At 46.2% G+C, this 71,468-nt stretch overlaps 1 protein-coding gene across 2 annotated transcripts; it reads left to right on the top strand.

The window, feature by feature from the left end:
• Window positions 1-29,128: 29,128 nt before the first annotated feature.
• On the top strand, window positions 29,129-53,991 carry DCTD (dCMP deaminase). Of its 2 annotated transcripts, none has more exons than XM_026508557.4 (6): window positions 29,129-29,220; window positions 30,776-30,890; window positions 31,278-31,413; window positions 49,835-49,951; window positions 51,297-51,393; window positions 52,702-53,991. In XM_026508557.4, the coding sequence occupies exons 2-6, from the start codon at window positions 30,783-30,785 to the stop codon at window positions 52,778-52,780; spliced, it is 537 nt and encodes a 178-aa protein (XP_026364342.1). In that variant the 5' UTR covers window positions 29,129-29,220; window positions 30,776-30,782; the 3' UTR covers window positions 52,781-53,991. The 2 variants fall into 2 exon arrangements, with proteins under 2 accessions (XP_026364342.1, XP_044243519.1); XM_044387584.3 differs by lacking the exon at window positions 29,129-29,220 and adding an exon at window positions 29,272-29,376.
• Window positions 53,992-71,468: the final 17,477 nt, after the last annotated feature.

The raw sequence follows: 71,468 nt of genomic DNA, 5'->3' as shown, positions 1-71,468 counted from the left end.
TGCTTGCCAGGGTCCTTCTTTCATACCTTTTCTGGAGGAAAATTGTCAATTCAGAATTTCTCTTATGGGTCTCAGAGGCTAGTAAGTTATTGAATGCAGAAAATGTCTTGTTTTAAACTTATATGCATGTGAAAAATCACCTCTTAAAAAGTCTCTAGTGTGATATAATGCGCAGCTTATGCAATCACTGTAGGTAGATTTTACCATATTTATAGGGATGCACAGATATACATTCTTGAGCTTCTCCGCATGTCTTCAAGAATTTTCTTCTGAGGCCCATTCCTGGGGCTTTCTGTTTAGATGAAAGGAAGGATGTCTATGTGCCTTTCACTGACAGCCCGAATTATTTGAGTTTTGGTTTAAAATTTAGTCTAAAAAGCAAAATGTGCCTTCTTCTCACCCGAGCGTTAGAAAAGACCTGAAGGCACGGAGTAGGTATCAGTTTTGGGGGAACCGAGGAACTGTATTTGTAGATCATTGCCTGAAGCAGGGACACTGAAAATTTGGTTTTACCTTGAAAATTGTGACATCGTTAGCGTGACAGATATTTGGTGGAATTCCACTGTCTCTGATAGTGAAATCATAATTCGAGGTTACTGTTTGTTTATTTTTTAAATTACTTTTTAATATTATGTTCTTTTTTTAAAAGATCTTATTTTTAGGTAATCTCTGCATGCAATGTGGGGCTGCAACTCACGACCCCGAGATCGAGAGCCACATGCCCCACTGACTGAGCCAACCCAGCGCCCGAGGTTACTGTTTGTTTAGGTCAGACAGGAAGTGGAGGCAAGATGAGTCTTTCCTGTGTTTTTGATTTGCAGCCGTAAAGCTCTGCGGGGGAAATGTACAATCAGGCATTCATTTATGGAAAAACGTGCATCTAGCAGAAACCAATCCCTCTGTAATGTCACTTTTTTCCCCCCATAGAATATGAATATTAGGAAATATGGTTGCATGTGGCTTTATATTGGATTCTGTCTAAGCCTTTTCTGATCCATAAACAAATAAAAAGGATTTTAGGGCTGTAATGCAATTTTAGCAATGCTGGACACCTTCTAGTAATAAGAACACACATTTGAAAGCACCCAGCCTTCTTGTCTATGCTCAGATATTTTTAAATCAGTCCTTCCTGAAAATCTCAGATGGTTTCAAAATGCCTCTGGGCCGATGCCAAATGCTAGTGGGAACACAGGAGGTTCCTTCACTCTCATATGATAGGAAAACCCCCCAAGTATTAGGACTTCTTGTCAAGGGAAACTTGCCAAGTGTGCAGGTGTCGGAGAAATGAGCTCAGTCAGCTTTGCGCACATAGACTGAGTCCGCCCACGGACACACAGAATTAAATAAAACAGTAAAAGAAGAAATACTGAGAACTAGGATCAATATTTACTTAACAAAGTAGATATGCTCGGAAAAATTAACTTTGGCCTTGCTGTCACGGTAGGAGTGCCAGCTGCCAGCTCCGGGTTCTGTGGGGGAACAGCCAACAGGGTCGCAAATGTGCAGGGAGTGTTCTTCCCTGAGAGGTGTCTGCATGCGAGGGTGGAAGGTTGGAAGGGAACAGAGGGTGGCCGGCCAGGTCCTTCTTCTCGTGGGGCAGCTGCCACAAATCCTCCTAGCTTCCGAGGTGAATTTTCCTGCTGATTCATTTCAATTTTGAAAATGTTCAAAATAAAAATCGAGGAGTTGTCATTCATCAAGTTGTAAGAATAAATCAATTAAGAGATGCCAAAAAGAATTTGATAAAAGTCAGGATCCATTTTACGACTTAAAAAATTCAGTAGTAAGTGATGCTTGGGTGGCTGAGTCGGTTAAGCGTCTGCCTTCGACTCAGGTCATGATCCCAGGGTCCTGGGATTAAGTCCCGCATCGGGCTCCCTGCTCAGTGGGTAGGCTGCTTCTCCCTCTTCTCCCTGCTTGTGCTCTTTCTCACTCTCTCTGTCAAATAAATAAATAAAATCTTTAAAAAAATTTAGCAGTAAGTCATAAGATTGATAAATCAGAGAACTAATAATAAGAATTTCTGTTCATCAAAATATCTTATTAGAAGAGTTTAAAATGCTAGAGATATACGGAAAAGTTACAGAATATATACGCAATGCATATAACAAACTAAGGAATTGTGTGTCTGGAATTTACACAGAAATCCTATAAATCAATAAGAAAAAGGTAGATGAAGCACTAGAAAAGTGAATAATAGTTTTGATCAGGTGGAAGTGATCAATAGTTTTGAATAATAGTTTTATTCAGAAAAGGGGATATTTAAGGGGCCAATAAACATAAGGAAAGGTACTCAACCTCATTAGTTGTCAGCGAAATGCAATTTGGAACCACGGTGGGACACAATTAAAAACCAACAAAATGGTCAAATGCGTGGGATGGGGAGGGATGTCTGGTGGTGGTGTGAATTGGTACAACCACGTTGGAAGACAGGCATTCCACATAAAGTTGAATATATCTATATGTATTGTATGACTGTATGACTGAACAATTTCACTCTGATGTATGTTCAATAACAAAAATTAAACCGAGGACATTTAAAAGATCTAATTGGCTTTATTACCTGATTCATGAATCAGGCAGCGCCCTGTCTAGCCAGTAGAGGGGAGCTCCAAAGGGCTACAGAAAAGAAAAGGTTTTTAAAGGTAGCAGGGGAACAGAAAAAAAAGAAATTATTAGCAAAGAATCCATTGTTTTAGGCAAGGTTGCCTTCCTAAGGGGAACAGAAGGGTCTATTAGTAAATTTCCTAATGCTGACCAGGCAGGTCCCATGGTGACTGGTTAAAGGTCGCATTTTTGGTGGGGTTGACGGGGGCGGGGGTGAAACTACAGTTTGGTTGGGTAGTAAGTCTTGGTTTACCGACTTGGGGCTTTAATGGATGCCATTTTGGGCCCGTGGTTCTCTTTTTAACAGGTATAGACCCAACAGAAAAAGCAGACCCCTATGTATCAGAATACATTCACCACAATATCATAGCATCCGTCAGCCAAACTAGAAACAACCAAAAAGCCCACCAGCAATCGCACGGGTAGATACATGGTGGCCCTGCTGTGATGGAATGCTACCAGTGATGAGAATGAACACACTGTGGTTCTAATAGCAGCGTGGACTCATCTCAGACATACTGCTGAGTGAAGGAAGCCAAGCACACACGGGTGTCTCTGTCTCCTTATGCGTCTACTGTATGCGAATAGACACGTGAGTCCATATATAAGTTCAAATGTAGACAAAACAAGTTTACGGTGTTAGAGGTCAGTGTGGTTGGTAACTCTGGGGTAGAGGGAAGGAATAGGGACTGAGTGAAGGCGAGGTAAGGGGGTTCTGGGGACCTGCTCGTCCTTCATTGGATGGAAGTTGCAGAGTTGTCTTCACTTGGTTTTCCTTCACCCAGGTGAACGCATAGGACTTGTACCCTTTTCTATTTAACGCACGTCGCTGTGCTCACGTATGCTTCCTCTGCTCTACAGCAACAGAGAGCGTGGTTTTTCTAAAGCTGGGACCAAGGAACTGAGCAGAGTTTCAGCCAAAGATGCAAATCCCTGTCACTTCCAGTGACCAAAGCCTCTCCTGATTTCATGTCATAGCTGCTTAACATTTTGCAGGTTTTTTTTTTTTTTAAATTTCCTCAGGAGTGAAGACACTTTTAAAAGGTTGAATCTGCATACCTAAAGCTCTGAGATAATGACAAGTGTCGCAAGTCCTCACTTCTGCTCTCACATGCAGACACAGTGATCACTGCGAAATATCTCAGAGGAGGCTTCTTTATCTTCCTCACTCACTTTTTTGAACTCTGGGTTACTTTTCGAATTTGCAAATGGCTGCTAAGGACACACGAGCATTAAGCACATTAACATTCCTTAGAACAAATGTCACAGTGAATACAAAACCTGTCCCCTTACCTAGAACATATGGTTTTAACAACAACAGTGGTAATTTTTCATGTACCAGAGATGAACAGTTTGGCTTGTGCCTTTTTTTATGAATTCAATCTGTTCCTGGTCCCAAGCCTGTAGTATGTCTCTTTCTTTCTGAATGGCTCTCAAAAACGAGATGACAGTCTGTAGATATTTCCCTTTACCACCAAGGGTGCTCATCTTTTGGAAGACTTGGGAACAGATGAAAGTACTCGTTTCTTGGAATGGAAATTACCAATGGGTAGAATCCTGTTACAATGAGCTTCACTGGCATTTTCTATTGAGCAATTAGCCCTTGTCTGAGTGGAAAGGTTTCCCGCCATGTCCTGAAAGGAAGAAAGCAATGTGGGTTTTTATGTACCTCAGGAAAACAAATATTTTGTATTCCCAGCTTTGTAAAATGTCAGATAAATGTATTCTTTTGCCAGAGGATGATTTTCTACTTCAAAGTCTCAGGCCATGTGTGTGTGTGTGTGTGTGTGTGTGTACACAGTACGTATCCCTTATCCCGTGACTGTAGTAGAAATGTGACCATCAATAAAGCTGTATTTGTTTCATTAATTATACAAAATATTTTAAAATCAATTAATTCAATCTAAATTTTTTAAAGATTTTATTTATTTCTATGACAGAGAGAGAGAGAAAGAAAAGGAGCACAACCAGAGGGAGCAGCAGAGGGAGAGGAAGAACCAGGCTCCCAGTTGAGCAGGGAGCCCCATGCAGGGCTCGATCCCCGGACCCTGAGATCATGATCTGAGCCAAAGGCAGACGCGTAAGGACTGAGCCAACCAGGCGTCCCAATTCAATCTAATTTTTAATATAGCAGAAGCTACATGCCGTAAGGCTGCATGACAAAATGCTTTAAATGGCGTAATAACAAATTTAAAGCAAGATTTCATAAAGGTATCACAAGCAGGATAAAAACCACCAGGTGTCTCTTATTTTGGTAGCTGCTGTCATTAGTCAAAAGTCAGCACATATGCAAAGAAAGGTCCTAACAAAGACTTACGTTTTATAAAACTGACCAAGATATTGATGCTACCTCCTTTTTGGGGCTGCTCAGACCGTTCCGAATCAAGCATATCGAAGGAGCTTGGGAAGACTGCTGAGGAGGAGGGCGCTGAGCTCACCCCACCCCGCAGATGCCATCAGACAAGTGAATCCGCTGGAGAGCGATCTGAGGACGGGCCGAATAAAGCAGATCGAAGTAACGCTGGTTTTACTCAGTCTGCAAAAAGCTCTGTACAACTACAGAGACACGCAAGGAACACATGGCGTCTTTCTATAGCTGATATCATTTTGTTCTCACACCTTCAGGCTAGGTGTGTGGTAGGCGCGTGGGAGCGGGGAGGAAGGACTTGCCAATTCAAGCTTTCTCTTCCGGTTTAAATACTTTCTTCCAGGTAAGTGCTCCGTGTTCAGAGTTTTCACCCTTTGCCTTCTCCTCCCCTCCCCGAGACGGGGGTTGGCTTCAGGGACCTCGTGGTGGCCAGGAGAGGAGGCTTCAGGTCCTTGGGCTCAGCTTCCTGCGCTGCCCTCTGTGCCCTTCGGACACATGTGCCCGAAGAACTTGGGGTCTAGTCTTGTGGTGTGGGAGGGGCCCCATGCATGTCCCTGTTGCATCAGTCCTGCAGCAGCTCTGGCTGTCACTACGGACTGTGGTCACTCTCAATTGTTTCCGCCCTCTGTTCTTCCTTCCTCCCTCCTCTCCCCCACCCTCCATTTCTCTCTCCTTCCCTTCTGTCTTCTCCTTCACTATTGAGTATCTACCATGTGTGAGGCACTGTATTAGGCTCATGGAATCCATGAATAATGCTAAGATCCCTGCCTCCTTGCCATCTGCATTTTAACGAGGGGAGTCAGACAATAAGCCACAAGCAGAAGTAAATTATATAGAGTATGTTCGGAGGGGATGAGTGCTGTGGGAAAAAGAAAAGGAAAGGAAAAATTAAAGCAGGGCCAGTGAGATGAGGAGTGCTAAGATGGGGGGAAGGGCGGGTATGGGGTTAAGCAGAGGAGCTGGAAAAGGCAGGGGCAAACAGCTGTGGTGGGACCCAAAGCTTGTACAAGTTGGGGGGTCTTCCTCCTCAAGAAACACAAATGAAATTGTGAATAAAATCTAAGTCTTTCCTCCTCAAGAAACACATACAAAATTGTGAATAAAACCTTAGTCCTCCAGGGGAATATTTATGTAGAAAAAGAAAAGATTACAGGAAAAGATTTTTGTTCCTAACTCTGACTCAGCACTTTACCAGAAGTGTTTACATAGAAATGCTTCCTAATCATAAACCGCTGTCCCCTTCTCCACCCTGTACGACTTCCAGCAGCTCCCAGCGCACACAGGGGCTGGTGCGAGGCATGGGTCCAGTAACGTAAGCTCACTGGCTTCATACATAAACCTGCCTCTGTGGGTGTGCCTCGCGACAGAGAGATTGTCCAGGACTAGAAAGAGGGGAGAGAAGTAGCCAAGGATGTAAGAGCTACGGAAAGAGTGTTCCAGGGAGAGGAAACAGCTAGAGCGAATTCCATCATCATCCCCCATCTGTGCCCCGATGATGACGACTTGGCTCCTGAGCTCTGGAGGGGCAAGGCTGGCTAACATCAACCGGACCATCTGCCTGGTTGTTGAATGCCTCTTCCGTGTCAGAAGCTCTCTGATAAGCATCACCGTACAATGGAAAGATCTTCACACCGCATGTCCACTTCCATAGGTGCATTTCTGTGCCTCCTCCCGAGCCCTCCCTGTCCCCTTCCACACATATTCCTTCCATGCCTTTCACCAGTGAGCCCAAACCATTCACCACCGTCTGCTAGTCCATTTAAATACTTACCTGGAACCACTTCTCTCTCAATACAAAGGGATCACAAGGTACAGTGCCCAAGGGGAGGATTTCTTTCTCATCACGTCTCTCAGGGCCACCTCGGATGGGATCTGTGGTGCAGCTCATAGCTCACGTCAATGTAGTGCGTTGACTCATCTTTGAACCAGGCCATTTCTTCTTCTCGGTCAGCTAGCTGTAGGTGTGAGATGAGGGCAGGGCGAAGGTGCATGCATGAGTTTCGTAGGTCTGCTGGAACAAAATACGGCGGACTGACGGGCTTAAAACAACAGAAATTGTGCACTGTATGAGCTGGTCTGGCCAATGGTCAGAATGGAGCATGAAATGCAGACAGTGGTGTCAGGGGCTGTCTTTATACAAAGGAAGGACCCTTTTCCATTTGCACAAAGGCCAGCAGAGGTTGTCTAGGAGACATGTAAGGTACACTGTTGTCATGTATTTTAAACCCTACTTTACTGCGGGTGGAGCCTAGGTTAAGGTGATTTGAAGGTCACCCAAAGATTTTATAGATTTTATTTATTTGTTGGAGAGAAAGTGAGAGGGAGCACAGGCAGGAAGAGCAGCAGTCAGAGCAGACAGAGGGAAAAGCAGGCTCCCCGCTGAGTAAGGAGCCTGATGCAGAACTCAATCCCAGGACCCTGGGATCATGACCTGAGCTGAAGGCAGACACGTATCCGACTGAGCCACCCAGGCATCCCCATCCAAAGATTTTTATATCTTCAACATTCAAATTACTTTGAATGTCAGGGAGATTCAGGAAGCAGGAAGCAACATATTCAAGTTAAAAATCAGAAAGAAATTTAGAGGATAAGACACAACAGCAACAAAACAGTTTTGGTATTATGCCATTTTATTGACAAAAAATAAAAACAAATTTCAAAGCACATCTTGAAAACAGGAGAGGAAGGACCTGAAAAATTCCCGGTGTATTGTAGCTGGGAAGTGGAAATTAATTTATTGTAATTATTATTACCAACTATGTAAGTGTACACTTTATTGATATTTCCTTAACTTGTTGCTATTTCTTATCTAGTATTTATTACTTATTTTGAGGATATGAGACTACCGGGGCGCCTGGGTGGCTCAGTCAGTTAAGCATCCAATTCTTGATTTCGGCTCTGGTCATGATCTCAGGATTGTGAGATTGAGCCCCACCTTGGGCTCCACACTGGGCATGGAGCCTGCTTAAGATTCTCTATCTCCCTCTCCCTTGGCCCCTCTCTGCCTCTTAAAAAAAGTACTTAGAGGGGCCTGAGTATTTATTGTTTTTTTTTAACATAAAAATTCATAAGGTGTTCACAAGTTTGAGTGCAATCCTTGCTCTACAATCTTATTTTTCCCTATAAGATTTTGTCTTATTCAATTACATTTCGCCTACTATAAGGATTTCCAGGAAAAAATACCACAGATTCTACATTATTTATGTGGGTTTTTTTGTCAGTGGCAATTACAGTGTGCTTGGAGTCCCATAACTGATGCCCCCCCCCTTTTTTTTCCAGCCAACCTAGCTTGAAATTTCCACATATTCGTAGAGATTTTTTTCATTCCTGACATTTAAGAGACTTCTCTTACAACATCTTTTGCAATGACATCCTGTTTCCCCAATGCCACCAGCGTAGCTGATATTTAGATTCTTGCAATAATGTCCTAACCAGTTTTCCTAAGTTCAACGTCTACTTTTTCTAATATCTGACCTTGTATTGCTCTTGGGTGGTTTTTCCTAAAATTCCCCTTTCATCATGCCTTTACTGTGGCCAAAATTTTCAGTGGTGTTCCATCATCTCTAGAAGCAATCTCAAAACTCATTTGATTATGTACATATCAGTTAAAGTATTTTGAGCATCCAACTTTAATATATATGTATTCATTTTAAAAATTATACACGTGTGCTCCTGTCTATCCATATATTTAGGATTTTTAAAAAATGATTTTATTTATTTATTTGAGAGAGAGTGCAAGTCGGGGGAGAGACAGAGGGAGAGAGAGAGGAAGGAGGGAGCCTGATGTGGGACTCGATCCCAGGACGCTGGGATCATGACCTGACCTGAAGGGAGACGCTTAACCAACTGAACCACCCAGGTGCCCCTCCGTCCGTATATTTAATACTTAATACTAATGAAACTTAACTTTTAAATTTTTAAGAAAAAATAATAAATAAGAGTTCTAATATTTTTCTTCTGGCATCCCAAAAGATCATTTAACATGATTCATTTTGGGTGATGGTGTGTAGGGGGAATTGAAAAAATCAGAGATAGGGCAGTGGAGTGCTGTCCTACTGTCTGTGGTGCTGAACTAGCATCGCATGCTACCACATAATTGTATCTCCAGACCTTTGGATACTGGAGTTCCTTGTCTAACCTTTCCTCACATTTACAAAACAAAAGGGAGAGCACTGGTGTTATATGTAAATGATGAATCACTAAATTCAACACCTGAAACCAATTTTATCATATGTGTTAACTAACTAGAATTTAAAGAAACACTTGAAATAAAAAAAAAGGTGGGGGCGGGGGATGTTACAGACTATAATCTCAACAGGATTCTGACTCCTAAAATGGAGTTCTAGAGGACCTGGAATTCTCTGTCCTACATGCTGAAGGAGCAAAGTATCTCCTTCCCTGAAAGAAGCAGACCGACAATGAAAAGAAATGGAGGGCTTAAGTAAGTCTCCACGTTAGCTGAATGATTTCATTTTTCCATTAAAGAACATAGTCAAGGAAAATGTTAAAAGAAGATCCTAATCCTCACATTTTCATAATTTTATAGTTTCATAACCCAAAATAATTGGGAATAAGAGAAAGTATTGCTGTTGAAGGCTGTTCAGTACAATGAAGTTGTACAGTGAGGTTCAGGAACATGAAATTTAGCAGGTACATGAATACTTTTGCGACTGTTGGCTATTAGAAGCAAGACTAAATTTCTTCCTTGAGGAAGATTCTGATGATCTATAAAATGTCAACTGATCTTGTCACAAATTAGTGGTTCATATGAACTTCATAAAGATGATAGAAGCTGCAGCACTTGTATAAATGATGAAAGAGTATTTCCTCTCAAAATCTCCAGCTAGCTGCACTTCAGCTGGATGCAAATTAGAAACTGTAGGTGAGACCTAGAGTGTCAGAAAATAGTTAGGTTTCTCATGTAAGTAAAAATGAGTTGAGAATTCAGAACATCTGTTATTAATGGCTCTACCACAATGCCACTAGAGAATTTACGATCATTAGGGCAACTTTCAGTAGACCATTTGAAAATTTACTTTTTCCTTTCCATGGCAACAAATCTGTAGTCACTTGATGCTGAGAAAAATGGATGTTTAATTGTGGGTATCACCACCAATGTTCAATTTCAATATCAACCATAATACTTGAATGATCCAATGCACTGAAACTCTTTGATACAAGTTGTTAACACAGACTTCCATTTAATAAATGTTTGTTTGCAAATATTACTTGCTGGGCCATGTGGATATAGAGATTGAAAAGACAGAGCTTGATGCTTGGGAATTTCACAAGGACACAGACAAGAAGATAAATGAGTATCACTGTATCATATTGCCTGATAGCTGCATTAACAGAATAGTGTGCCAGCACATAGGGAGATACCTAAGCAGACTAGGACAGTCTTCTTAGATGAGATGTTGCTTGAGCTCACTGTCTCAGGGGCAGTAGGAGTCAGCTAGGTAAGCAAATGGAAGAAGGTCACTCCAGGGAAAGAGGCAAAGAGGTGTGAGGCAGCAGAGCAAGACTTGGAAATCAAATGCCTAGTTCACAATTGATCATGGTGCAATGGGTATGAATGGGCAAAAGGTAAGACCAGAAAACACCTTGTGTATTATTCATATTCAGGAATATGAATGTTCTCCTGAGAGTAAAGGGGAAGTATGTGGAATTTAAGGACAAAAACAAGTGAACAAAGAAAAAAGAGACAAAGAAAGAAACAGACTCTTAATTATAGAGAACTGATGGTTACTAGAGAGGAGATGGGTGGGAGGATGGGTGAAATAGGTGATGGGTTTCAAGGAGTACGCTTGTGATGAACGCTCGGTGTTGTATGGAAGTGTTGAATCACTATATTAGACACCTGAAACTAATATATAACACTGTATGTTAACTGGAATTAAAATAAAAAACTTAAAAAAATAAAGAAAGAAGAGGTATTCAAGGAATTTGAGCAGTGAAAGGACATGATGTTACGTGCATATTAAGAAAATCCTTCTGACAATGATGTAAGGAGTAGGGACCACAAATGGTCCCTAAAAGAGGGATAAAATTTTGGAATACTACAGAAATATTGAGTCATCAATCAAGTCATCGAAGTGAAGATGGAGACTATAGAGAAACACTTAAAAGGTATTTAGACTACAGTTTCAACAGGAGATATTAAACAATTAATTTTAGAGCAAGGGAGAGAAAGAAGTCTCAGATAACCCTCAATGTTTCATGTTGGGAGAAGGATATCATCTGCTGAGCAAGGGAATGCAGAAGAAGCAACATATTTGGGAGAAGGGTTGTATGAGTCTTGGACTCACACATGCTTTAGGTACCCACGAATCACGCCAGTAAAGATTCACAGCAGAAAAGATATCCTTGATTCGGAAGTTCTAAAGAACAACGTGGGCTCAAAGAAGATATATGGAAGCCATCTGTAGTGGGTGAAAAGGCACAAGTAGGATCCCCAGAGAGAGTGTAGAGTGAGGAGACAACGAGGGTAAAGTCTCCAGGGAAAGGTAGTTTTTAAGCAGGGACTGGAGGAACAGGAACCATCAAAGGAGAATAAACTCGAGTAGACAGAGAGGTCAGAAGAAAAGAAAGAGTTGGATATCATGGAAGCCAGTGGAAGAGGATTCTTCAAAAGGGGAGAGAACCAAGAATGAGGAGGAAGACCAAAGAAATCAGTACCAGACTTTCATTATCGTTTTTGGACAAATTTAAATTTGCTTATTTATATGTTTATAAACATAAATATTTGCTTTTTTAGATTTTATTTGTATTAGCTACTAAATATAAAAATGCATAAGATTAAATAAATTCCACAAAATACACATAGTCATATTTTGTAGATATTACAGCTAACAGTTATGGCCAGCGGTATCAAGATACACCTTCCCTTTTGTATTCTTCTGGAAATGCCAGGGGCATTTTTTCCTGTTGTGCTTGAAGCAAAGCCTAGAACCATATAAAGCAACTATTCCTGAGATTCCCTAGTGTGAAATTTTATGTTACAGAAATGGACTCTAATATATGACTGAATGGGTTTTTTTGAGAGCTACTTTATAATGCTATAATATAACTACTTGTACTCAAAGGTTCAGTCATTCAGGTTTTTATATTTGTCATAATGTCGGAAATTACCCTGAGGTGTCCAGAGAGCAGAAATACTTTGAATATGATGGAAACATATTCAGAGTTCTCAACACTGTCACATAAACATTGAAACTAAATAATTGAGTGAGAAAAATAAATTTTAAAAGGTTTATTCCATAAGTTAAGGTCACCACGGTTTACAATAACCTCAAAAAGAATGCTGAGTCTAAGTCTGGGATATGGGTCTTTCAGGGCAAAAAGACAAGTTAATTGAAACCCAGAAAATTACTTGTTAGGCGTTGTGTTCACATATGTGTGAGTGTGTTGGTTTTATGGGATGTCAGCCCAATGACATAACTAGAGTCCTAACCTTTGGCCTTGCTTAGCATAGGCTGAAATGCTAAAAGATGGAAGATTCTGTGTTATTATGACATAGGAAATGGGCTAAAGAAAAATTGTTATTGCAAATCTGATGGTGGGAGGGTAAGAAAGTAATCACCTGATAGCTCCTACTTTCTCAACCAAGTATAAGGTAAGGTGGTGAAAGATTTGAGCAAGCAACTGGGAAAGGTAGAAGGTTTAAGAGGAGAGAAAAAATGGCTCTCCTGAAAACACCGATAGTAATCTTATTAGCAAAAAACATTGAGGTGGTGGGTTTCAATGAGGGGCCATCTGGGGTGTGGGATCACAAATTCTAAAGTAAAGCCAATTTGCCCACTTGTGTGTATCTGGCAAAGTTCAACTGCTGGATGCAGACTTAGGGCTGGTGGGCACCTGGGTCTGTTCAGACAAGTGTGGTGGAGGGAGAGAGAGGCTCGGTGACTACAACGATGGGCCCTGGAACGTAATCAGGAGAAGAAATGTGAAGAAAGGAAAGGGCAGATGGAGATGGAGAAGTCAATGGATTTTATGTCATGATCAATGTGAAATATGGTGGAACTTCCTGGTTAAGTGTCATAGAAGGCCGGGGTTAGTGTGTGTAATGATTTGAAGGTGATACAAGTTTTGGTAATGTGTATACAATCATGCAAGAGGATGACAGTGGAGGAAAAGGTCATTCTTTGGTCATAGGAAGCCAAGGAAGTGATGGGCCAGGGCGTTAGACGGGTCATCCATGTAGATATTGAAACTGTCAAGAAAGATGATGAGGGTCAAGGGAGACGGACACATAAGGGAGAGAGACCAGCTTTGTTAATGACAGCATTCAGCGGAGGAGAGAGTGGTGACGACAGCTGCTATGAGTCTCAAGGGAGAGGGAGTGATGTTCTGGAGTGGCAATAGTCCCCTTGTACATAGGAATTCAAGGTCAGCTCAAGGTTTCAGTGACAGGCAGGAAGTGGGGTGAGCCTGTAAGAAGAGGCTTAACAAGGGGGGAGATGGGGAGAGAGAGAGTTTTGCTTCCAGAGAGCTGAGTGCATCATACACAAGTAATACATTTGTTTTATATTAATAATGTTTTCACTAATTAAAATGAAATAAATTCTCATTAAAAAAATTTAAAATCTATAAAAGTATAAAAAAGACAATAAAAATCATCAATAATCTGACTCTAAGTGATAATCACTTCTAAATATTTTGCGTATATCCTTCCAGTCTTCTCTTCTTCCTACACACGTGCACACATACGTGTGTGTGTGCATTCATTACCCTAACTGACATCACATAGTGTGTATGATTTTGTGTCCTAAATCAGTATAGTGGAGTGCTAAAATATGTGCGCTCTGGAGTCAGTTGACCTAAGTTCAAATGCAGGCTCTGCCATTTATTAGCTGTGTGATCTTAGCCAAGATTCTTAAATCTATGACTCAGGCTCCACACTCTTAAGTGGAGATAATAGTAAATTAAATATACCACCAGTTCATATGAGGATTAAATGAGATCCTGTATATATAACAACTTACCACAATGTCAGACACAGTGTGAACACTCAAGAAATTTTCTCTCTTCTTTAAGATATGATGAAAATTTCTCATTCTATTAAATATTTTTCAAACACAGGATTTTTTCCCATTAGTGTCCCATTATGTTTATGTATTCTATGTCCATTCTTTTTCGATCACAGTATAGTGTAGAAACTAAGGGAGCATAGCATTCTGGCAGGCTCCAAAGTCAAAACCTTGGGTTTAACTTCTTTCTCCACTACTTACTATCCCTATGACTTCGGGTGAGTTACTCAGCTTCTATAATCTCAATTTTCTAAACTGTGAAATGGATGTATTTCTCCTGAGTTGTTAGGATATTTAACTGATACCATCCATGTGAAGTAGTCAGTAAATCTTAGCGATGATGGTGGTGGTGGTGATGGTGTGGTGGCGTTTCCAAATATTTAAGATGTTTCCGATGTATGCCAATTGCATTACTCATTTTATAATTTCTAGAGAGTAAGGTTAACTGAAAGTGTAGAGCTTACAATTGGCCAATGGGGCAGCAGAGAGAGGGTTCTGGTTGGCCAACAGACAAAATATATTTCAGATTCCAAATGGTGCAAATAAAGTAAAACTTGTATGGTAACAACTAATATGTCATTTCTTTTTATTAAGTAAGACTGTCGAATCAAAGGAAAAGGGCAACCACTTCAAGAGAACATGTAATTTGATTACAAAGTAATGAGACAGACTCCACAACAATCCATCTTATTACTTTTGAGTCACACCTAGAGTGTTTACTCTCTTCTGGAAGCTTTGGTGAGCCCACTGATTATGTCACTTTATGATGAATAAAAGCACACACACATCTATTAATATTCTCTTTGCCTTCGAGCCTTGATGCTAAAAATATGACCCAGCATATGTCACACTGGTTTTCATGTGATCACTAAACTCATTATTTTCGCCCGCATAATCTTCTATCTGACGACTCGAGTGCTACCAAATTCAATACAATATCTGTTACTGTAGAGAAAAATCCTGGTAGAATCTTCGTTAGTATCTCAGTTGACGATGCAGGTCTGAATTCAAAAATGTAATTCAAATTCTTTTGAAGCTGCTTGAGAACCATTGGCTTCACCTTCTGTTCCATGCACGAAGCAATTAGCTTTGGCTCTATTAATATAATACTTTCCTATAACAGCATATGAAAATTTGAGAAGAAAAAATATTCCAACGTTTTCAAACAAACTTTCAAAAATATTAGAATCATAGACCCAGGAGCATCGAAAATAGTGGAAGGCAGAATGTGGCCAAGAACAATGTAACAGAGATATTTAAAATTGCTACCTGTCAGCCAGCTGTTAGTGCTAATTGGGGGGCGGGGGAGTACATTACGCTCTATCCGTTGATGAAAAGGATTGGTGCCTAATGATGAAGGCTGTGTCTACACAAGGTGAACAACTGGAATGGATTTTTCACATTATGTGGACCGCGGTTTATAATAATCTAGATTAGTAAACACATCATTGGTAATGATAGATTACAAAGTAACCCTACAACAGCTAAAGTGAGATCCGTTGCATTAACTGAAATAAAATTATGTTTCCAGGTGGTGCGAGTAGCAAACAGAGAGACAGGAGAGTGAGCATGAATGCACAGCAGTTGGGCACAGGCTGGAGCCCGAAGGGATCAGGGCCCCCAGAGCATTCCTCGTGGAGGGGGCTGCTGACAGAGCTCTTCTCTGCAGAGCTCCCCTTGGAGAGTTTAAATGCCCTCACAACAGTGGTCGCTGTACATTTTGTTGACCCTCAGGGTTATGATTTTTATCTGTGAGGTTTTGTCCTGTTTCTCCCTTTAAAAAAAAATCTCGATCATTCTGTATTTTTTGGTTTCACCTATTTCTTCTACTGTCACAATAGAAGAGGCAGGTTACACCCCTTGTATGTAGACTATGGATAATGGTTTGTATTTGTATAAATATTTGACGACTGTTTACACACAGAATCCATGTCAGGTGTTCCGTAAGCGTATGAGATGCTTACGCTCTTCGAAGCACATATGCTTTTCCACATCTTGTCTGAGCCTCAGAACAGCCCTGTGAAGAAAGCAGGGCAAATATTTATGCCATTTTTCAAGAGAAGGAATTGGAACGGAAATCGAGCCATGGGAACAGGTTCCCAGAGTTAGGAGTGGTACCACGTGCATCTCCACTTAATCCCGCACTATTTATACCCACCCCCCTGCTGCTCTGCAGTGGCTAACTTAGTAATTTATCAAGCCTCTATTTATCAGTGAGCCTGTTTATGGATTCTCTATTCTGTTCCATTAGCCCATTTATCTCCCCCTATGCTGATAAGTAGCACATGATCTTAATTATCATACTTAAATATGTGTTGACAACCGGTAAAGCAACTCCTCTCGACTTGTTCTTCAGCAATGTCTTGGCTATTTCCGAACTTTCACATTTCCACGCATACTTTTATTTGATCTTTTTTAATTTAAAATAATCTTAAACTCACAGAAAAGTTTCAAGCACAGAACAATCATTCTTTTCCAAACCACTTGAGAGTAAGTTGCCCCATCACCCCTGAACACTTCAGTGTATTTCTACAAAGACACCCCCCTGTAAAATCAACCCTCAAAACCAGGAAACTGACACCGACAGAGTTTTACCATTTAAACCTCAGACCCCATTCAAGTTGTCCCAAGGATTTAGTCTAGAGCCACATACTGCATTCAGGGTATGTCTCTTTAGTCCTTATCAATCTAGAACATTTCTCAGTCTTCCCTTGAATCAGTTGTGCTCTTGACACTTTCCGAAGATGAGAGGCCATTCACTTTGTAGAGTGTTCCCCTGTCTGGGTTTGTTCGTGTTCGATCATGATTAGACCCAGGTCGTATGTCTTTGGCAGAACCATCACAGTGGTGATGCTGTGTTCTCCTTGCATCTTCTAAAGCAGTACATGAATTTGATTTGTGCTATGATTGGTCCCATTAACTTTGAACACTTGAGTAAGGTGGTGTCTGCCAGGTTTCTCCACGGTAAAGTTAACTTTCTCTCTCTTGGATTAAATATTCTTGGGCAGGGTACTTTGAAGTTATGTGAGTATCTTCTATCTCTATAAGCTTTCAATGAATGAATGAATGAATGAATGAATGAATGAATTTATATCAGTACGAACTGATAGTTTCCTGTTGTGCTCAATGGGCTGGATTGCGTTACTATCATTACTTATTTTGATGCTCAAATTATCGCTGACTTGATTGGCTATAGGAATTAATACAGATGTAAACGTGAATGTTGTCTGTCTGTGTGTGCATGTATTCTCAAGCTTTGTCATCTGGGAGGTTCCGGGAGCAGGGACCCCAACAGTAATAAGCACCAAACTCTAGGCTCCAGTTACGATAAATTTTTTTTTTTAGATTTTATTATTTATTTATTTGTCAGAGAGAGAGAGGGAGAGTGAGCTCAAGCAGGGGGAGCGGCAGGCAGAGGAAGAAGCAGGCTCCCTGCAGAGCAAGGAGCCTGATGTGGGACTTGATCCCAGGACCCTGGGATCATGATGTAGACCGAAGACAGCCACTTAACCGACTGAGCCACTCAGGCGTCCTTCCAGTTGTGATAATTTCTATATCTGTTTACGTATTTAAAATAACGAATCACGGTGATATCTTTAATAGCTGTTCAGGGCCCATCTAGTTTCCCCTTTGCATATTTGTCATTCCTTTCTCTAACAGTGAGAAACCGGTCTCCTAGTATTTTTTTTTTGAAGATTTTATTTATTTATTTGAGAGAGACAGAGAGATCATGAGCAGAGAGAGGGAGAAGCAGGCCCCCCCACTGAGCAGAGAGCCCGATGTGGGGCTCGATCCCAGGACCCTGAGATCATGACCTGAGCTGAAGGCAGACGCTCCATGACTGAGCCAACCCAGACACCCCTATATTTTTAACATATTTACTTTTTTTGATCAATCATTCAGTAAATAACAAATCCGTTGTCACCGTCAGTCCCCTTTCCCCTCCTCATGGGCACATTCCTTACCCCACCTGGGTTTCAACACCTGTGCTGGGCCACGCACACACCTGTCCTCCCTTCGGCTGACGCTCAGTGTCGGGTGCTCTTCTTCTCCACAGGTGGTGGCTCTCCTTACCTCCCTTGAGACCTGGCACCCTGCACTGAGGCCACCCTTCCTCCCAGCCTGCACCCCCTGCACGGCCACGCTCCTCATCCTGCTTGGACTTTGGCCCCATACAGGGCCCGTCCCTCGACGTGGATGCCCTCCTCACCCCATGCTTGTCAGAAATGCTCTTGGTAGAATGTCCCATCATTTGTAAGTTCTTCCTCTACTTACTTGCTTATCTATCATGCTGTTTCAAAAGCAATCATTCTCTAAGCAAAGCATATTGGTGGAGCCATCCCTTTCCACTCGGCATTTCCCTCCCCTTGTGGTTACCTTATTCACCCATCGTCTTCTGGTTTGTTCAAAGTGTACCCATGATTGTTCAGGGCCCTGAGGTTTCTGCCACCCCTACTGTGGCAGGTGCCGGATAGAGGCGTTGGGAAGCATGGGGCAGGGGGAGAGTGCTGACTTGGGGTCTCCTTACATGGCTTAGTGGCATCTCAAACACAATGCTCCCCAAACCTTCTGTTGACCACCCCCCCCTCATGCCTCATCCATTTTCCCTGTCCCAGAAGGTGACATCTTCGTCCCCCTCAGTTGCCCAAGACAGAAATCAGAGAGTCATTCTTAATTCCTCACTCCCCCTAACTTCTCTACCCAATTCTTCAGTTTTCCCTACAAAGTCTACCTAAGATCTGTCCCTTTACCTCCACATCTTGTTGGACTCCAGTGACAGCCACCTGACCAGTATCCTTCCACTCCGTTCTCTGTAGAGCCGCTAAGTTCTCTTTCAAATACGTACAGCAGATCATCCGTTCTCAGGTTTCAATTCTTTTTTGGGGGGGTTCCTACCACATTCAGAATAATCGAATCTCATTACCGTGGTCTGAGTACTGTCCCTACTGTCCCTAGTTTCCAATGTCATTGCCTTCATTGTATTTCTCCCCATGTCACCCAGGGTTCAGCCACTCCGGATACGCTTTGGTTTCATCCCGGGTATAGAACAAGCTCTCTCCAGTCTCTGGGTTTATAGAAGGTGTTCCCCCAGTGGATGGGGACACTCTTCTCCTCCACTTCACAGCTCTTCTCATGGGTCATAATGATATGTGAACTGACTTTCTTGTCCATCGTGTCTCACCACACTCCCACCTGGATGGATCTCCATACGGGCAGAGAGCTGTCCGTTTTCCTCACCAGCGTATGCCAGATGCTGTGCACATGATAGATACTTAGTACATACTTTTAGAAGGTGTGGTGAAATGATACCGTGAAATATTGATTTGTGCCTTTTCCTGTAATTCCCTCCCCTTCCCCACACAAACAAATCTTTTATTTTATTTATTTTTAATTCTTTAAATTTAAATTCAATTAATTAACATATAATGTATTATTAGTTTCAGAGGTAGAGGTCAGTGATGCATCGGTTACATATAACACCCAGGGCTCATTCCATCACGTGTCCTCCTTAATGCCCATCACCCAGTTACCCCATCCCCCACAGCCTCTCCTCCAGCAACCCTCAGTTTGTTTCCTATGATTAAGAGACTCTTATGGTTTGTCTTCCTTTCTGATTTCGTCTTGCTTTATTTTTTCCTCTCTTTCCCTATGATCCCCTGTTTTGTTTCTTAAAGTCCACCTATGAGTGAGATCATATGCTAATTGCCTTTCTCTGATTGACTTACTTCGCTTAGCATAACACCCTCTAGTTCCATCCACGACATTGCAAATGGCAGCATTTCATTTTTTTGATGGCTGAGCAGTATTCCATTGTGTGTGTACACACCACATCTTCCTTATCCATTCATCTGTCAATGGACGGCTCTTTCCAGATGGCTATTGAGGACATTGCTGCTATAAACATTGGGTTGCAGGTGCCCGTTCAGATCACCATGTTTGTATCTATGGGGTAAATACCCAGTAGTGCCATTGCTGGGTTGTAGGGTAGCTCTGTTTTCAACTTCTCAAGGAACCTCCATACTGTTTTCCAGAGTGGCTCCACCAGCTTGCATTCCCACCAACAGTGTAAGAGGGTTCCCCTTTGCATCCTTGCCAACACCTGTCATTTCCTGCTTGTTAATTTTAGCCATTCTGACTGGTGGGAAGTGGTATCTCATTGTGGTTTTGATTTATATTTCATATGGCCCATGAGCTAAGAATGGTTTTTGCATTTTTAAATGGCTGAAATGAAACAAAAAGAAAACACGATGTTTTGAGACTTGTGAGAGTTACATGAAATTCACATCTCAGTGCCCATAAATACAGTTCGATTGCAATACAGTCACTCTCATTGGTTTGCATATTGCCCATGACCTGCTTCCACGTTGTAATAGTGGATTGTAGGATTTACTCTCCAGCCCTTTATAAAAACGTTTGTCAACCTCTGCCTTATCTGGAAAAAAAAAAAATGGATAATGATTCCTACATCAGAGGGTTATTTGTGTGTGTGAGGATTAAATGGATACTAGAAATAATATATGGGGCTGCACCTGGAATCCGCAGGTGCTTGAGAAATGATTGCCTTCCTCCAAGCCTGATACTCGAACTTTACCACATTCCATAAAACAGTGACTTTTGCATTCAAAACGGTTTTGAAGCACCGTATGGAGCATTTGCATAGCCAGATAGACGGACAAACGAAATGCACTTTGTATTCTGTGTAGAAATATCTTTCATTAAGGAGCCTCCCAGAAGTGCACAAGGATTAATTTAAACCTAAACGCTTCCCCATTAATTTGATAAGCCTCTAACACACGGTATACAAATCACACAGCGGAGTTTAATAATTTATAAGTGTCGTATGGGTTGCAACACCATAGTTGGAAAAGGCAGGTTTGCTTGTAAAACGTTCCCGCGGGTCCAGGAGATGCCGACTGCAGTAGAAAGGGTCTCCACCTTGCCTTCCCAAGACAACCGTGGATTTCTGAATCCTCTCCCCACGCACCTCCCGTGCGTCAGAAATTTTGTGTTCATCTGGCCACTAGAGAGCACTTTGAGACTAACAAAGCTGGGGCCGGGCACCCAGGCCTCCGTTTGAAGCCGGGTCTCCGGTGGCCGAGGGGTGTGCGCTCGCTCGCTCGCTGCGCCATCTAGCTACCGCGATGACTTACAAAGGGCCATCAAGGCTGATGGATGCATTCTGTGAAGCTTAGTGACCTGTGGTAGTGATAATGAAGTATTCTGCAGCCCAGATAACATTTTATTCTGTCACTATGGTTTTCTGCCTCCAGTGACATCACCTAATTTGTACTGCTTTACGGCGTATTGCTAAGGCGAGCGTTTTAGCCAGGGTCCCAGCTCCCTTATTGCTCGGTCTCTTTTCTGTCACATTGAATTTCTCTCAAAGAGAAAATATGGCTTGATATTGATTCCAGCGCACGAGATAATTTCAGGTTCTCACTCTGCAGTTCATCCGAAGCCCCGTTTAAAATCTCGAAGAGGTTTTCCAAGGCTAAGAGGCGCAGTTCAAAGGAACAGTTCTTAAATGCGTTTAAAAGACCCTTGGCTACGTTTTCTGATGTCTCATCAGCAGTTTGCACTGATACACTTTCCATTGTTATTACAACTGAACCATATCACGGGGAGTTGTACCAGCAAGACCATCAAGTTTTCTAAAAAGCTATAAAGCTTTGATGTTTTCTGGCCTATTTCTTACTGTGCTCTTAAAAATGTTTGGCTTCTGCTGAGCCAAATGTGTACTTCTAAAGGCGTGTGCGGTGAAAAACTCTTCTAGCATCTCAGTGACCGCCGCAATGTCTGTCTCGGGAGCAGGAGGAGGAGTTCTGTTTGCTGAAGCAAGGGGGCTTCTCTGTGGCGTGCCTTGGGAATGAATGCCGCGACCTTCAGCTGTGCTCCGGCCCATGAGCAGCGCTGGGCTCTGGCAGTGGAGCTAGAAGAAGAATCTCCTCTCCTGGCCACTGCTTCCGAGCATTTCGCAAAGCCATTCCATTCTGGTATTATTGTTTGCATCAAAGAGAAATCAAAGACCTCCGTTCTAGCCCCGTTTCCTAAACCCCTTGAGGTGTTTATAAGGATAGGTTTGCAGGGGACTTCTTTGATGTTTTCAAAATTCTAAATAATTTCTCCCTCTTTTGAATGACACTTGACTTTCAAGCAAAGAATATTTCTGCATGTGAAATGTTGGTTCTAATAATAACTTGCTTCATGCGCCACTGAAATCACTAATAGAATTTGCTGCTGTTTTTACAAAAAGAAGTTTCTTTGCTCTATCCGGGTGCCTGGCCTCCGGACGCCGGCCAGCACAGCGGCAGACCGCTGCAAACGGACGGCTTCATGAGGAAATTACCCTCTAAAATGTAAACTCGCTATCTCCCCTTTTGCCAACACCTAGCATTTGCGACGTGACAAGAGAAGAGCAAGGGAGTGAATAGGCTATTACCAAAGACGTTCAAGAGATAGATTCCTCTGGGTTTCACGGGGAGCCGTGCATATGACAACGTAAAGGCCCGGAAGGCAACGATAAGGAGTTCGCGTGGGGGTAGAAGCATTATTGCGTAGATACTGTCGCTTCTCAGCAGCCAGACTTCGTGTGAGCTATCAGGGTCTTTGCCAGATCCAGGCACCTGGCCCGGCAATCCTAGAGGGTTTCCTTCTGCACGTGCTGATTTATTTCGTGCGATGCTTTCTGTGTGGGTGAAAGATAGTAGAACTCTCTTGAAAAGGTAATGTTATCCCTGGGATTTCACCAAGGATTGCATTGAGTAGTACAAAGCAGAAAGATTGTATAGTTCTGCGTATGTATCTATTTTCGTTTGCCTGAAACTCCTTGGTCATCGGGGGCTCCGGGTCTGTGGGGGACATACTCCCATTGCCTAATTAGTGAATGCAGAGAGGTGACACTCACTCTTCCTTGTCTGGGCTTCCCCAGCTCTAGAAAGAAATTCGGATTTCTTCAGATGGGATCTTTCCCCCCTGTTGTATGGGTCTGTAGTTAGGGCCATCTCTTCTACCCCAGGGTGAGATGCTGGTGCTTCTCTGTGTCTGTGCAGACTCTTAATTTGTGTGTGTGTGTGCGCGCGCGCGTGTGTGTGTGTGCACGTGCGTGTGCGCGCGCGTGTGTGTGTGTGTGCATCTTGTGGATCTTGTATGTCGTCCAAAAAAACAAAAACAAAAACAAAAACAAAAACCACATCCCCAAACTGGGTTATAAACAGAATATTGCACTAAGTGGAAGTAATACTGAAGGGAGCGAGGGTATCCCTGTGTCTGCAAGCTACATCTCGAGTGGGCAGAAAGGGTTTTTTCTGAGGTAGAAGACACGCACGACAAATCATGTCCTACTCCGGGACAGCTCTCTTATTGTGGTCTTACACGCTGCTTCACCCGCGAATGCTGGTGAACCTGTTGCGTAGTTTTATCTCGTCTCTGGCTAAGACTCAGAGAAAGCTGGTTCAGCCTTTTATTTTTTTTGTAGAGCGTCTTCCACAGAGGATCTCAATAAACACTCGCGGTTTGATTCATAGGCTCCACGACTGGGGACAAACAGTGTGGCGCGGAGGAAATCGCAGCAGCTCAGCTGTGTGAACGGGAGCATGCCAAGCAGTCCTTCTGGGCCACTATTTCCTTATCTGTAAAAAGAAGGGGCTGGACTCAGTGATGGCTAAGGTCACTTCCAGCTCTGTCAATTCTATGTTTTTAAAAAATACTTGGATCCTGAAAGAAGAACATCTTCTCGGGTTTCCGGACAAAAGAGCCCAGGGTGTGTTTGTGCTTGACCTCCTACCACATCCTGACTTTCTACTTTAATGAACCTGGGTTTATTCTTCAGCGAAATGGCTCGGCTCCAGGAGCTCTCGGTGTGATTCTAACACCGCGTGGGTATTGATTTTTCTTGCAGGATAGTGGTTGCTGTAACCACCGAACTATTAAATCTCTCTCCTTCTCATAAGGATGACTTCACGCGTGCCGTTCTACTCCCTTTGTTTGATATTTAACTCAGTCCAGGGCTAATTTGAAGACAGCATTACCATCAAACTATCTCCAAATACTTCGTGGCTGACAGCTCTCTACCTTTCCTCTCTTCTGGGTCGTCGATCAAACACTCGAGCTGACAGAGGTTGATAAAAAATGGGACTTTGGGAGGACTCTGACCTTGTTCCTGCCATGTTCTCCATCACCTCCTGCACCAAAGCTTAGAATTTTTTACTGGGAACAGTGTCAGTACTTATTCAGACATCTTCCTTCCTTGTTTTGTTTGCTCATTTGTGCAGAAGATAATGTTTTGCCTCCTGGCCGGACCCCAGATGTTACCTTCCGTATACATGTACACAGGGAGCTGCAGTACTGAAATATTAATTTAATTCTTGCTTTCTCATTTTAGAAATTTACCCTCCACGAGCTCTCCAGTTAGCTGGGGGAAGACACAACGTGCCGAGCAGGTTATGTTATGACAGCCATCAACTTCCGGTGTTACGTTCGTTAGAACATACGTTACGAAGTGAGCAGTGACTTTGATGTCAATAAAGAATTCTATATCCAGAACCATAATACCTTGCTGATTACCTTTCAGTAGATTCCATGGTGACCCCCGAGGAGAGGGACAATTTAATGAAGCTGTTAATATTTCCATAAAACAAGCAATCTGATAAATTCTCTTTTGGTAGGCACCTTTGCAGAGCTAGCCTAAGTGGCTGTCCCACATGAAGCATTATCTTTTCTTGTACAACACTGAAAGCTTACATGCTGCTTGACAAATTTGAATTTTAAAAAGTCAGAATGATTGGCACTTGGTGACTTACACAGAAATATAAAGTGGTACAAGAAAATTGCCCATTTCTTTTAGATTTACATTTTATGTATTTTTTTTTCTTTTAAGAAGCGATAAGACATGTAATTTCCATCACCTTCCACCAGTTATGTATGAAAGAGGCTACAAGTTCAGCTCTGTAGGGGAAAAGCAAGTCGTGGGGAGAGCTGACATCACCACGGAAAAGCAGACAGCTTCCCCAGCTGCCTTTTACTTTGGTTCTAGAGATGGTTATTTGCAGACTAAGACCAAAATCCCAAGACAGAGGTACTGCAAGTCTTGAAAACCATTCTGCTGCCCCTCGCTTCCCGACCACCACCCCAAGACATCACTTACCCAATGTCTATCCAGGTCCATTAAATGCAAGGAGAAAAAGGAAGCAGGTATAATTAGAGTTTACATATGAAGACTTCTCTTTATGTGTTGGGTGCTCCAGAATTTTTGGCATAAAGCCATTATTGTCTATTCCTTAATTTGGTCAACTAACATTTACTGACATACAATAGCAAAGCACCCACTCTGCCCACCTGCTAAGTTAACATTTCCTCATTGAACTTCATTATAATTTTGAAGATGTGTGGCAATAAAGGTAATCGGGGCCGTCAACTCATAAAAATCTTGCTTAGAAATCTTGAATTTTTAAAAAAATTAAAAAAAATTTTTTAAAGATTTTATTTATTTATTCGACAGAGAGAGAGACAGCCAGTGAGAGAGGGAACACAAGCAGGGGGAGTGGGAGAGGAAGAAGCAGGCTCCCAGCAGAGGAGCCTGATGTGGGGCTCGATCCCAGAACGCCGGGATCACGCCCTGAGCCGAAGGCAGGTGCTTAACCGCTGTGCCACCCAGGCGCCCCTAAAATTTTTTTTAAAAGATTTTATTTATTTATTTTAGAACGAGAGAGAGCATGAGGAGGAGCAGAGGGGGAGAAAGAGGGAGTGGGAAAGAATCTCAAGCAGACTCCGTGCTCAGTGTGGAGCCTGATGGGGGGCTCGATCCCATGACCCCTGAGATCATGACCTGAGCTGAAACCAAGAGTCGGATGCCCAACCAACTGAGTCATCCAGGCGTCCCAGGAATCTTGCATTTTTTTGATATTAATATTCTGATAGATCAATCTGCAGTCTGTATCTCTTCCATTATGAACAACTGACCTCATCTTCTAACGTACATGTAAAAATATATAAATTCACAGCAACACACATGTAATTTCTTTTCTAGAATTTTCATTGACTTCTTTTCTGGTTTAGCCCGTATTCCAGTCATCATTGTACTTAAGGTTTAACCGTTCTCTCTAGTTTGGACTGCTTCATGGAAATATAAACAATTATTCCTCTGAAAAACAGAAACCATGGTACTTTGGCTCTAAGTGCAGCTGTGGAGCTGTGAAAAGCGATTTTTGACCTTGACGACTACTGGATTAAGAACCAAGATATTCTGACAGGAGACTTTTATCACAACATCTATATGTGTTCACTGAGCCAGCAATGAGGTTCATTTATTCAGCATTTGTTTGAGAGAGGGGGGTAAGCCCTGTGAGGTAAGGGCTGGCTTATCTTGTTTGATGTTGGTATTCGCAGCACTGAGCACATAGAGAATTAATACAAAATGATTGAATGTTACTGATTTTGCAGATGAGGAGACGAACACTCCAAGAATGTGAGTCCCTTCTGAAGGTCATTTGGGTAGTAAAAAATGGAACTAGAGTGCAGACTCTGGTTTGAGTCCAAGCCCTGTGCCTTTCTCCCATGACAACCCCTGATACACACACCAGCTGCTTTCTAGACTCCCTGCCTGTTTCCGGGCTGCAAGGCACATCCTTTTCTGGGCGAGAAGAGGTGGTGGGGGAAGTGGTAAGCGGTATCTTGGTAGGGCAGACATCGTGAATGCCATCAAAGCCCCATTTGAGGGAGCCCCCAAAGAATCTCACCTTGACAATGAGAATCTCTCATTGTTTTCATTGGGATCCCCCACCTTCGAGGTCCTGAAATACATCCCAGGTGATGCTACAGGTGGGGCATAGATAACCCACAGTCCTGTAAGCAGAGGAGCCAGGCCCAGCCGGGGACAATGGTCCTTACAATCGTCTGAGCGTGTTCACCTCTAGGTGAAGCCCCCTCTCCTTGCTCTTGATTTGGCTGAAAACGTAGTGAGCCTCCAGTCTGTGGTAGGTGGGGAAAGAGCCTCAATTAGAAACCAAAATACAAGGTATTAGCAAGAGAGATCTAACATTTACACTCGCACTTGGAGTTACAAGGTGTTAATGAGCAAGATAAACCAAGGAATGCATTTTTCTTCCTCCTTGGCTGCCTGGGTTGGCTGTGGGTGCAGAATAATTGAAACCTCAACTTCTGAGACTATGAATCAGGAGGGTTTCCTGTATTATGAATGATGTCATGTTGTAAGATGAGAGACTTGCTGTGAAACGCAGGAACATTCAGGGTAATGTGTTTGCAGCAAGCAGGATCCTGAATTTATTGCAGAGCGGAGTGTGTGAGCTGACCAAAATGGAGAATGATGAGGAGAAACTAAATTATGCATGACAGTCTTTACAGAGCAGAGGAAGGAAGAAAGCTTAATGATGTTGTGGTTGAAGGACCAGCAGCAATTGGTGATGTATTGGCTGGAGATTGGTAAGAAGAGAAATGGAGCTGTGAAGACTCAAAGACTATGGACGAGCGTGACAAAGACCAAGCCCTGGATGTGGGAGGGGGAGGGGAACCAAGGGCTCGTATGTAATAAGTTTTAGTGGCAACAAGCCAGCCAAGTAAAGTTAACTTGACATTAAAAATCATCATCTTAATCTATGTAGCTCTTTCAAGCTTGACTCTTATCAAAGCAAAAAAAAAAAAAATCTATGGTTAATGATGAAGTATTTTTCTCTTTGCTTTCCTGGCATCCACGAAACACAGTACATAATTTCATTATTGAATCTACAGGCTGGACCATGAGATAAAGAATGATGTGTCTGCGGTAGTGAGAAATTAGACAGAACCAACTGTTTATTCTCATCATTCTTCTCCCGTTAGGCTAAATTAATGTAGTTAACAAGCTTTTGTTTGGATTAGTGGCTCAGATCTGGGATGTGCCGATCAGAACACATGATTATTACAGTAGCTATTATTTAAGGAGTGCTGACGGTATCCTCAAGCCCTATGTGTAACACAGAACGGTTCTTTTGTTCCACCAGAATGAGGGGCTACACGTTTGAATAGAATAATGAAGTTCAAGAAAATCTGATTTACTTCCTTGGGGCCTATGGAAATCTCACGGATAGCCTTTCTTATTGACCTGTGCCCCGTTTCTCTGGTTTTTCTTTTTTGTTTGTTTGTTTGTTTTTTAAGCAACTGTAACACTGTGTGCAATTTTACACCCGGCCCAACGCAAGGTTGGGGTTAGCTTGAGAGACGTGTACAGGGTGCGGCTGGGAAGGGTTAGCAGGCTTCCGCGCGCACAGCTCTGGCCCTTCCACGCCCTTTGGGTGGAAACTGAGCGGGCCATGCAAAGCGCAAATGCAAATGTAACTTCGAGACATCTGTGCCTCGAGGCATAGCGTCCCGCCGTACCCGCCCTACCAGTCCTGCGGGGAAACTGTCAAGCTCTACCCTCCACATTCCCCACGACACAGTGACACCGCAGGCCCGTTCCAGAGGCCAAAACCAGGCCTCCTTACTTCCTGCCCTTTTCAGTTTCACGGCACTAGACTCCTTCGGGTCGTCTTTTATTTACTAATACTATTGATTTACAGCGAGAGGTTTAAGTGGACGGTAGATGCCGGGGTGGGGGTTCGGTAAAAACAAACTCACCACCACCAAGCAAAACCACCCAACCCTCAGATTCGGAGATGTGAAAAATGCGACGATTATCAAGTCAGAGCCCCGGGAGCCCCCGCGAGCAGTCCTCCGTGGGGCCCAGGCTGGGGACCACGAGCGCGGGCAGAGGCTCGGGGAGCTCGGGGCGCAGGTCGGCCGGGCCGCCACCGTTGCGGGGCGATCACTGCGGGTCCCAGCCCCGCGGCCTCGGGGCGGTTTCAAGGGCATCCAGGAGCCGGCGCCGGTCAGGGTCAAATCCCAAACCATCCGCCTCAACACAGGGAGGCCGCCAGGCCCGGAGGAGTCTTTTGTGCGCTGGTCCTAAAGGTCTCCCGCCACACCGCCGGCCGAGCGCGCTGTGGGCCCCGGACAAAGAAGCGGAGGCGACCTTGCCCAGGACTTCCCCGCCTGGCGCGCGCCCGCCGGGGCCCCCTCCCCAGAGCGCGTGGCCGCCCGTCCGCAGTCACCTTCCGGCCCCGCCGCGGCCCCGCCTCTTCTCCCGACTTCCTTTCCCTGCGCGCGCGGCGGCGGGGCGGCGGCGGCGGCCTGCGAGCGTGGACCCGCAGCGGAGGACCAGCCGGGGGCCAGCCCTGCCGTGCGGTACGCGGCCTGCGCGCCCCGCGGCGCCGCGCGAGCGCTGGGCGCGGGGGTGCGGGACGCCCGGCCGGTGGCGGGGCTCAGGGCCGGGAAGCCCGAGGTTCCCCCCCTCCCGGGGAAACCTCCCTCGGGGCCAACGATGGCGAGCCGGAGGGCCGGGTACTTGAGACTTGCTCCCTCCAGGAAACCGAGGGCGGGTGGGACTGGAGGCTGAGACTGGCAGGCACTTCCTGCGCCCACGTGGGGGCTCGGGGTGCCTGGTTTCGCCCGGCTCGGACTCCGGCAGGGGTGCGGGCGGAGGAGCGTGGGTTCTGTCCCGGCAGGGTACCAGATGTGTCCCCCTGGAGCAGCGTCCCTCTTGTTGCTGCAGCTGGGTTTCGGGTCTCCAGTGAGCGTTAAAGCGACGTTGCAGTAATACCTTCCTTTCCCTCTCTTCCCCTCCCACCTGCTGTTTCGTGGGCACTTAACTGGCACCCTGCAGCATGGATGCTAACCCTTGAGCCGGCGGTGAACCAGTGCAGTCCAGCATCGCTTGGTGTTAGGAGGGCTTATAGGCTTCTTAGAATTTGGGCAACACAGTCCGTGGATAATCATGGTTCCCAGTAGCGACTTTTTCCCTGCGTCCCCGTCTGAGGCACTGCCGCGCTGCCCGGTTTAAGCCAAGGGCTAGAGGCTGAAACCCAAGTGCTGGGAAAGTCACATCTCCCTTCCACCCAGATGCTCAAGAAGGCTCAGCGATACATACTCAGATCTTCTGTTGCCCTCCTCCGTCGTGCTGTTTAGTTTCCCTTGAAAGGACCCCAGCCCTTACTGGAAGTTTCAGGGGCTCCCCCTGTCCTAGAACAGCTCGAGCCTGCCTGTGAGAGAGTGAAGACCACGTTACTAAAACTTTGCCTCAGTAATAACAGCACTTGACACTTTTCATTGTTTCTCCTTTGATTCAGTACTCAGAGTTGATAACTTCTGTTTTCATCTGGGGAAGCTAAGGGGGAAAGGGACAGATTACCTCGTTAGTATCAGAGCTGGGACAGCTCCAGGGGAATTTGACTGGCATGGATAATAATCCGGTGTGATTTAGGGGAGTCTCTGTAAGATGGGATGTTACTACCTTTGTTAGGACTGAGGCTTGAGTGAGATGATGTGTATAACCCTTCACAGTGTCTGAAAGATAGTAGATGGTCAATGAATGTTCTCCTTTCTCCCTCCCTCCCTCTTGTGTTGGCTCTATTTCCTAAGGGAGGGAGGTGATGGACAAGACCAACTTGTGGGGCAGGCATTTGTAGGAAATTGAAAAAAATCCTATGAGCAAGCAGTACATAGATGTAGTATTTGGGAACGTGAAACTCTACGTGCCAAATCCAAACTGCTGGAATAGTAACATAAATTTAATTTTTTTCTTAAGGCCAGACACTCTCTGAGGTCCCACAATCTATGATTTCTGACAGATAAATGTAACTGAAATTGTCTGACTTTGCAGATCCAAAGTGGACATGTGGTTGCGTTGACCTGGAAAGCAGGTGTACCGAAGTGCTTTTCTCAACCACTCTTTTCCTTCTAGACCCAGCATGAGTGAAGTTCCCTGCAAAAAACGTGATGACTATTTGGAATGGCCCGAGTATTTCATGGCAGTGGCCTTCTTATCAGCACAGAGAAGCAAAGATCCAAATTCACAGGTAAGTGAGTTTCCTAGGAGAGCGTTGGACACTCACAGACACAGAGATACCTGGAAATGAACAAATCACAGCAGGAAGACCCTCAGTGGATGCTTGGCAACTTAAAGGCAGAGGAAGTCTGTCTTTTGTGCTTTATCCCTGGGGGCTTCCGTTTTTCACATGCCACTGTTCACAGCTTCTTGGACCCCCTCTGGAGTTAGGGAGTCTGCTTTCTCTGGCTTGGGAGCTGCCACAGAAAGCAGGCGAGGGGATAGAGGGCTCTTCACACACCGCCGGAAGCCGCGTGCTCTCTTTGGGGCTCTGCAAGCTTCTGGTGTCGTGTACTGCCTGTCCAGGGGCAGACCAGCCATGTGAAGTCACCAAGCCTTTGGGCCCATTTCCCTGTAGGTTGGAGCCTGCATTGTGAATGCAGAAAACAAGATTGTTGGCATCGGGTATAACGGAATGCCGAACGGGTGCAGCGATGACCTATTGCCTTGGAGGAGGACGGCGGAGAGCAAGCTGGATACCAAATACCCTTACGGTAGGGCCTGATCTGTCTTTCCTTCTGCCTTAGTGGCTGAGCCTTGGTGGTGCTTAAGTAAGATAGCTGGTCAGAAAGTATCATCTCTGGACAAAAGAAAAATCCTTTAGACCTGCCTCAGATTCCTGCCCCTGACCTTTAATGGTTCAAAGAGAGTCTGTGAATGGAAAGCATCTTAGTGGTCGCACAGCCTGGTCCTGAGGTCCAGGGGTCCGCTGCCTGTGGTGGGCCTGCCGGGCTCTACAATCCCAGCGCATGGATGGCAGACTTCTCTGCCGAGGGCCCCAGCCCCTGGTGGGGTAGCGGGGGATGTGCCCGGTGACTCCAAGGATTGTTTCTTGGTTACCTGCAAGCAAAGCCAGCTAACCAAGGACTGGCCAGGGCTTTGCTCTGATGAGAAGCAGGGTTCATTCCGCCCCTCTGCCTACAGAGGACATCTCAAGCTCATCTCTGAGAAGTAGGAAATGACTGTGGGCTGTGATGTGGGAAACAAAGGCGGAAGAATTATGAAATTTCCTTACTATTTACAGCCCATTGGCAAGTCCTTGAAACAGGCAGAGTGACATTCCTCTCGGGACTCAACTGCCTCAATGTTAATACTTTGCTAAGGGCAAAAGGCAATCTTAGCCTGAGCGCCCCCCTCCCCCCAGGATCCTGTAAGTCTACTTTAACGTATAAAAATTCCTTTGGAAACTTCCTTTATCTCTAAACCCCCCAGATACATGTTGGCAATCATCCCCCAAGCATATGGCCCACCCATATGCATCTGAAGGGTCTCACGACTAAGGGTTTTTTAGACGGTAATAAATGACATTTTCCCAACAATAGCTAGGCCGCTCAAGGTCCTGGAAACCTTGCTTCCAAAATTCCTTGGAGACTGATGCTATCCCTAACCCCTTCCCAACTTGAGGAAATATAATGGGCCACTTCTTGTGACCCCGGTGCAGCTCTTTCTGCCCACGGGTCCTGTCCCCTTTTTGCACCTTTTGGCACCAAAGACCTCTCAAGAATTCTTTCTTGGTCGTCGGCTTCGAACCCTAACACCTTTCCTAACATTAAGCTGGACATCAGAAAATGGATGGTTCGCTGTCTTCTTCCTGTTCCGGGGGCTCTGTATTCCCAGGGCAGACGGTAGTCGGACCACAAGCCAGATGTGTGGAACTGAAAACCGTTGGCCTGGCCAGCTCTGGTGTTCCTCTTTGAATTGGGAAAGGGTGCTTCTTAGAATTTGTTGACTATCTCAGCCCCAAGAAGCACCACTTTCAGAGATTGGGAGAGACAAGCCACAGCCTCGCTTTAACTTTAATTCCCTGGCGAAGATGCAGCTAACGCGATAGCGGAGGTGAATGGGGCTGCACAGGCTGGTCGCTGATTTTTCATAATGTGAGGACCTGTGTTTCTGTCTGGAAGTGAACCGTCCGCCTCTGTTGGGAGTAAACTAGATGAAGGCCATCCAAATGGGAAAGATTGGGCCTTCAGGAAACGAGAGTCAAGGAGTGATGTAAGACCTTTCTCCTTTGTTGATTCTTCCATGGTAGGCTGGCCTCTGGGGTTTTCTCAAGAAGAATTCCAAGTCTACACTTAGCCAAGAATTTCTATATTTTTACTAATGTTCCTGGACCTTAATCATGTTAAATAAGCCCCTTGAATTTCTTTTTAAATTGTTTCAGGGCATCCGTTCTGTTTTCCAGAGAAAAAGAAAGAATGTTCCCGGAGGTGGGGAAGGAACTGAGGAATGAGGGCAGGGTGGCCGTGGGGGGTTGCAAAGCACTCTGGGTTTTCCCGGAATGAAACAGAGTTCAGTGATTAGGGGAATTTAATGGTCAGTTAGTTCTTAAAACTCCCCCGCTGGCAGGAGCAGGAAGGACCAAGTCCCAGACAGGGGAAGGTGGAACGTCTTCTCAGCCTTGGCGCTGTAGCCGAGTGCGGCTCCTGAAATGAGGAACGTGCTAACGTACTTAGGAACTTTCTGTCATCCTGATTGTGATTCTGTAAGCTTTCCATGGTAAGGAGGAAGGGAAATGATCCGTTGTTCGTAGGTACCTGGCGAAGCTCATTTTTCACAGTACGGTTCAGTGTCCCACGTAGAAACCGCGAGAGTGAAAAGGCTGATGTGTTCCAGGTCCGCAGGGAGACGTAGGGCAGCCCGGTGTTATCTCACCCCGTCCACCGTGAGGCCTTCGTCCTCTTGCTGAATGGAGGAGTTTGTAGGTGTCAGTCTGTCGCGCGGAGGCTTCTCGTAAAAGATGCCAGGGGTCGGACCGGCGTAGAGGGGTCCTCCTTGGTTCCTTAGCGGCTGCCCTGGCGGGACCTGTGCCTTCCTCTTCGTCGCTGTCAGCCCCGGGCAGACCGTGGCAGTGACCGAGAGGCCAGAGGCTTTGCCGCTCATGGGCAACCCCTGACTTCTTGGGACTCCGAAACCTCTCCAGGAGCTGATCGTGTTTGTTGTTAGACACTGGCTTTGCCCAGCTTGGAGGCAATACCTTACAGAGCTCCTTTCCAAAGGAATTAAAAACAAAAAAAACCCATGTAGGCATTCGTCCAACTTCACTGAGATATATATATACATACACGGAGTAGTGCCGAGTTTCAGGACACCGGTCTGTGCATTACAGTACAAAAGTACTCTCCGTACGCTACCTCTGGGTTCTCAAAGCTCTTGCCCTTGCTTATCAATTATTCATCTTACGTGTGGCTGTGCTAGAATGTAGACCGTTTTCTTTCACAAGGGTAGGCTTGTACTTTGATGTACCGACAGTATTCAATGCTTTTTAAAAGGCATTTAGTGTTAGTACCATCATAATCCATGTAAAGATGGGCTTTAAGTCTAAATAAGGATGACTAGCTATCAACTGTACACTCAGACTTGTTTTTTCAAGGGATTTCGGGCCACAGAGAAATACATGTTTGCATAGCTTTGGATGTAATAGAAATGTTTGGTGATAATTGGCCAAAATGCAAGTTCTTTTTTTTTTTTTTTTTTTTACTTCCATTTTAAGATTAAGTTAATTAGAAAAATCAGCTATAGTGTTTGGAATTGGGTTGGCTTAATTTTAACCCTTTCTTTCCTCCCTGACATTAATGGCAGCTGAGCTGCTGAGGAAGGACGGATGATGTGTTAATCCCTCTAAAGGAGCTTTGGGGATCGTCCAGACCAGCGATTTCTTTGTTCTTCTGAATATATGAGGACCCTCTTTTAAATGTCAGCAGCACTTGCAAGTCCCCTATATGATGCTAGTTAAACTCTTCCTATCTTTCTTTGAGGCATAATTGACATGTAACATTATATTAGATTTCAGGTGTACAGTGTAATGACTTGTTATTTGTATACATGGCAAAGTGATCACCATAAGAAGTGCAGTCAACGTCTATCACCTTACATCATTACGAAAAATTTTTCCATGTGCGATGAGAACTTTGAAGATCTGCTTTCCTAGCAACTTTCAAATATGCAATACAGCGTTCTTCACTGCAGTCACTGTGCTGTTGTCACATTCCCAAGGACTTACTGATTTTATACCTGGAAGTTTGTACCTTTTGACCCTGTTCCCTCATTTCATCCACTCCTGCCCCCCACCTCTGGCAACTACCAATCTGTTCTCTGCATCAGTGAGCTTTTTTTTTTTTTTTTTTTTTTTTTTTTTTAGATTCCAGACATATGTGAGATCATTAGCATCTTTTTTCTTTCCTTTCTTTTTTCTTTTTCTTTTTTTGTTTTTGAGAGAGAGAGACCCTGTGGCGGGGAGAGGGAGAGAGAGAATCTTAAGCGGGCTCCATGCCCGGCACGGAGCCCCACTCGAGGCTCGATCTCATGACACTGAGATCATGACCTGAGCCAAAATCAAGAGTCTGAGGCCTCACCGACTGAGCCACCCCAGGTGCCCCCACTAGCATCCTTTGAGTAAGACAATCCCTAGGTGACAAAAGGTACGTGGTAACGCTTTGCATGACTCTGAGCTTTATTAAACAGCATTTGTGTGTGTTTGGAGAAGGCGTACGATTCTCCCGCAGTCTATGGACCATGACTGGACTCCTTGCAGAGCCGTAGTAGTGCCTCAGAGTCTTGTGCCCACAGGGTCTAAGCCTGCCTGTTTCTTTTATGGATGGGAAAAGAAAGGCCCAGAAACATTAAGTATCCTTTGTAATGCCACGCAGGCAGGGAGACATCTCCTAACTCTGAGGTCAGTGCCCTCCACTACCCAGCTGTCTCTCTCGTGGGGCCCGGGGATTCGGCTCTTCTGAAAGATAGCTTAGGTCACAGCACGGTGGACCACCTGTTCTCTCCTTTGCACCATGCCCTTGAGCTCACAGAGGCTTAGGCGAAGTAACAGCCCGGAGCTCAGGGGCTCGCATGGTGGTGCCCTCACCTAGCATGAGGCAGAATGCACGGGGCTTGCTTTAGCACCTCTCCGAAGCGGAGCTTGGGAGCCGTGTTAAGTTTGGGTTTACCAACACCATATACAACTTAATTCTCCTTATTAATTCTGTAAGTTTAGAGTCGTTAGTCTTGATTGACACTTTGTGGAAAGGAGGGAAGCCAGAATACTTGTAACATAATAGGAAGATGGAGCTTTTTCCAGGCTGTGTCTCTGGAGAGGCATTTTTAAAGGGTGTTTTGGTTCTTCCAACCTTAGGATCAAAACTTCATGAAACTATTTGATTATAATGTAGTATTAATATGGAAAATGAAAATTCCGCCTGCCACAGAAACTGCTTTTTATCTCATTCTTTTCCTGAAAAATCCAAAAGATAGTATGATGTCAGTAACATTAAGTGGCAGGAAGAAGTCAGTGTTAAAAGTGACACTTTTTCACATGAGTGACAATTAAAAAACCGGGAAGCAGCAGATTGATCTAATTTAACCGTATGAAAAAGCTCTGGAAGATTTTTATTTTTAGGAGGGGGTGGTTGCTAAACCTGGGATGAAGTATTCAGCTGACATATTCAGTTCCTTTCTCTTTGTGAAACTCATTAGAATGAAGCACATTTAATCAAAATACCAATTTTATAAAATGGAGGTAAAAATACTCGTGGTAATTCAGATATCACACTTTCCTTGGGTTTCCATAAGGAATTTTGATGACATAGTTTACAGACCAGAGAGCCAGAGTGAAGTCAACATCCTTCATCTTGAGAGCCGTTGTTCAAAACTTCACGTTGTTTTAATCATGTTCCCTCCGCTCATCAAGCTCACCTGTGTTTTCTTGTCGTGCTGTGTCCTGTTGGTGAGGGATGGGTGGGTGACCATGCCTTTTTGCCTGGCCTCCTCTTCCATCCCAATCAGTCCAGAAGCCAGGATTGCTTTGCCTCCTGCCTCACACTTGTTCACCATGGAAGGACCTGGGTTCTGATGTCCCGAGAGGGGTTGGTAGCCACGCTCTGGATGCACCAGGCAGAAATGGGGATGTGGGACTCCTTCCAGGGTCAGTTCCTATTTCTGCAGGAGAACTCAAAAAGCGATATAATGCTTTCCAGTGCTGGAATTCATGAAGACCTTGTGCAGCCTGGCAGCTTCCAACAGCTTTGCCAGTGTGTGGTGGTGCTGCTTTAAATTTTACATTTAAATCTAATCTTTATTTTTTAGATTTAGCATATTGTTAAGCATGCATAGATGTCATTTTAGTGATTACTTAGCCATTTACCTTACCCCCTTGAACACTGACATTTTCCTGACTGCCACGCGTGTGATATATTTCTTTGGCATCCAAAAGGTTAGTCTTGAGAAACTAATTTATCAAAAAGTTAGGCGGCTGGTCCTTCTTAAGCTGTGACTTCTTCAAAACTTGTAAGAGCATCTTCGTAATTAAGATCAAATTTGTTCCTTCAGCCAGCTGAAGTTGAACGCCCTCCGGTTTTGTTAGGCAGATCCGTGGATTTGATGACTTGCCATTTCTTTTGCTCCAGAATTCTAATTTCACTTGCAGATTCCCACCATCCCTCCCTGCTCGGCCTCCTAGCAGTGGTGGCCCTGACAGGGTGCCTAAGGAGGACCTTTTGTACGAAATAATGAATATAATCAATGGGAAACCTTTGAGCGAGTTTACCCTGGAAAGAAAGAAAGTCGATTATTTTTATGAATCAAGGGACACACTCAGGTTTCGTTGTGTTTAGACGAACGTGGAAATACAACAGCGTACGTGTGAGGCTCCCCCTGGAAATGAACCAGCTTAATTTCAGGGTATTTTGTGTTCAGATAGAACTGTTTAGAAATAGTCTTAAGAATAAATCACGATTTGGGGGGGGTTAATTTATTTGATTTTTATCTATGTATTTTATTATTTTATTTTCTTCTTCTTATTTTTTAAGTAACCTCTACGCCCAATGTGGGGCTCGAACTCAAGACCCCTAGATCAAGAGTCACATGCTCCAGCAACCTAGCCAGCCAGGCGCCCTTTTACTATGTATTTTAGTCTGTAGATTCAGGGTTAACTTTTTTTGTAGAGCTATAGAGTATTGTTTCACTAGGAATAGCTACAAAGCATCCATAGATAGTAACAAGTTCTGAGAAAAGCGTATGTAGGAAAACCCAAAATGCTCATCTGTGGGGATCCAGCCTACTCATAAAAATACACACATTTGTCTGTGTTTTAAAAAGGGCCAGTTTACTTCATGGAAATTTGTAATAAAACCTTAATTAAATAATCCAAGGGTAACAATCTCCAAATTAATGAACAGGAAGTGAGCCGAAGTGTATCTCTGTGCTATCTCTCAAAATGAAAGGTTTGTTGAGAAACTTAATAGTGTCAATAAAATTTCAGGGTCACATTCAACCCATTTTAGGTTTTAAGTATGTGAGCACGTTAATTTTCTGAGTGCAAGTGGATATTCCCTGTGGTAAATAGAACTTTAATTTTTTAATGTCGGTAAGTCTTTGGCCTAGAACTTGGGGCTGCCACGCAGTGGGGGTGCACAGAGTAGCTGACAATGATGGGCTCCCTTCGTCTTTGTTCTGTTGATCTAGTCTAGATCTGTTGTTGCTGATTTGGGCTGAGCTGGTCTGAATTCAGCCTGAATGACTAAGGTCTTTTTTGCATTTTTTTTTCAACATTCAATATTTTCAGCATTTCAACATTAACTTCGTTAATATTGATATAAAAGTAGAATAACATATATTGTTTGCTCCTAGAAATATGCAGTGAAACTGGGTTTCTAGAGATTTATGCAGATATTTATATTGCTTTTACTTTTTAGGACCTTTTTTAATATTTGGATGAAATTTTATATATGTATGTCTCTATATACATATATATATATATATATATATATATATATATATATATATGTCTCTAACAAACATATTAGCTAAGAAAGCCTCCACCGTGCTTAAACATCAGTGACCAGATTCCAGAGGCAGAACCCCAGACAGGCTTCCGGAGCCTAGGGTCCAGGTGTGGTGTGTTTATATCCAGTGATTGCGGGCTTGTTAGCACGTAACTTGACATTTCCTTCTCAATATCTTTATGAAATAAATGATCACCGAGGAGTCCTTCAGTGCTAGAATTCTAAGGAAAAATTAATCAGTATAGCTTTGGTTTTTTTCGATTAGGGTGCCATTTCTCTGCTTACGGGCTGTGAAGGGGGTTCCAAAGCCATCCTGGGCGAAAGCTGCCGAGCTGTGAACAGCTGTTGGTGGCAGTGACACGGAGAGGATATGCATCAGTGTGTGTGGATGAATGAATAAGGAGAGAAGCAGGCTTTATGAGCTCCGTCCTTCCAGCCGTCGAAACCTACTCCAGTTCTAAGATGACTCCAAGTCGGACAGAGACAGAACGCACAGGCAGAAGGGAGCGGTCGAAGAGTTCAGGTTATCCCACAAACGTGGAGATTCGAAGACATTGGGTGAAAAGAGGTCAGAGGGTAGAAAAAGACCCCACGTTGAAGTCCAAGAAAATACCTGAGTAGAGGAGGCAGGTTTAGAACTCCATGACACAAGAGAGGATCCTAAGTCCAGATGGAGAGGAAGGACTTCAAAATCCTTTTGTGAATCAGTCAGTGTGACAACGTTTATTGAGACACGGGATCGGGAAATCCGTGATGAATGGAGAATATTGGTGAGAGCAAGGGAGTTAGAACGTGAGGGCTCGCACGCTCTTCCTCTGCTCACGCTCTCTGGAGGGTCGGTCCTAGCCAATTAGCAGAGGTGTAAATTTTATCTCTGTGCTTCTTCCAAATGATAGATGCCATAGTAAATTTAAAATATTGAATATGATAACTGAGCATGAATTTTTTAATTCTGCAATTAAAAGACTTTGTTCAAAATGCCATCAATTTTGAGTTTAGGTGAAAAAGGGAAGCAGAATTCCTCACTGTCGTCTTCCTTGTGCAAGTGAGTTACAACTCTTTAGGAATTGGAACAAATACTCATGAGTCACCTCTTCTTTTATGAATAATGAGTTGCCTGTTGGTGACAGGGGAGTTCTCGAGTCACTTGCTTCCTTTTTAAAAATCATGACTGTATTTTCTATCACAATACATTTTTCAGGGGACGTTCACCTGTGGTCGTTCATCACTCAGCATGTCCCATGCCAGGCACTCTGCAGTAGTAAATAAAACGTACAGGGTCTGTGTTTTCAGGGACTTTGCAGACTCACAGTGATGGAGGGAGACGGGAATGAAATAAACAGATGTTGTTGAATATTCCTTTCTGAGGAAGTGACTTTTAGGCTGAGAGCTGAAGGATTTGATGGGTTCCCAGAGGTCAAGATGGGCTAAGTCAGTGTTTGGGGATGGGAAGGACATTCCTTGCTGAGAGAGTGCTTGGTGAAAGCCTGGGGCAGGAAGGCGCTTGGAGCATTATGTGGGAGGGAAAGAATTTGGCCTGGGCTTTGCAGTGAAGGTCAAGGTGGGTGAAGGTCAAGGTCGGAGTCACCAGATGAGGTTTGGGGCCATGGGATAAGGAGTTTGGATTTACGAGATTAAGTTGGTGTGTGGGGGACGTGGGGATGGTTCGGGGCAAGAGCGGAAACAAGGATGCCAGCCCTGAAGTGACTGTGGCACGTGTGTCTCTCCGGGGACAAGTGGGGTGTCGGAGACAGAGAGGAACAGATGAATCTGGTGTATTTTGGAGGCAGTGTCAAGAGGGCTGGGTGATGGGGGCTCCTAGAGGGAGACTGATTGCCCCAGGCAGTTCCAGCCTGAGCACCTCGGTTTGGGGGAAGATGTGGACCCTGAAGTTTGAGGTGTCTGTGAAATCTCCCTGTAGAATGTCACATAGTCAGTTGGGTATGTGCGTGGGGACGGAGGTCTAGGCTGGAGACATCAGTGTGGGCATGTCTGGCATTCGGGTGACATTATGCCGTGGAAGCGGGTGAGGGGATGTAGGGAGAGGGTGCAAGGCTGGACCCTGGGCCGATCTCTGAGATCGGCCAGGCTTAGAGGTTGGGTGGAGCAGGTCGGGAAGGAGTGTGCCCTTGGGGACCTCGGAGTGCACCCTCGGGGACCTCGGAGTGCACTCTGCGAAGGAGCAGGAGCCGGCGGCCCCAGGGAAGGCTGCCAAGAGGTTTGAGTGGAGTAACAAATGTCCTCGGTGTTTCCCGACCTGGAGGTCATTACTGACGCTACCACGAGCAGCTGCGATGGAGTGGTGGCCTTGGAAGGCCAGCGGAGAGCCAGCTGAAGGAGGAACAGCAGTGAGGGGATGGGGACAGCGTGGAGAGGTGGCTTCGGGCTGTATGTGAAGACAGCAAGAGTAGGATTTCTATGTCTGCTCGAGACTGATGAATCCAGAAAGGGGAAAAAGAGGAGGGTCTGAGGGGATGGCCTCGCAGCACGTTCATTAGTGGTAGAAGAGGGCCGCTGGGTGGAGGGTGGGGGCAGCCGGCTGGGCTGCCGATGCGGAGGTCTGCGCAGTGGGGGGGGGGGGGGGAGGGGGGCAGGGGAGCCACTGCAGCCTCTGAGTGGAGGATGAGGTCAGGTTGCAGGCGCAGGGAGGGAGGAGGAGCGCGAGCGGGCTCAGGCCCGGGGGAGACAGGGAGGAGAGGGCCGTGCCGGGTGGAGAAGGCCTGCCGGAGTCCTGTCCTAGAAAAGTAGGGCAGGGCCACTGGCTCCTGTCTCATCTCCGAAGCCTGAGTTGGGCCGGGTAAACCCCATTTTCTGCACGAGGAAACGGGATCAGTGAGTTGCCTGAGGCGGGCCTTGCAGAGCTGGAATTAATTAGAGCACACACATCCTGACTCCTCGTCCAGTGCTCACTGCTCAGTCCCAGTTTACCCTTTGAAAGCTATTAACACGAGAGGGAGCTTGGAATCTTTACTGTGTGTATTTGCATTACAAAGCTGTCAAGCCGCGATTCGTGTTCTGTTTCTTTTTTTTTTTTTTTTTTTTTTTTTTTTTTTTTGTTTGTTTTAAGATTTTATTTATTTATTTGACAGAGACAGCCAGCGAGAGAGGGAACACAAGCAGGGGGAGTGGGAGAGGGAGAAGCAGACTCCCAGTGGAGGAGCCCGACGTGGGGCTCGATCCCATCACGCTGGGATCACGCCCTGAGCCGAAGGCAGACGCCCAACCGCTGTGCCACCCAGGCGCCCCTCGTGTTCTGTTTCTATTCATGTTTCTTGAGTACATTTTAGGCATCAAACATGTATTTCACGTGAACAGTAGGAAGGGAGTTGGGCATGGCTTCCCCATCGAGGAAATGCAGCATTTCCACACCCTCCTCCCTCTGACCTGATTGTGTGCCCTTAGCACATAGGGAAGCCATGTAATTAGAGTTCTGGGGGCTTTATTGTCAATAATGGAAACACCACAGTCAGAAATCTCTTTAGCCCTAAGCACTACCACTGGGGCTAAGTGGCTCCCCTGGGTGCCATGAGTTGCTGCCAGCAGGCTTCGCAAGAGGCAGTGAGGAATGGGGCAGGGGATGGGGACCAGGGTAAGAGGGAGAGAAAAAGAAATGGCTGCTCTCCCATCTCCGAGCCCGGGGCTGCCGGGTCTCAGGTGGGCAGCCCGGGCAGGAGAGCTTGGGGATCACGAGCATTCACCAGGTTGCCACTCTGTGCCGTGCTCTTCACGGACCTTAGTCACCAAAATGGATTTTTTTCTTTCCATTTCACAGGCTGGGAGAGTGAGGCTCCACAAGGGGGAGTAAGGCCTAGAATTAGCGGGTGGAGGAGGCAGGGCCTATGAGGAGTGGCCGAGGGGACACGCAGGGAGGCAGCGAGGGCCAGGCAGAGCCATCAGCTGGCACAGGACCCGGGTGCCTTTCGCCTAGCCCCAGGGCACGTTGGAGGAGTGGAGGTGGGAGGTTCCCCCCCATCCCCCCAGGTGGGGCGCCCTGGGATTTGGTGCTTCGCCCGGAGCCTGGAGGATTTGGCTGCCTTCTGAGTCAGTGACCCATCTCCGTCTTCCCGGCCCGGCCAGAATGCCTTTCTGCTGTCATTTTCTTCTGCTAGAGACCTCCTCTCTGGGCGCGGGGCGGGAACGGAACAGATTCCAGGCATTTTCCAGGTGTGGGGCTGGCTTCCTCTGTCTTAACTCTGTTACCTGTTTTTATTTTCACTTAGCGCTGTCATAATCACATCTCTCTGCTGGAATTGTGTGTCCCTCAAAGCCAGAAGGTTGTGAGGCCCGGTTACTTCCATGTTCCAGATGGAAAGACCACTAAGTGCATGGGGTGGGCCAGGGAGCAGTGGTGTATGGTTCTGAGCACGGGGCGTGGTAGGTGAGGCAGAAGTGCACCATGGCACCTGTCACCCTTCACCTGTCAGCCCGTTTCCTGCCTCTTCCCACTACTGGCCTTCTTCGGTGCCCCTTCCCTGGTACTTGTAGGCTTTTGCTCAGAGCTCAGGCATCTCCCACCTGGTGGGGCCTGAGCTGCTCAAGGCCTGGGCTCACTTGCTCCCGCAGCCCTGGGGCCCAGCCTTGTGAGCCCGCCGCCTGCGACCAGAACTCATCACTACCCGTCTTCGGGAAATGCCTACAGTTTAGAACTGTGTCCTCTCCCTGCTGCCGCCCAGTACAGAGGGACGCTCCTCTGGCTGGGGGTGGCAGAGCTCTGTTCTAGAAGCCCCAAGAGTGAGATATGCTTTGGAGCACGCCAGGAAGGGTCAGAGAGGAAGACTACGGGCAGGGGGGCCTTGGGGTGTTGGGGAGCAGAGGCTGCGCGTGGTCGACATGGTCCACGGGCCCGTGTGGCTGGGGTTGTCTTCAGGACGCGATGCAACTGCTGTTTCCAAGTTGTTTGTCCTTCCTCCCTCCCCCACCCTTAGCTCAAATCCTTGGAAAACTCTGATCCTGAGTCTGGTTGCTGCTTTACAGGTATGGAAACTTCACCAAGGGGAGATTTGAACTTTGACCTTCCCCGGGGGCTAAATTCTAGCGATGTTTGTTTTGGATTTCGGAGTAGCCGGAACAGTGAACAGTGGTCGCATTTGGGGTGGTACTCCAGGGGTGTGGTAGGTGGGCGGGGGCGGGGGGTTAAATGTCAAGGCTACGGTGTTATTAAATTATTGACTTGAAGGATAGGTACTTTGGAGGCCGGCAGTGATGTATGAGGCCCTGTCAGGATATCTTTCAATAATTAAGAAATAAGTAGTTGAAATTCCATTTTAGCTCCAGAAGCCCCCGTTCCCTAAATGGATCTGTTAGAGGAGCAAGTACATGCCCCGCCCTCAGTGGACTTTTCAAGTCTGTGGGGCTTCGAGCACAGGAAAGCGGGTGCCTGAGCCCCGACAGAGAGACGCACTGGGGGTGCAGTGACTCTGACAGCTAGAGGACCCCTGAAATAAAAGCACTTAGATCCCTATTTCAAGAGGTAATGATAAAAAGAAGTGGAATATCTTGTAAAAATTAACACAGAGTTATTTTTAAAAATGCACAGGGTCAACTTTGAACTCGGGTACCCCATGTCATGTCAGTTATTAACTGCAGGGTGAAACCTCCCACCTTTTCATTCTGGAAGGCCATGAGCAGATGCTTCTTGGTCCTTGAGTGCTGTCCTGTCCCTCTGGCTTGTCAGTGAGTGAACTGTCTGTGCTTTTCACATGGGTGCCCACACAGCCCGAGATCCTTCGAGGTCAGGGGCCGAGGCGCATGTCCCCGGAGACTTGCTGAGGAGTCTTGACTTCCCCAGAGACAGTCCAGCCTGGAGAGTGTTGGCAGAGAGCGGTGCAGGAACTGGCCGGGGCAACAGGTGCTCTAAGTGTGACCCTCTCAGCCGCCCCTCACGGAGCTGCCACGCCAGCTGCCCCCCATTTCAGGGCCCCCTTGGCAGAACACCCCTCAGGCCTGAGAAAGTCATTTTCTTCAGGTAAAATTCTGTACCACAAAAAATGGGGGAGTTTTAACCAACCCAGAGAGTTTCTTTAACCAGAAGAGAAGCTTAGTTTTCCTGACTCCAAATTTTGTCAGGCCCGGTATTTCCCATCCCGGCCCAGCAGCACACAGGAGGTGAGGGCAGAGCCACGCCATTACCACTCGATTATTTGTGCCGCAGTTGGCCTTTGTTTAGCATTATTTGGGTTTCGTTTTTTTTTAAGAAAAGCCTGTTTAAGTAACCTTAATAATAGTACTATCTAAAATAGATGCTGTCTTAGTCTTGTATCAAATGAGACGAAAGTCAAATCCATAAATGTCGAATCTCTTAAATCTAGCCAGGATGGAATATATCCTGTTAATTTGTCAAACTTCGGGAGAACCGCCTACCTGAGACAGTAAGGATTAATCAAGCCCTAGTAAGAGGGAATTTGAAATAACAGTTTTCTAATTATACGATCTCTTCTCAATGGTCCAAGGTTAATGCAGTTCTGAATTCTGACAGTTAGTAATAGAAAAGAAAAAAAAAAAAAGACCAAAGCATATGAAGTGTCTTATAATTACCTGAAGCAGAGGTTCTCCTTCTGGCAATCAAGAACTTTATAAGCACTGATCTGATATTTTCAGCATTTGATTCTTTTCCTTTTAAACAGTGGTGAGGATAATTGAAAGGTTTGGTGTCACTCTTGGCACTTATCAAACAGAACTTGTAGTATTTGGAGATTTCTTTTGCTTATTGCTTAGTCGTAGATGCAGAATTCTGGGGAGGTGCTTGGCAGATCTGTCCTTTTGGGGGACAATTTAGCTATCTTATGAATACTTCCTGGGGACTGTATGTTTGGGATACCCGGTCCTGTTCCTACTACAAGTGTAAAAGCTGCCCACCTGTCAAGGTCAGGAACAGAACCACTCCTCGTTGGTTGGTTTTTGCTCTCACATATTGGTAGCTCTTGTAATTCTTGCCGGGCGACACCATAAAAATGCTAGCACTAGAAAAAGATACACTTATTCCTTCACGTCTTGCTGTCAGATATCTATGGAGTATTTATCATAGTGAGAAAAGTCACAGAGAAGCCTGAGACCATCCAAAGCAAAGGCCCGAGGAGAAGATAGGACACTGGGTTTTACTAAATCATTCTGCTCTCTGAGAATCTACAAATGCATGAATACTTGGTGGCTACAGGAGAAAAATGGAAGAGGAGGATGGAACCTGGGAAGATGCCCCGAAAGGCGAGAAAAAGAAAAGGACCCACAGAAAAGTAGGGGACTCCACAGGGTCTGGTGCCTGAGGGGGTTTCGGGGGAGAGCTGTCATTAATTGAGGGCCTGGCAGCAGGCGAATCCAGAGACTGCAACCAGAGAGGCACTGGGGTTGGGTGAAGGTAAGGCCATGCAGGGGGGTATGTGGGAGCTGGCTCGTACCAGCTCACCTGAGCAGACCCTGCATTTCTCTTCCCAATTCTCGGTCATGCCGGGACCCTGAAATTGGCCATGTGGGAGTAGCCACACCACTGAGATCAGCAGATTCTACAAATCAGGGCCTCTTTTTCCCCCCGGTGGTTGTAAATATTAATAACATTATTACAGAAATCAACAGGTTGCCATAGTTACATACTTTCTTAAAAAAGATTTATTTATTTATTTATTTATTTTGAGAGAGAGAGAGGGAGAGAGAGCACGCACGCAGGGAGGGGCAGAGGGAGAAGGAGAGGGTGTCTTAAGCAGACCCCATGCTGAGCGTGAGCCCAACACGGGGCTGGATCCCACGACCCTGAGATCATGACCTGAGCCAAAACCAAGAGTCGGAGGCTTAACCAACTGAGCCACCCAGGCGCCCCCATAGTTACACACTTTTTACATGGCATTTACATGGCAACCCGGCAAACATAGTTCACACCTGAAACACACACACACCTCAGACAGTGTTTAAGAACGGGACTTAACCTTTGCCATGTGGGACGCATTCCGATCTCTTCTGTTTTCATCCATTTCATTAAAAAGGGACAAAAGCTGTTTGTAACTCACTGAACTGATTTCTTGACCTGCAGTTTGAAAAGTATTGGTTTAGCGAAATCTAGAGGTTGTATCTGCGTGATGAAGTCAAGAGATGATTATTTAAAAAATAAGTTAGTCTTGCAGTTGTAGGCAGGACAATTTCATCTCGAAAGGAAGAAGAAAAGAGATCTGAAATGCTCACAAGACGGCCTCTGAGAGTGGAGACCAGGGACACGCAGAATGAAGAGAACTTGAGTCAGGAGGAGCTCGTGCCTCCAGGGGGGCTGGGCCAAGGCTGCCTCTTGCCCTTGGCCGTAGGAGAGAAGGCTCATGATTTGCTGTTAAGAGCCTGTCTTAGGGGCGCCTGGGTGGCTCAGACCTTAAGCGTCTGCCTTTGGCTTAGGGCGTGATCCCGGCGTTCTGGGATCGAGCCCCACATCAGACTCCTCTGCTGGGAGCCTGCTTCTTCCTCTCCCACTCCCCCTGCTTGTGTTCCCTCTCTCGCTGGCTGTCTCTCTCTCTGTCAAATAAATAAATAAAATATTTATTGTCTTGGAGAAGATCCACTGTTCTAGAGGAAGGAGGGAGGAAACTGGACACACAATAGGAAAAAGCTAGAAATTAGATTATTTGGTATTTCAAAACTCACTTTTATGTAGTTAGCTGGAAATGGGCTTTCTCAGAGTCTCTTCTTCCCGCCCACCCGAAGGACAGGCCTTGTTGAGGGTCACAAGGCTTCAAGCGGCAACTGGGCCTTGAATACACTATTTGTTAATTAATTGAATTTAAATAAAAAAATTAAGATCAAAAGGAAAAACTTAAAACTTAAAAAAAAGTAGAGTCTCCTGTGTGCCCGACACTCAGTTGTTCATACAGCCCAGTAGACCTCATGTTTCTAAAAAGAAGCTTTGTATTTTTCTTCTTGTGATTTTGTAGCTAAGAGAAAGGAATTCTGTTGATGACCCCAGGTATTACTTCTATCAACCACCCTTTATACAGAGATGTGGGATGCAGCCCAAGAGAATCTGTTTCACGTGGTAGTTTTCATTAATGAATCCAGACCATACAATATTCAATTTTATCCCAGACTGCCTCAGATGAATCAGAGGAAGACAGTTGCAGTCAATGTGACCGTTTTTTTGGAGATTCAAAAGAGAAGACGGTATTAACCGTGTCTCTGAACAGACTCAGGTCTGTAGTTCTGAAGATTAATGCCAACACTATCCAAAAATATTTATTAGATGAGAAAGCATCTTCTTGATATTTGAATTTAAGAGGACTTTCTGTATCCTCCGTGTCACCATCAGTAATTGGAATCTGCGTCTCCTCCTTTATTCATTCAGTAAATATTTTAACACCCATTCTGTTCATGGCACGCATTAGACTGGGGGGGGGGGGAGTTACAAAGAACCTGGAAGACCGGTCTCTGCCCTCAAGGGGGAAATAAAAGAAACAATTACATCTAATTGTTTTTAATACCAAGCTTGGGAACATCTTGGTCACTAGGGAAGTAGACAGGGCTGAAGGGGCCTCTGTGAGGCCAACATCCTCAAGGCCACTGAGCCAGGGAGCCTTTCTTCTCTCTTTCCTGTCGTCCCCGGGAGAGTGGCACAGGTCCCTCTGTGGCCTGCCAGCAGGGATTATTCTCTGATGGGCTGTGATCTTAATAAAGGGTCATTGACTAAGTGAGTACGTCAGGGCTAAAATGCCCAAGAGCTATGAGTTTAGGCTACTCTTCCTTAAGGTTTCCATGCTTCCAGAAGAAGGTGTTCAGTGCAGAAGGTTGGTGAGTTGGAGAGGGTAGGGGCGGGGGTCCCCTCGAGGGCCCCCATGTGCATAATTCCGGCAGTTTTGTATGATTTGGACCATGGCCAGATTGTCATTAATTTGTTCCACAAACATTTCCTTTAGCACTCGTGTGCTCAGTGTGTGTTAGGTCTCCTAGGAGCTACCAGAGGATTCCGCAACGCTGTGTTTCTGTGATGCATCTGCACGTTAGAAGCAGGGGGGAATCTCTTAATCCCAGGCCACACCCCAGATGAGTGCAGACAGGTTTGCAAATCACTGCCCCATGGACATGACACTAGAGTTTCAGCAGCGCGCCCAGAAACTCAAGTAACAGCATAAGAGAGCAATAGGGGGACCTCCCGGCGCAGGTAGGGGAGTCTAAACTCCATCCGAGCTGTGAGGAGTGTTTCCTTGAGAGGAGGCGCGCCCTGGTAGGTTCGGTGGTGCGACACCTGCCCAACGCCTGGGGAGACGGCTGGGCTTACAGGTTGCAGGAGAGGAGAAGAGGGTGCCCCCTTTAACTCGGAATCCAGGCAGGTCTGCGAATGACCTCGCAGCACTCTTCGGGGATCCGTGGTGGAATGGGCCGTGACAGCAAGAACTTGACTTTTCATTAAGCGGACGAAGGTTTTTCTTAACGTAAGATAACCACTGGTTACCTGCCAACAGCCTTCGCATGTGGGCCGAGAGCCGAGAGGCGAAGGAAATCCCTCGGGATGGAAGTGCCCAGCGTCACTTCTTGATTCCCTTGCTCTTCAACGGCACCCTGCCCTCTTCGCGGTCACAGCAAATATCCCTGCGTGTGCATATCAGCACACAAATGAGCCATTTTATGCGCTCGGTCCCATACCCCAGGGTCTCGTGGAGCCATGAGCTCTTACTGTGCTTAGGGTGGGTGAGGATACTTGACCTTGGCCTCTCCTGGCTGCTCGAGGTGCTTACAGACCGCAGACTGCCACAGCGAACGGTTTTGCGGCTACTCGCCAACCTGTCAGACCACATGGCCCTCGTTTGGTGTTCTCGGGACTTCCCGTTTCTCATCAGTGTTTAAGAAATCGAGTCTGTTGGGGCGCCTGGGTGGCTCAGTCGTTAAGCGTCTGCCTTCAGCTCAGGGCGTGATCCCAGCGTTCTGGGATCGAGCCCCACATCAGGCTCCTCCGCTATGAGCCTGCTTCTTCCTCTCCCACTCCCCCTGCTGTGTTCCCTCTCTCGCTGGCTGTCTCTATCTCTCTGTCAAATAAATAAATAAAATCTTAAAAAAAAAAAAAAGAAATTGAGTCTATTATGTATGTTTTTTCAGAGGGGCGAGTGCAATGCTTTAGCAGCGTTGGTAAATTCCTTGTGAGTGGCGATGTAAGTCTTTCTTTCCTTCTCTTTCGAACCCACAGTGTGCCATGCCGAGCTGAACGCCATCATGAACAAAAACTCAGCCGACGTGAAAGGCTGCACCATGTATGTCGCCTTGTTCCCGTGTAATGAATGTGCGAAGCTCATCATCCAGGCCGGTAGGAGCCGGGCCCGTTCCGTGGGTCACGTTTGCGTTGCTGCCTGCCCGTCAGCAGCTCAGCGCACAAGTGCTTGATCTGAAACTGCTGTTGTTTCCATCTACAGTAATCGCACTATCAGCTTTGCAAGATATGTCCTGTTTTGTTTTTTGAACGGTGCCAGGTATTCGAAGACTAATTGCATCCTCTGTGATTCTTAGCATGTTTTTAATTTAGTTCGCAACTTCTTAAACTGCAAGCTGCCAACAAACAGCCCAGGCATTGCATATAATTACTGCCAATTTACTGTTCTCTGACATGTCGTGCACAGATTCGGGGGAGGGAGAGAAACGAACTTCTGTCAGAAGCAAGGTCAGCTGGGAGTCTCTCTATGAAATTTTAATTTGTATTAATATATGGTAGATGTTTTAGGACCTAAACATATCTTTGCATATAAATGTCATCAGACTCAAATGGTACCGCTGTAAGTTTTCCTTACATTACAGTTACCATAAATCTGCACCATTGTATTCTGAATATTTCACCTTTTTCATACTGTCACATCTGAGATTCAGCTACACTTTGTCTCCATAAAACTCTCAGCTTGAGATTTAAAGACTTATCATGTCAGCCAGATGTGTGGTTTAAAGGGGCTGTTTATCATGAGCCCATGGGTCTCTGAGGAGAAGAGGTCCGGGGGTATCGGAATCAGAGGCCAGCCCCTGGTAAAGAATGTCGTGGGCTCCCACCCTGGCGGTGCGTGACCCCCCGGCAGGGTCAGCCATTGCGTAGCCCCTTCGGAGGCTGGTGGAGGAGCAGGGCTGTCTCAAGTGCCCCCCAGACTCTTGGCCCTCCCGTCAGCACCGCCCTGGGGGACAGGGAAAGAAAATGGATCTGCTCTCAGTGGGGTGGGCTGGAATCAGTTCTTGGGGCCGGAATCAGTTCTTGGAGCCATTTTCGGAAGCATGGTGGCACTTACGTCGGATTTTTGCCAGCGCTTTCCACTTCTCCCGCCCCCATCAGCCTCTTGTGTTAAGACCAGTTTCCTTGTGAATAAAGAAATTTGATTGCCTGCAGTAAAGAAAATTTGTTAATCGGATCAAGGCTTGACTACTTGACATGTTTTCACTTTGCATTTGTTAAAAAAAAATCCATAAAGACTGGAGGGCATATTAAATATAATCCATCGTCTGCTGTATTGGAACGCGGCAGAAATGTAATTTCAGTCCGTGGACATTGTGGGCGAGCACGCTGGGGAAAAGTGATTCATCACGGACGCCGCGGGGCTCCGTCGGGCCCTGCGCGTCTGCCGCAGTAGCTGTGCGTGTATACACTAATGGGGCTCCTTCTCTCGTTGCCTTTGAAGGGATAAAAGAAGTTATTTTCATATCTGATAAATACCACGATAGTGATGAGATGACGGCCGCGAGGCGCCTGTTTGATATGGCTGGGGTGGCCTTCAGGTAAGCGGGAAGAGCTTGGGGAGAAGGTCGTGGGAGGCTGAATGAAGACACCTGTTTGACCTTGGCTGACGTTTAATTTCTGCTTGTGATCCTGACTCCACACTTGGAAGCGTCTTTTTAAATGCGATGCACTGAGGATCTCAAGGTGATGGTGGGGGTGTGTTTTTAACAGCAGTGACAGAAGTAGCTGAAGTCAGTCTTGACCGATGATACTGCACTTAAGTGTTGGTAGCTTTCCGGGGCTTGGACTACATTACTCTGGTGGCGAGAAACGGTAAAATTCCCAAGTTTTGTAATACGGACATTAAACCTTTGTAAATTTTGCAAATATAACCACTCTGGCATCGAAAATTTAGGATGAAAGTAACCTGCTGGGTTGAAACACCAGGAATTCTTTTGACAGCAACATTTTAAATTGAGATTTGAAGTCGTTTCGACTTTTATGGTTATCTTTGCGAGGCAAAGATTGGGGGTATGTTCCACGTGCAGGTAAGTTCAAGCGTCTCGATTCATGGTGGAAACTTCTTTGGGGACTGAAAGCTTTCAAAGCAGTTCCTTTACAGCATTTGTGGTCAGCAGTGAGGTTCTGTAATTAGGAACTTACCTCCCCCTTGTGCTCCCCAGTGGGGACAGAGGTTATACGTAATGAAATGAATCTCTTGAACTGTTGAGCCTTATGAGACTTTAAATCCAGGTTATTTACATAATAATAATAATTAGATATTAACCGTTTAACGATTAGTCCCCAAATATTTTCCTTCGAACTGCTGCAGAAGGTACACTAATGAGTAAAAATATACGGTGGGTTTATTTTACATCTGCATTTTTAGAACGTGACTTTAAAAATGACTCCTCACTAAAGCTAGTTGTTTTGTTTTATTTTGTTTTTTGCTTTGTGTACAAGAGGCAAAAGAAGATTTACTCTTTTTTGCTTTCGAGCGATTCCAAGTTGGCTGCAGAAATTTCCTAGGAAGGAAGATAAATCTGTTGGGAAAACTAGTAATCGGGTGTCATGTTGTGCGGCTAACTTGTTAGAAATCCTTTGACTCCCTGATAATTCATGAACTCAGCTAGCTGGAGAACAGACAGACCGAGCCACCCCGTGCATCTTGTTTCCATCTTAGTCTTTTCTGCTTCGTGTTCCTCTCGGTGTGGTGCACTGTAATTGGCTCCTATAGAGAGACGATATCAAGCGAATCCCGGGAAATTTTTTCCTCCCCACAGAAAATGTAGGTTAAGCCAAAGTAAACAAATGGCTTTAACTACTCGCTGGATAATATCTTGATATATTTTGTTTCTTATGTTTAGGAAATTCACACCAAAGTGCAGCAAGATTGTCATTGACTTTGATTCAATTAACAGCAAACCGAGCCAGAAGCTTCAGTGAGTCACATCTCATTAAATCTCCAGAAGATTGGGATTATCCTCTTCTAAGAAGCTGCTAGCGCCTTTCATCTTGAAGTTACACATAACTTTTTAATAGCCAGGACAGCAAGAGGAGACATCTGAAGACTGGAAAGCCTCAAATCTTCCCGACTGTCTCTCTTGTCACACGGAATCTGCATCTGTTTAAACTATTGATTTAGGGTTTAAAATCGAGGAGCCTATAGATGGCCTGTCGTGCAGGGCTGGCGTGGGGGGCCTCCCCCTTTGTCTCCTGGTTTGCGGGGATGCTGGACAGCTGCTCCTCACTGCCACGGGTGCTGGAAGGCCAAATAACTAATTGTTGTTGTGTGCCTGGCAGAAGGAACAGACACACTGACTCAAACATCTGGCCCAAATGAAGCATAACGTGTAGCGCCCTTGGGGAAAGAAAAAAATAGGGCCCCCATGACAGGAGCTAATGCAGATGTACTGGCTTTAGGGCATCGAGGGAGATGGCCACCCACCCACCCCAAAATCCTAGACAGGATGGCACAGCTGTCCTGAGGAATCATGAGCACAGCTCAGCCCGGGGCACCTCCTCGGCTTCTGCTGTCCTGCTGCCCACGGGTTTGGGGCATTCTGTCTCCGGGGTGGGGACCCCTGCAGGTTCGTGTCCCATGCGGAGCTCTTATGTTACTCTCTCTGAGGAACGAGTTGTTCCCAGAGGAGACAGCCTGTCCCCTCGGCGCCCCCAAGAGCACGGCTGCCGGGGCGGCAGGGTCGTGTGGGCAGAGGTGGCCCGCGCACCTGCGTCCTCTGCCACGTGGAAGAGTCACTGCTCCTCCGCGCGCCAACACGTTCATGTCCGAGGCTGCGCTACGACCGGGGGTCCATTGATTCCCACCCTGTAAGTGAAATGTGAGGGAATTCAGCTGCCTCGGGCTGGTTTATTCCAGATCTACTGGTAACGGGAGCTCACCTTCCCAATCGCTGCGGCTCAGGGATGCGGTTGGGTGCGCCTCGTCTTTAATCTCCTTTAATTTTTATTAAACATGCTCAGTAGCTTTGTTGAGAAAATGGGTTCTTTATCCTAAAGATTATTACCGTTCTGAAGTGCTCTTATGTTTTCATGGGTTTTATTTTGTCTCTGAGGTTTTGTACTCCGTATTCTAGGGCGTTTTGTAATTTGGCTCCTCACCAATATTATTAAAATCTTATTAAAATCTACCACACGAAGTATGTTCGTTTTTGTATTTTCATCGTATGCTTAACTCTCCGTTTCTGTCATTTCTGTATTGTCTGTGAAACACATCACATATGTTTTCATGCTCAGAGAGCGGTTTGAGGGACAGGTGCCGGGTGCTTTCCCCGGGGTTGAGGGGTGACGCGTCTTTATGGACCGGGTGGAAGGTGTTAAGGATGCCTCAGGTGCGGGCCACCTGATGGGTCATCTCGGCCCTCCGGTGATCCCCAGGCTTCCCCCTCCCGTGACACTTCTGTCACCTTGTTCTCTTTCTAAATCTTTTTTCTTTCTCTCTTTTCTCCCCACAACCACTTGCCCCCAGCTCTAAAATGCATAAAACAAAAAGTATGTAGAAGAAAGAAATCCGTAAAGATACTTAAAGATAGAAAATATATTAGATTTTTATGTGGCTGCACATTATGAGTCATGAGTCCTGTTAGCAAGGAGTGTGTAATTTTTATGTCACGTTCGTAAATACGTCTAGGGGCTAATAAGCCAGTAGTGCGTCTAATTTATTTCATGTTGGTACTCTCTTACATTTTGTCCCATTGGTTACATGGAATTTTAGCGGGGAGAAAAAGGTTATTTTTTTCCCTGTTGGGAGGAGTTTAACAAGGAAGATCCTTACTAAGAAGGAAGTACATCCACGGCCAGGCTGTGGTTGGGTTGTTTATGGGGTGGTGCCCCTCTCAGTGTGCGTATATAAGGCTTCCACACACACAACGGTTGCTGAACTTGATTTCCTGGTGATGGGAGTGTAAGTAATTATGTCTCGGTGTCTGGTATCACTACAGGAGTGGTGGGATCTTCCTGTCCAGAGAATTCTGCAGATGTCCGTGTTCCAGTTAATAGAGGTTTGCTTTGACCTATTGCCTTTGGGAAAAGCATTCCAGAAAGAGGGAGTTTTGAGCAGTCTTCTGCCTTGCAGGCACTACCAGATAATTGTGGCAAAGGAAGACTATCTTAGAGAGCAGTGTTGCTACCTGTCACGGCTAATAAATGACAATAAGGAAACCATCTTTCACTGAACTGTTGGCAGGAGAACTACATTTAAAAGGCAAAATTTGTGAGTGAAATGATGGGAGCTCCATTTCCCTGACACATCTTATGCTTTCCTTCTTCTTCTTCTTTTTTTTTAAGATTTGTCCTTAAAGACTTCTGAAGCCCAACAAGACCCACGGATTAGCCATCTTTTCCTAAATTACAAATGAAGGAAATAAAGGAACAAGCGTATAAAGAAAAATTGAGAAGAGCTTGAATAAAAATGTAGGCTTGGACGACCAGTGATCTAAATTTCCCGTGGGCCAGGTGTAATTTCTCTCTTCCAATGTCCATATCTACCTGAGGATTAAAAATATTTAGGTCAGGGGTGCCTGGGTGGCACAGCGGTTAAGCGTCTGCCTTCGGCTCAGGGCGTGATCCCGGCGTTCTGGGATCGAGCCCCACATCAGGCTCCTCCGCTATGAGCCTGCTTCTTCCTCTCCCACTCCCCCTGCTTGTGTTCCCTCTCTCGCTGGCTGTCTCTATCTCTGTCAAATAAATAAATAAAATCTTAAAAAAAAAAAATTTAGGCCAAAGAATGGCTTGTTGCAGAAGGGCCCAAGGGTGCAGAGGACGTAGTTCTCCTATTTGTGACATTGGTAACAAGTTTTAATATTCATAGTTCAGTTGTTTCTGTTTTTTAAAGTACGACCACCTAAAAAATGGCGGTCTCAGCAAGTCATGGGCCAGGGAGCCTTGCCGGTGACTCAGTGGGAGGACTGGAGCTCCAGGCACCAGGCCCCCTGCTGAGTAGAATTACAGCTCACCATTGGCGGAGGCAGGCACAACATCCCTGGGCCCAGGACTTTTTGGGTGCAGGATCACATTCACAGGAAAAAGCTTGTCACGTTTAGACCAATTGCTGGGTGCCCACGAATTCTGAAAAGACCTAGAGGCAGCCCAGTTTTTCCTTCCCGACTCTTGTAGGGGTCTCAGGCCATTTCCCCACGACAGTATGTGCATCTCCGAACAGTTATTGAATGTCTCCTGCGCATCACGTGCATTCTCCGGTGGTTCCTAGGTTTTGGCTGGAGACGACCTCGATGGCTAGGTAATAGAATGGTTGTTTCATGAAGCTCAACTTGGCCAACTTTTTTTTTTTTTTGTCTGATAACCGGATTCATCATTACTTTCTGACTTAACCAAAATGGTACCTCTGGAAGAAAATAGTATTTGGGCTCATTTGTATTTTGAGTAATAAAGTAGTTCTACACCCTGACCCACGAAAGACTATTCTGATTAGAAATTAAGAGTTGATATAGGGGGTAAATCCTTAAGCAGTGATTGAAAAAAAAATCTATCTCCTAAACAAGTTTTCTCATCAACGTGTCCTTAATTACCACTGACCCTGTTACCAGATGGTAACTTCCATATTGAGAGATTTCTGATAATGAGCGTTAGAATTGACATTTTCTACACCTTGTAACCATATACATAATCTGAAGAATACAGAAATGTTTTGATTTTTTCATATAATGATGAGAAGCACAAATGCTGACTTGACATATATTCATATAAAAGTTTTTCCTCTCTCTCGTTTAACTCGACGTCTTGGTGAATCCAAAGGCACTGCTGTAATCACTTTATGGAACAATGTATTGCATTAGTATTTCCAAAGTTTGTTCCAACCCATGTTTTCTTTATAACATCTTCATTATGTTGTTTGATGAGATGGGTCTGCAAGAAGACAGAGGTGCCCAAGGTCAGTCCACCTTCCAGCCAGTTGGGTTTGCCGTGTGGTGGTCTCCAACACAGGACTTTGCCCTCACTGAGGAGCTGCTCAGGAACCTGGCCAGGCCAGCAGCCGGCCCAGGTACAGCAATGCAGACGGCGCCATCTTGCCAAGCTGGCTCTGGCTACCTCTTTGCTAAGCTAGATAAAACGCTGTCCATGTGTCTGTGCACTTTCTCTGGGGTTGAGTTGTTTACTTTTAGTGTCCACATCCTCTGAGTAAGGCCAGGGGGAAACGGACAGGGGGCAGAAATGAATGTCTGCAGGGGTCTGGCTCTTACTCCATTTCCGAGGACGGAGATTTTAAAAGATTTTAAAGGTCCTTCGTTAAATTAAATTGAGTTCAGTATTCCCAAAGAAAATTGGGAGAGGGGTTCTCTACGCCACCTGCTTACCACTCAGTCATGGAATTCCTTGGTGGAGCCCATGGAGCTCACAGGCCTGGAGCCTGGGAAAGGTGCTGCCCCTGTTTGTGGTAGCCAACTGCCAAATCTCTTCTTTCCCACCCCGCGCTCCTTGAACCCCAGTCTATACCTTCACTTGTCTGCTGCTATTCTCGCTTTCTATTTTTAAATACACTTTTTAATGTGGTGTCATGCACGTAAACGTTATCATCTTCAGTGGTTAAGTACATTCATATCTTGCAAGCATCACCACCATCCATCTCCAGAACTCTTTTCATCTTGCAACACTGAAGTTCTGTCCCCATTAAACAGCTAACCCCGCGTTCCCCATTCCTCTCAGCCCCTGGCAACCATCTGCTTTCGGTCTCTGGATTCAGCTACCTTAGGTCCTCATAAAAGTGGAATCACACAGAATTTTCTCTTTGTGACTGGCTTATTTCACTTAGCCAGTAATGCTTCCAGGGTTTATCCGTGTTGTAGCATGTGCCAGAACTTTCCTTTTGAAGGCTGAATAATATTCCACCGTGTAACATATTTTGTATGGTACACATTCTTCTGTTGGTGGACACCTGGATTGTTTCCAGCTTTTGGCCAAATTTTCTCTTGAATGTCCCAGTGTTTCTTTACAACCTGGCATCATCTGCTTGGGCCCCTGAGTGCCTCCCTTCCTACACTAGTCACCTAAACATTCTGGAGGAGTTTATGTATGTATATATATATATATATGTATATGTATATATGCGTGTATATATATGTATATATGTGTATATATGTACTTTCTTTCTTTTTTTAGCAGCTTTTCTAAGAGGCTCCTATACATCTCTCCGATTGAGCTGGGATCCTACCTTCTTTGTAAATTCTCCCCAGGCCTTTCTCAGCTCAAAATGACCTTTTTCTTTGAAATTGTGCAGGAGTTATTGTCAGCAACAATCTTTTTGGCAATGAATCGTGCACTGTTTTATGACATCTCTTCTACAGTCCGGAACTGTTATTGAAACACTTCATTTAACTTCTCACGTTGCTCTCTTCCTGCCATAGTGAGGTGATGAACTCCACCGGAGCAGGTCTCGTGTCTTGCGTGTCCTCGTGCCCCACGGCCTCCCATCCCACCCACGTGTTTGCACTGCGCCTCACACACAGGTATGGAACACACACGTTTAATATTTCTATTTAAAAACGATGAAGCTGATTGCACTTTAATTCAGTGAAGTAGCTGATCAGGAGCCAATTTCCTAAATTATTTTTTTCTCTACTGATTTCCTCGTGAATGTCTTGAAAAAATGGTCAAATAGAGTGTAAGAAATCTTCCTGTTAGCATCCAGGGTTAATGGGCGCATTTATCTTTTGAGAGAGAACGGAGATTACTATTTGAATGTCTTATTTTTAACTTCAGTGTTTCAGAGAAAGCATTCTCATACGTGGTTTTGAATTAGGAATTTGGCAATAATACTTACTCTTGGCAGAACACCCAGAGATGATGTTTCCATTTAAACCCATCTGATTAGAGGATGTCTTGACCTTTTTAGCTCTTAAATCACGACAGAATGCTTACTGTTGCAGGGGTTCTTTATTTTAACTTTTGTTAATGAAAATTGTCCCAGCTTCGGTATTGTTAAAAATGCCATTTGGCCCACGTTTTTAATGGGCATTTTGTTACGGGATTGCTTTCTCCGCACGGCGACGCATGGTATACAGCCTTTCGTATTTATTCTCCTGCCTCTTCCCCATTTTCTCCTGAATAAGCAGGCATGAGTGGTATGCGCGGCTCTAAGTAACAGACACCTGACTCTCAGTGGCTTAAACAAATAGTATATTTTTTCGTCACATAATAAGAAATACAGAGGTAAGCGTTTGGTGGAGTTGGTTCAGCCGCTCAGCAAATACCTGGGCATTTTTATTTCCACTTGGCTATCCTTAGCATTACGGCTTTCGGCTTGTTTTGTCAAGCTCCGGGCGTCTCCATGCAGTGTAAGCATGAGGAGTTGGGAGGTGGGGTGGACGGTCCGTTTATCAGGAAAGCAGAAACTTTCCCAGAAGCCTGAGCAGCGTCCTTAAGTGTTCGCTTCCGGCTCATTGGTCACGTGCAGATCACGTGACCCTCCGCGGGTCTCATTGGTCGTGCTCGGATCACATGACCACTTTCCGCTGCAGGGGAGGCTGGCCCGGTACTTGCGGTCCAAGGTCTATAGGGGAGGCTGCCAGGGAGAAGGGAGTTAGTAGCGGCTGTTACTGATGACGTTGGCCACGGTATACACGTTGCTTGGGAAATTGCATCACAGTCCAATTATGCTGTTTTTTTCACATAATAGGTGTTAAAATATTTGTTGAGTTGGAGAGTGTTATCTGCTTCATGGGAATTTTGTGGACCTTTGTGCTGATTTTCAAAGTCCTGTGTAAAAAATTCTTCATTTCTTAGTTGGGCAGAACTATAAAAAACACATGCACCCGTGTATGCACGCACGCAGGCACACACGCACCATTTGAGGGCAAGTTATATAATGGACTTTGCGCCCTAAATACTGTGCCTTTGTTAAGAATAGGGATAACTTCGTACGTATATAACCACAGCATAGCCGTAGTTATGTTCAGTAAACTTAACATTGTTACTTTACCATTCACATTCCAATTTCGTCAGTTGGCTTAAAATTTTTCTTTACAGCACGAAAGTACAGGATCCAGTCTAGAGGTTGGAACTACGTCTAGTTGTGTTGCTTTAGCTTCTTTGACCTGGAACATTCCCACGGTGCACTGCTTATCTTAAGAGAGCCCTTTTCTCCCGCTGTCTTAGACTAAGATTCCCTTGAAGCAGCAGTTTTAAAACTTTTTAGTCTCAAGGTCCCTTTCTACTCTTAAAAGGCCCCTTTCCCCTCCCTCTATTGGGCAAGATAACAAACCAAAAACAAACAAACAAAACTATTGGGCAGGATAAGTAAGTACTAGGGATGGAATGCACAGCACGATGACTCCAGGTAACACCGCTGTGTGACATACAGCAAAGTTTCTAAGACAGTGGATCCTAAGAGCTCTCATCAGAAGGGAAGAAAATTAGTATTTTCCTTGTTAAAAAAAAATTGACCCCAAAGCACTTTTGTTTATGGGGTTATAGCTATCGATATACCATGTTTGAGATTAAAGCAAGCTTTAAAAATGTTTTAATTCATTCCAAATAACAATAATAAACCCTTTGTATGTTAACACAAGTACTTCTTTGAAAAACAACTATTTTCCAAAACAATAAATGATGTTTGGTGAGAAGAGTAGCATTGTCTTTTTTAATGAGTTTAGAAAACAGATTCTCATTTCTGTGAGTGCTTGCTGTCTGGTGATATTTTAGTTGAAGTATGTGAAGAAAATCCAGCTACTCACAGATACGTAGCTGAAAAAGGGAGGAGTATTTTAATAGCCTTTTCAGAAAATTTAAATATTCTTTTTTTTTTGAAGATTTTATTATTTTTTTTAAAGATTTTATTTATTCGACAGAGAGAGGGACAGCCAGCGAGAGAGGGAACACAAGCAGGGGGAGTGAGAGAGGAAGAAGCAGGCTCATAGCAGAGGAGCCCTATGTGGGGCTCGATCCCATAACGCCGGGATCATGCCCTGAGCCGAAGGCAGACGCTTAACCACTGTGCCACCCAGGCGCCCTATTTTATTTGTTTTTTTTGACAGAGAGTGAGAGAGATCACAGTGAGAGGGAGAGGGAGAAGCAGACTTGCCACTGAGCGGAGAGCCCAACGTGGGGCTGGGTCCCAGGACCTGAGATCATGACCTGAGCCAAAGGCAGACGTTTAACTGACTGAGCCACCCAGGCGCCCCATAAATATTCTTTGATACCACACCACAACTTGATAAATGGTACTTTCTTTAAGATGGGTTGCTATGTGAAATCCGAAACCATATCAGTGAACATTATGTATTACCCTACACTAAAATCCATGGTCTCTCTTCTACAGTGAATCGATGTTTTCCCCATGCGTGATATAACGTTGGTCATTTGGAGAATGCCGGTTCGCTGAGTGAGGTAGATCTTCGAAATGTTAACACATTTCATTCTACCGTACCCCCAAATCACGTTTACATCAATATCACAGCTGATCTTGTTAGAAAAATCTTTTAGGTATTGGGAAACTGTCAAGCTCACAGTGCCAGATAACAAGTTTTTCAAAATTCTAATTTAATTTTATCTTGAAAGCTTGAGTTTATCATTTCATTTTCCTTGAAGTGAGAGGCTTACTTCGTTCATTTTCAAGAAAACGTTTGTCATATAGCCAAACCTGAGTAACCACAGTCCATCAGTCTTTCTGGTAAACATGTTCCATGTGCCAAGAAGCTAGTTTGGCTTGCAACTCAAACAACCGAGCAAGTGTTTTCCCTGGCGACAATCACTGACCACCACAGGCGCTTTGTGTCCCCTCCCCATCTCATCCAGGGAATGTTAGGAAGACTCAAGGGTTAAGATTTAGTACAAATAATACCTTTTCCAGGTGTCACCAAGGACATTCTTAAGTGAAACTGGCCTGTTTTCTTCTTCTTTTCTGCCCCCAGTGTGCAGCAGTGATCCCTAGGAGCACAAGTCGGTGCCCTGCCTTGATTCAGCAGCACTCTACCCACCACTGCTTTGTCTCATCCATGCAAATATCAACCCAGCGAAAAGGGCAAGTCACATTTCATTTCAGTAGTATAATGAAAACAGTCATGACAGTGTGGAACCCCTGAGAGTCTGCGGGACCATGCTTTGAGAACCGCTGCCCTCCATGACAGTGTGGTGCCAGCCTGACGGGCACTTGGAACTGTCTGTTCGCTGTCGGCTTGGCCCCTTTGTATTTATGCATTTCTTGGCCTCTTGACATGGCCTGGGATTTTTTTTTAAAGAGGTGATCCTTCCCCCCTCATGTGTAATTTTATCTCCTCTAATATCATAGTGAGTATGTAAGGTGTGATTAATATCTTCGCTTTAAGAGAAGAAAAAATAGGCCAGACTTTGATATATACCAGGCTTGCTTGGTTTGCTGCAGCTGAAGAAATGAAACAGTCCATTATGGTTTTGCAAATTAGAATATCACAGACTCACTTCTTATTTAATGCCCCTGTGTTCAAATGTTAATAGAAGACAGGGCATTGAATCAAGTAACAGCATTGTATTTCAAGAGGATGGAGGGTTCAGACAGAGCATATCAGCCACCCAGGCAGGCTGCTGGGAAGGTGGGCTCTGAGTTCTAACGAAATTTGGTTCCCCTACTGGGGTCTGCTTCCTTCATTGAGGGGGGACAATAGTTTTTCTCTCAAACTCACAGATGAGGCTGATTGGCCATCTTCCGCGGTAGAGGTAGAGCTTTTAATTATCTCTGGCAGCTGGAGAAGAGGCGATAAGCAACAGAGCCATCAACACTTGAACAACACATGTCGGCGCTGATCAGCGCGGCTGGTTAGAGCGAGAACTAATGAGGCCGAGGTCACGGACGCGGCCCCACAGCCCAGGTAGCACGGCCACCCTCCAAACTGCAGCCCCCGCCCAGGCAGCTGCCTCACAGATGCTCATGGCCTTCTGGAAGGGGGCCAGGGAGGCACGAGCCAGCAGTCAGCACGGGCTCCTTTTGTTTAAAACCAAGCAAAATAAAAACAGGTTCTCTAATGTACCACCCCCTGTGATCCCTCTCTAGGAATATCAGACTTAATTATTCAAATTTAATTTGTTAGCCATTTGGTGGTTAATTTTTTAAAAACCTAATGATTTATTAGCATTTTTATAACAAGCAACATTTAATATCTATTAATGAGAGTTCAAATGGATCAACCATTTAATTTCTTAATGAAATGTATCAGAAAAGTATTACTTAGAAGAAACTCCATACTGAGAGCGTGTTCTCGGCATGTTTTGTGACCTTGATTCCTTCGTCCTATTCGAGGGGTCAGAAATGGAGGGGAGCAGGGAGCGGACGGAGCGCCCCGCCCGCAGCGCTGGCTTCTGAGAGGGGTGCACGGGCTGGGGAAGGGGCACAGTGCAGCTGTCCTTTAGCCCCCAGATTTCACAGACTGCCGCCCACGACTCCGTGTCCGCTCCCCTCCCTGTACCATACGGCATGTGAGGCAGGCTGGCGCCGCGTCACACCCCCGCCAGGTGCGAGGAAGGTGCGGTCCGCCTTAGGGAGCGTGCCTGGCAGAAACACGCATGCGCACGACTCCAGCCCTGTGCTGCCAGGGGTTGCACCTCCCTCTGCCCTAGCATATTTTGATGAAGCCACTATTGTTAAAAGCGGGAAGAAGCAGGAGTTGGGGCTTGGATATGCAGCTCCAGCTTGTGGAAGAGAGGAAGGAGGTACTGAGCCGCACTGGGGCACGTGCGCCCCTCCCTCCCCAGCATAGGTAGGGTTCTTTATCAACCAGCAGCGGCGCCCTGATTTCGGAGCGGCACCGCGCATTCGTACTGAGGGCCAGGTGTGGGGCTACAGAAAGGACCCCCTGTGGAGCCTGCCTTCTCCCATCACCGAACACTCGGGTTCAGCTCGTCCGCTGCAGTGTAAGGGGGGATTGCAGAGCGCCCAGGCCAAGCAGGTGGAGGCCTGAGCCGCGAGCTCCTGCCGCCCAGGTTTGCAGCCTGGATGTGGGTCGCCAGGCCAGAGCAGATGATGAGAGTCAGTCCCTGGCCCCTCCGGGGAGGGACAACATGCTGCCTCGGAAGCCCAGTTTAATTGAGTAAAGGATTAGCTATTTCAGCCCCCGGTGGCCGTGCCAGTGAACTCAGGGCTTCCGAACACTCGAGGTGCGTTGGCCCAATTAGGAAGTCAGCTGGAACCTCCGGCGCGGGCAGCCGCGTTACCTGCTGTCTGATGTTTTGCCAACTTGCTTTAGTGCAGTCACTCCGCAGAACTGGGATGATGTTTCAATTTAGAGTCCTGCTCAGTCAGGACTCTTAAGAGGCTCATTGTCTGGGAGTGGGCTTCCTGCCTGTTTGCTCTCTCCTCCTGCCTGTCCCCTCTTGGACACGACAGTGACATTGCTCACCGGCCAAGTGAGTTGTTAGTGTCCCTACTACGGTTGGCAGGGTTCCACCCTCTCAGGGATGGCAGCGGGTGTGCAGGGAAGATCTGAGCCTCTTGAAACGCAGGCTGGGCACCCGGACAGAGCACTGTTTGCGAGTCTGTGCGGGGGCTGAGCCCCACGGCACAGTTGTTGCCAGGGGATCCGAGAGTTTACAAGCATCTGCTCTTGCACTTTTGCTTTGTGGGGAAGGGGCGTGCTGTGAAGGGGCTTCTCCGGACTTCCACAGCTTGAGAGGCAGAACCAGGAGGAGAACACAGGCTTCCCAACTCAGAGGCCAGCACCCCGGAGGGGCAACTGGGCTAAGTACCGTGCCTTGAAGCAGGACAGGCCATGAAGCTGGCTCTGCGGCTGAGGCGGGCATGAGGGACCCGCTCTGGGGCTTTGCACCGTGGCTGCACATCCAGCCTCCCCTCTGCCCTGGTCTTGATGCTCCGGCCGTGCTGTTGGGTTTCTTGAGCCTCCTTCCTAGGTCAAGGCTGCTGCATTTGCTATTTCTCCTTCCTGCCCAGAAGCTCCCTCCCCGGCCCTTCCGGTCTCCACCCTTAGCTCAGGTCCTCCTCCTCCCAGAGGACTATCCTGCCTCCCCGCCCTCCCAGCAGCTCCACCCCCCCCCCCCCAGTTTCTACTGGAGCACCCAGTTGCCTTCCAACTCATTATTCTGTCTGTTGGCTTTTTTTTGTTTTCTACTTGTCTCCCCCCAAGACTGCAGGGGCCAAGACTCTCTTCTCTGTACCAGGTGGGGAGCAGTTCTGAATAAGTAGGCATTAAATGACTAATCGAGTGACGGGATGAACTTATCTCTGGAAGTCTTGGGCAGAAATGTTCCCTGCAGTTCAGGCCGACTCTTTTTCCCACCTCCAAGGGCTGAGGGGAACTGTCGGGGGGGTGTGTGTAAATGGGTTCTGCTTGTCATACACGAGGTGCTTCCCAGAGACGCGTTTATGGTTCTGCCCTCAGTGGCTGCTTGGCATCTGCCCGGCGGGTACCACGTTGTACAGCTCCTGGGAGCACCGTCCTCTGGTTTCTCTGTGAAGGATGCCCCTGCTGTGTTCCTCAGAAGCTTTCTTACCTCAGAGTAGGGCTGATTGTGGTCAGGCCAATGACAGCAGAGGCAGACTGACGTTCTGGACCCTGGCCTCAGATCCTGCCCTGGACTGGGACAGCTGGGGGTGGGGGCAGGTCAGCTAGAGCTTTGGAGATAGGGTCAGAAGAGTCAGAATCAAGTAGTGAGCAAGGACTCCCAGTAATTGGGTCCAGGGATGATGGACGGGAGGGAGAGCCATCAACTGTCCAAGACACAGTGGGCAAGCAAGGGGACAAGCCCAGAGTGAGGATGACTGAAGGCCCAGGGGAGCCAGGGAGGGGCACCCAGGAGCAGGCCATCTAAACGGGCGGTGGGAAGAGGTTTGTCAGCAGGTGATGGGGCCCCAGGTACTAGGGCAGGGCCTAGAGAGGGGAATTGCCTGAATGAGCAAAGCTACCTGTTCTCCAGGGGCTGGGTTATCAGGCAGGTAACATATTGCCAGGACTGGGAAGGGGCAAGGTGTAACCCAAACTTATTGGGGCCTAGAGCCGGGACTGCTCCTAAGACAGCAGGGTAGAGACACCTGCCAGTGTGTCTTGGAGCCACTGCTCGGGGGAAGGAAACCAGAAGGGCCTGGACTCGGTACCCAGTCCCAGGAAGGCCTGGGGAGAACTGATCGCAACTGAGAACTGTACGAAGAAAAGTTTTATCGGGGTCAGCGAGAAAGAGCACGTGCTCCTTGCTCTCTTCGCTACTTTCCACTGTTAGGGAGGACAACGGTGAGGATGAAATGTGCTCAGGCGAGAAGGCCTCCGTGGTTTTGCAGGATGGTGGTGGCAATGGATTAGGAGTTTTCCAAGGGGGATATGTGTACGAATGTCTGAGCAAAAAAACCCCCAAATCACCAAATAAATACCGAGAGCACCAGAAATTCCATTGTGTTTGTCCCTGGGTGTGAAATAGACAAAAGTTAGACAAGTCGCCCTTTCTAGTGTATTTAGAAGAGGATCTTGTAGTTGAGAACGTTTCAAGAAAAACTGGGGAGAGGCAGGGCTAGTGAAATTCAGCAGAAGGGCTTGGTAGTGAAACAAGCTAAAGGTGGTGAGTAGTTTTAAGGTTGAGGAAGAAATGGGGGGGAAAAGGTAGTTAATTTTGAAGGCCGGAAGGAGGGGGAAAATGGGGACATTTGGAGGGATAGGAGCCGTGGAAAGTAAGAAGTCAGGACGGTGCCAATCAGAGTGTAGGGAACTTGGTGTCAAGGGCAGGAAATCTTAAGAGAAGAGAGTGGCCAGTTTTTCAGGAGGAGCCAGATGGGGCGGATGGACCCATCCGAGTGTGGCTGTAACGTCTGACTTGTGTCCTCTATAAAGAGAGCCACGTGCTAGTCACAATAGCCAAGAAATGGAAGCAACCCAAGGGTCCATCAACAAATAAAATGTAGACTATATATGTATATAGTGGAATATTATTTAGCCCCCAAAAGGAAGGAAATCCTGATATATGTTACCACGGATGAACCTTGGGAGTATTTTGCTACGTGAAGTAAGCCGGTCACTGCGGAACAAATACTGTATGATTGCCTTTATACAAGCTATCCAGGGGAGTTAAACATCACAGAGACAGAAAGTAGAAAGTGGTTACCAGGAACTGAGGGTGTGGAGAAGGAGGAACGATTCAACAGATACAGGATTTCAGTTTTGCAAGTTGAAAAGTTCTGGAGATTGGATTTGGTAACGTGAATTGCATACGCGTGAATGATTAGGACGGTAAATTTTATGTCATGTGTGTTTTAACACAATAAAGAACAAAACCAAAACCAGCCACCCCCCCCACGTGTAGTCACCAGGGGCCACGGAGAGGGTGAAATTTCTCCTCAGTTTGGGTCAAGTTCTGAGCTACCCCACCTGACTTTACCCCCATCTTCCTCCACGCTCGCTCGCTCGCTCCGGACATCCTTGCCCCCGACGCGAGAATTCAAAGAAACACACATTCAGCACCCTGCTTTATGCCTCGGTTCCTCCAGATGCCACCTCGCTGCCTGAGTGCCTTGCACTGTGTCAAGGGCACCTTTCCTGTGTCACCCAGCTTCCTAGCACCCTGCGGGGCAGACACCTGCTATGAACACCCCTCCCCGCCCCTGGGGCCTTTCCCCCAGGGCTTGACCAGATGTCTCGCTCTCGCGGCAACCGTGTGATCGTAACGGGGCTGTGCTCGGAACCCGCGCGGGCTCTGGACCCCCACGCTCCAGAGAATTCGAGGCAGAGCAGCATTTCTATTATCACTTAGTAATTGGAGTTTTGCAGGCTTGGAATTACTGCTAATGGAAAGCAAATGGGCTAAGAATCAAGAAATAAGCACTTGAACAGCTAGCACCACTCAGTAAAGCGAAGAGGCTATTATGCCACTTTGCGTGGCTAGAGATCATCATTGTAGAAAGATTTGCAAAAACCTCACCAGCCCGTAGAGGCGACGCCCCGCCAAGCTTTTCCGTGGCCGTGCCCTCCCTGCCCGGAGCAGCTAAGGGGCTGCCCAGGTAGGAAGCCTCATCCGTAGCACGATTGCTGCCCAAGGGCCAGGCCTCCTCCTTGGCAGGAGAGAGATTTAATTTTGCCTTTGCTTTCTCTCTGCTACCCAAACCGCAGAGAGGCTCTCAGAACCCATGGCACTTCCCGACGCTCCCCCATAGCCTTCCTCGGCCTTGTCGCCAGCCACGGCCCAGAGATCAGGCGGTGACAGGCCTGCGATGGGGCTGCCGGGGGCGAGAAGCCCGGGACAGTGGCTCTTGACTCAAGGAGAGCGCAGTGGCTATAAAGAGTGACGTTTCCCGGGGTTTGCTGACCCCCGGTCTCCAAGCTAATCTTGCCCTTTCTCCTCCGTGGGGGGAGTGTCAGCCGTCATACATTTATATGAGGGCCTTTTCTCCACGGATCACGCCACCCCCTTCCTGGTGGCTAAAAGGCAATTTAATATTCAGAAGCTCTGCTCCCACAGCATTAGGTTATGACACGAGGAAATGGAAAAAACCTAAGCCCAGTCTCTGCCCTTCAGGTGTCCTCCTGGGAGAGCGGGCTGCCCGAGGCCAAGGACAGAGGGCTGTGTGCTGCTTCTTGGGCTCCTCGAACAGGAGGAAAACTGAGCCAACTTCGCCGTTTGCAAAAGCCCGTCAAGCCTCACACGAGTTCTCCGGTTCAAGTTGGTCTGAGGGCTTGGGGCGGGGGCGGGGGGGTGGGCATCGGGGGTTCTCTCCCTGACACTGGGGGATGCTGGGGCATTTCCAGACAGCCTCTGGGAGGGGACACAGGAGGGAACGCCAGCTCTGCGACTTAGCCCCTCAGAAATGTGCCTCCACTCGCCGGTGACCACTCACTTAGCCACTAAATGTCACCAGCCCATTGGCACAGGGGAGAGAATCTGCATCGAGCAGTAAAAAAGGTGATGGAATGGAAGAAGTTGTGAAATGACATTTTTTCTTTTCTTTTTTTTTTTTTTTCCAGCGGGGTTGTCATATCTCCTGCATGGAGGGAAATTGCTTTCTGTAAATCTTGGTCCAACAGAACAAAACACCTATTTCTTTCCAGTTGGGGAGACAGCCATTCTCGTCGGCATAATGAAGGTATTGTAAGCTGTGACTTTTACAAAGTCTGAGGGAAACCAATCTGCAATCTTGACAGATATGATCTTTCCGGGATGCACTGTTCGTTTACGGTGGCGAGAGACCTCAATTAATTTATGAGTGAGGACAGCAGGATGTGACCCCTTGTGTGTAGTCTGGGTGGAGCTGGCCCTGTCTGAATTTATGTTCTGGTAATTTAAAAAGATTTATATTAAGCTTTTCTTTCATTTTGAGAGTAGATTAAAATTCTAATGGGAACCATTTGTATGCATTTGTTGAATTGAATAGTATTTATGGCTGTGTTAAAAAAAATGCTGCAAAATTCTGCCGATAATAAAGTCAGTGAAGCAAGAATAAGTGTAAAAACAGGAAGAAAAGACTCAGTAGAAACCATACTGTATTATACGAGTGTAATGAGGGAGAGAAGCCGAGCAGAACGGGGCCAGGATTAGGCCCCCAAATGGGATAGTTTTCCTTATTTAGTGTAAGGTTTTTATAGTCCTTTTATGACTTAAACCAAATTTAAATTTTGAAATAAGCCAGATTGGTCCTCGCAGACCCTATGGCCATTTGCCCTTTCCCATTGTTCTTGAACTCCAGCCAGGGTCCGGTACCCGTGGGCAAGAAAGAAAATCTAAGCAGTATCGCAGAGAAGATGCTGATCCCAGGCAAAGGAGACAGAGGGCAGCAAGGAAGGCACGAGTCTGAGCTCAGGTGTGTCATGCACGTGATGAGGGAGCCCCCACATGATCTGGGCAAGACCAGGGATGTCCCAGTGCGTGGAACTGTCAGTGTCCCCAGGACCCACCTTCGTTGCATGGCCACTGGACCAGTGCTGGGGTTGGAAGCCACTGAGGTCACCTCCACTGCAAAGGGCAAGGTGCGTGTGGCTCAGCGCTGTCAGTGGCCTTTCGCTGGCCTGCTGGGGAAGGAGGGCCAATGACACAATGATCTTGGAACACAACTACCCAAGAGGGCAGCATCCATGCAAAGTTAGTCAGAGAAGGCTCTCTGGTGTTATCTTTCCCCAGGGAGGGAAGCAGGAGGCACCCTGGAGCCCCTTACCCTGTGGAAGGGCAGAGAAACTCAGCATTCCATCAACATCCATCTCAGAGCCCAGAGACAGCTGCACGGGGGAAACCCATATTCTCTCACCAAGGGCAGCCCTGATAGCGTCTTGGAGTCAGGGAACCCCAAGCATGATGGTTAACAGCGCTAAGTGTGGAAAAAATGGAAATTCCCTGAGCGCCTGCGCCGCTCTCTTCCTGGCTTGTAGTTTATTCTCCCCGTTGTAAGCACGTTCTTTAATAGCGCTGCACGGATGTCATAAAACGCCTTACGATGCATTAGAACAGAATTGTGCATTAGCGAACTTCACAGATGCAAAGAGCCATGGCTGTCAACAGAAGCCTGCATGGAAAAATCCAGAGTGTCTTAAGAAAGTCCTGTCTTTTCTCAAAATTGCAACCAAAGCTGGAAATGCAGGAGTTCCGGCCAAGGCGTTTTTGGAGGCAGGTAACATCCCCATACCTCCCAGAGCCCAGGCCCTCCCAGCGGCAGTGTCCTCGGCCTCGGAGCCCCGCCCTTCTATGCTGTTTAGCGCGTGTCCTGTTGTGAGCTAGGACGTGGGTCTCTTGGGTCAACTGCGTACCCTCAGCAGGTAACACAGTTCCTGGCACACAGGCGGCCCTCACTACATGCTTGTTGGGCTGAACAGATGTGTTCTAGGCCCCGCAGGAGGTACAACATGAGACCAGGGTCCTGTGAGTAGCAGGCCAGAGGCTTAGGCCAGGGCGGGAAGTGCCCGAGTTTGGCCTCCATCCTCAGCTCGAGTTCAAGCGACTGGTCACAGGTTGTCAAATGTCCTTCTCTATGAGCTGCTCTTGGCCTCCAAGATTACAACACAGCTTTATATAATTTAATGGAACTCCTTCAAGCCAATCGCTAGAAGTTTTACGTGACTTTGTCCTCACTGGATGCCCGGCTTCGTCCCAGCAGGTGGGTGACATCGTCATCTCATTCACAGATGAGAAGAGAGCGGTGGGGAGGTGTCGGAAGTTGCCCGTGGCCGTGGACTGCTAAGGTGGGGAGGCAGAACCGGGGGTCACATTCGATCCTAAGCCTAGTTCGCTCTCATTTCTTCACCTGCTCTGCAACCATTCAGTGGACGTCTGTGCCCGGTGCTGTGCTGAATGGAGGGGGAGTGGCCGCAGTACATTGACTCTGCCCCAAAGAAGCTCATAAACTCCTAGAGAGAGCCCATTTGTACACAAAAATGGTCACCCAGGATGCCAAGCATTATGATAGTGGGATATATGGAAATATTCTTGGCCACACTAACCCACTGGGGAGGTGGTCAATGGAGCCAGGGTTTCCAGAGGAGGGATCCTTGAATGAGTTCTTGGAAAATGAATGGTTTTTTTGCCAGGACAATCACGGGCATGCCAAGAGTGGTGGGGTCTGCGCTCGAACGTCACCTGATCAGTGAGTTGTGCCTGCCTCCCTGCCTTTGAAGGGCAAGCTCATTACCTTTCCTCCACAGCCTTTTACTGTTTGTTTGTTTGTTTGTTTTCCATAGCATTCAACACATACGACACACCGCACGTGGTAGGCTGA

The sequence above is a fragment of the Ursus arctos genome, unplaced genomic scaffold (genome assembly GCF_023065955.2).
Source record: "Ursus arctos isolate Adak ecotype North America unplaced genomic scaffold, UrsArc2.0 scaffold_27, whole genome shotgun sequence".
Taxonomy (NCBI): domain Eukaryota; kingdom Metazoa; phylum Chordata; class Mammalia; order Carnivora; family Ursidae; genus Ursus; species Ursus arctos.
This window is presented reverse-complemented; position numbering and strand designations above follow the sequence as displayed.

What these genes read in the sequence shown, in the direction of transcription:
- DCTD (XM_044387584.3), top strand. Translation starts at nt 29,357, where the DNA reads ATGGCGAGCCGGAGGGCCGG. An exon ending in GCAAAGATCCAAATTCACAG is followed by an intron (nt 30,891 to 31,277) that starts GTAAGTGAGTTT and finishes ATTTCCCTGTAG; the next exon opens with GTTGGAGCCTGCATTGTGAA. An exon ending in GAAGCTCATCATCCAGGCCG is followed by an intron (nt 49,952 to 51,296) that starts GTAGGAGCCGGG and finishes TTGCCTTTGAAG; the next exon opens with GGATAAAAGAAGTTATTTTC.